General features: G+C 38.0%; 3 protein-coding genes and 3 long non-coding RNA genes across 13 annotated transcripts; 3 read left to right on the forward strand and 3 right to left on the reverse strand.

The window, feature by feature from the left end:
* The first annotated feature begins 8,930 nt into the window (after positions 1-8,930).
* On the forward strand, positions 8,931-35,413 carry LOC111337482 (uncharacterized). 2 transcript variants are annotated; one of them, XM_088757633.1, is made up of 10 exons: positions 8,931-10,370; positions 23,197-23,378; positions 23,834-24,082; positions 24,465-24,713; positions 25,518-25,737; positions 26,172-26,334; positions 26,776-26,931; positions 27,189-32,856; positions 33,133-33,735; positions 34,115-35,413. In XM_088757633.1, the coding sequence occupies exons 1-10, from the start codon at positions 10,007-10,009 to the stop codon at positions 34,496-34,498; spliced, it is 8,238 nt and encodes a 2,745-aa protein (XP_088613759.1). In that variant the 5' UTR covers positions 8,931-10,006; the 3' UTR covers positions 34,499-35,413. The 2 variants fall into 2 exon arrangements, with proteins under 2 accessions (XP_088613759.1, XP_088613758.1); XM_088757632.1 differs by lacking the exon at positions 8,931-10,370 and adding an exon at positions 20,508-21,031.
* On the reverse strand, positions 15,458-19,712 carry LOC148732182 (uncharacterized). The gene is made up of 2 exons (XR_016000232.1): positions 19,421-19,712; positions 15,458-16,362 (listed from the first exon to the last, which is right to left on the reverse strand). It is a non-coding gene; the product is annotated as an uncharacterized LOC148732182 (long non-coding RNA).
* Positions 35,414-36,630: 1,217 nt separating the features above from the next.
* On the forward strand, positions 36,631-51,567 carry LOC111346711 (uncharacterized). The gene is made up of 5 exons (XR_016000233.1): positions 36,631-36,851; positions 43,068-43,545; positions 45,226-45,308; positions 49,788-49,841; positions 50,309-51,567. It is a non-coding gene; the product is annotated as an uncharacterized LOC111346711 (long non-coding RNA).
* LOC148732183 (uncharacterized) lies at positions 45,430-47,389 on the forward strand. Its single transcript, XM_088757639.1, has 2 exons — positions 45,430-45,707; positions 46,024-47,389. Exons 1-2 carry the CDS (start codon positions 45,534-45,536, stop codon positions 47,104-47,106), a joined length of 1,257 nt encoding a protein of 418 aa, XP_088613765.1. The 5' UTR covers positions 45,430-45,533; the 3' UTR covers positions 47,107-47,389.
* Positions 47,292-49,351, reverse strand: LOC148732184 (uncharacterized). The gene is made up of 2 exons (XM_088757638.1): positions 49,182-49,351; positions 47,292-48,727 (listed from the first exon to the last, which is right to left on the reverse strand). Exons 1-2 carry the CDS (start codon positions 49,301-49,303, stop codon positions 47,470-47,472), a joined length of 1,380 nt encoding a protein of 459 aa, XP_088613764.1. The 5' UTR covers positions 49,304-49,351; the 3' UTR covers positions 47,292-47,469.
* On the reverse strand, positions 50,539-60,039 carry LOC111346710 (uncharacterized). Of its 7 annotated transcripts, none has more exons than XR_002696426.2 (4): positions 59,462-60,039; positions 53,049-53,154; positions 52,624-52,766; positions 50,539-51,286 (listed from the first exon to the last, which is right to left on the reverse strand). It is a non-coding gene; the product is annotated as an uncharacterized LOC111346710 (long non-coding RNA). The 7 variants fall into 7 exon arrangements; XR_002696424.2 differs by having other exon boundaries at positions 52,624-52,868; XR_016000237.1 differs by having other exon boundaries at positions 53,049-53,157.
* Positions 60,040-71,857: the final 11,818 nt, after the last annotated feature.

Consider the following 71,857-nt stretch of genomic DNA (forward strand, 5'->3'; position numbering starts at 1 on the left):
AAAATTCATAACAATGAATATGAATTGTAAATAAAAAGTACAGAGCAGGCAAAATCATCGGCGAATATTTTGTGTCAAATACATATTTACACTTGAAAAAAACATTCAGTTTACTTCATTTTCAATTCCGTGAATTGTAAGCCAACTAGCGACAGAAAAAAGCAATTATACTTATTCGCATTTTGTTGAAAGAAAAACCACGTTTCTTGGAGTTTGTCCTCCAAGTCCTTCATGCCACTAGCTCAAGACCTGAAACAGTTCTGTTGGTAATTTTACGCATTCTTGAGCAATTGTGAGCTTCTCCAGTCTGATAATGTTGAAATCCTTTCTCAAATAACACTCACCGACTCCTGAGGAAAAACTTTCTTTGCCTAATAACAGCCGGAATCATTATTTTCTGTTCCGATACAGTCAAAGATTTGTAAGTTTAAGGGTTTTGCGAGCCCGCGGTGCTTAAAAACAGTGTGTCGTTTGTGTTTTGAAATGGAACATGGACGAAGTGTGAATTGAAATCATGTGCAGTTATTTCTCCACTTTGCGTGAAGTTTTTGTTTTGCTTCTAGCTGCTGTTTGAAAGAGCTATTTACGTTTGACTTTCGCTTTTACGGTAAGTCAATGAATTATTTTACCCAACAGTTGTCACAGTAATCATATTCAAATGAAAAGGTGGCGCCAAATTTTAAAGAATATAAACCTGTAACTTCATTCAAATTTTGATGTTAGCGATATATGCCGCATAAATAATCAGCGATCTTCAATGGGACTAAAACTGAGATGAATGACAATTATAAAAATTATTTGAATAAATGATGGGGATGCTCACCCGTTTTGGATTCACTATTGACTTTCAATACTTCCAGTTATAACTGCATGTGCCCGAAACGAGGTAGACGCCGTAAATACTTTTGAGGAAAGATTTCTTGAAACTCCTGTAATCTTCTTAAAAAACCGTAGTCTCAAAGGTGAAGTCTTCGACTGCTAATTTAGACATTACTGGTGGCTTTCCATCAGCTTTTGATGTTGATGTTTGGACAATCGACGAATGGGCTTTATGAAAAAAATGAAGACACTAGAACGAATTATCCATGGTGTACTTTTAATACCTTCGCGATTTCGATAGAAGAACTAATAACACGGTACTCGATCGATGAAAACTACGCTCTCTAACCCAAAAATAAGAAACCTAATAATTAACCAAAACTGATATCAAACATATGTCACGCAGTAACTGTCACGAAATGCAACGAAATTCTCCGAGTCGATTGATATTACTTTTGCATACAGTTGTTTATTTAAAACATCAGTTGGGTAGTTTCTCTTTTATTTCAATTTCTATGAATTGCTGCTTTTGTTGTTGTCTTATTTTACTTCTAAACACAGATTCTGGGCATAATCATGCCGCGAAAACGATGAAAAATTACCCCAACTACAATTGTGATTCATGTATAAAGTAAATGTATACTATATGCATTCTGACAACTCATAGGAATGTTTATTTTGGGTCCAATGATTTACTCTGACTGCTTTTATTACATGAAGAGTAGCAGTTTATATCAAGAATATGCCTCTTGCATCTGCATGAATTACAACTTAAGGACAACACATCTCATGTGGCTAGTAATGTCAAGGTATTCAAGAGTAACATTCATGTTTCATACAGCTATTGAAAATGGTAAAGAATTGTTTTCTTTGTATTTTGAAAATTAATGTAAATTTTTTTTTTTTTTTTTAAAGAAGACTATCATTCTAATAAGAGGAGACATATTTCTTTGTAAGTGAATGTTTGGGAAAAGAAAAGAGTTTGATTCAGCTTCTGGATATCAGATGACCAGCAAACATTGCAATAGTTTAAAGCTCTGCCATGCATATAAATTATGTGAATATGTTCCAATTCCAATAAAAATTTCCATCATGGTACAAATGGTAAGACCCAAGAAGTCATAAGAATGACATAATTATATGTTTTATATGTTGACTAAGAGGAAAAAAATTGTGATATCCTTAAGCAACATTTTCAAGGACAAAGTCATAGACTAACCCCAGGCCATTAAAGAACCTGTTGATGTTTTTCACTCTCTTTCTCTCAAATCACATTTACATTGGTTACTTATAATTATGAAACTGATTTTGTGAGTGGCACTTGACATGCCATCACAAAACAGCTCATGATTTCCTAATCCTTTGCAAAATGTAACTCAAAAAGTGTAAAGTGTGAGATGTATTTACCATTCAATAAATAAATGCTGCTTTTTGAATAAATTTCCAAATTCTCCAGGTTAATCTGTTTTTTAATCACAGGCATAAGACTTTCACACACATTCATGGGAATCTGAGTTTTAAGTTTTGAAAATGATGGGCAAGTCATTGAGATGTCATTCAAAGTTTTTATCACTGATTTTTATTCTTTTATTAATAGTTTGTCCTAAGCCCCAGAATTCTAGACTAGCTTTGAATTCAAATTGAAATGAAGATGTTTAAATTGCAGAAAGATCAACCACAAAACATGAAAAGTGCCATTAGATGAGAATTGTGCAACTCAAATGAAAGAGAGTCTCTACTTTAGAGATCAAATTTCATCAAAAGGACTGCATTTGTTCAGTAAGGAAATGTGTGTTTGATACCGGCTAGTAACTTTACAAAACTTATCGTGGTAAACCTGATGTAAAATTCCTTTTAAAGAGTCTTACACTTTTCTCCTAAGAGTGAATAGCATCCAATTTCCAGTCATTTCTGAATCAAACATTACAGTCACAAGGATAAAGGAAATAATCATCAACTCAAAAAAGCTCATGACTGTAAAACAAATTTTCCTTATTGGTAGCTGGTCTAGAAAATAGTGTGGAAAATATGCATACTGACCTTGTGCTTGCGGTGTAAAGAGTTAACAAAGTGAGAAACATTAAGGTCACAAGCAAAAAGGAAATGATCATCAACTGAGAAACGCTATGATTGTAAAAAGAATTTTCCCGCTTATCAGTAGCTAATGTCTAGAAAATAGTATGGAAAATATGCATACTGACCTTGTGCTAGAGGTCTAAAGAGTTAACAAAGTGAGAAACATTAAGGTCACAAGCAAAATGGAAATGATCATCAACTCAGAAAAGCTCATGATTGTAAAAAAAATTTTCCTTATCAGTAGCTTAATGTCTAGAAAATAGTGTAGAAAATATGCATACTGACCTTGTGCTTGAGGTGTAAAGAGTTAACAAAGTGAGAAACATTAAGGTCACAAGCAAAATGGAAATGATCATCAACTGAGAAAAGCTCATGATTGTAAAAAAAATTTTCCTTATCAGTAGCTTAATGTCTAGAAAATAGTGTACAAAATATGCATACTGACCTTGTGCTTGAGGTGTAAAGAGTTAACAAAGTGAGAAACATTAAGGTCACAAGCAAAATGGAAATGATCATCAACTGAGAAACTCTTCTGTTTGCAAAAAGAATTTTTCAGCTTATCAGTAGCTACTGTCTAGAAAGTAGTGTGAAAAATATGCATACTGACCTTCTGCTTGAGGTGTAGAGAGTTAACAAAGTGAGAAACATTAAGGTCACAAGCAAAAAGGAAATGATCATCAACTGAGAAAGTCTCGTGATTGCAAAAAGAATTTTCCAGCTTATCAGTAGCTAATGTCTAGAAAGTAGTGTGAAAAATATGCATAGTGACCTTGTGCTTGAGGTGTAAAGATCGAGTTACCAAAGTGACAAACATTAATCTCACAAGCAAAATGGAAATGATAATCAACTGAAAAAAGCTCATGACTGTCAAACAAATTTTCCTTATCAGTAGCTGGTCTAGAAAATAGTGTGGAAAATATGCATACTGACCTTGTGCTTGCGGTGTAAAGAGTTAACAAAGTGAGAAACATTAAGGTCACAAGCAAAAAGGGAATGATCATCAACTGAGAAAAGCTATGATTGTAAAAAGAATTTTCCCGCTTATCAGTAGCTAATGTCTAGAAAGTAGTGTGAAAAATATGCAGAGTGACCTTGTGCTAGAGGTGTAAAGAGTTAACAAAGTGAGAAACATTAAGGTCACTAGCAAAAAGGAAATGATCATCAACTGAGAAAAGCTATGATTGTAAAAAGAATTTTCCCGCTTATCAATAGCTAATGTCTAGAAAGTAGTGTGAAAAATATGCATACTGACCTTGTGCTTGAGATGTAAAGAGTTAACAAAGTGAGAAACATTAAGGTCACAAGCAAAATGGAAATGATCATCAACTGAGAAAAGCTCATGATTGTAAAAAAAATTTTCCTTATCAGTAGCTTAATGTCTAGAAAATAGTGTACAAAATATGCATACTGACCTTGTGCTTGAGGTGTAAAGAGTTAAAAAGGAAATGATCATCAACTGAGAAAGTCTCGTGATTGCAAAAAGAATTTTTCAGCTTATCAGTAGCTAATGTCTAGAAAGTAGTGTGAAAAATATGCATACTGACCTTGTGCTTGAGGTGTAAACAGTTAACAAAGTGAGAAACATTAAGGTCACAAGCAAAAAGGAAATGATCATCAACTGAGAAAGTCTTGTGATTGCAAAAAGAATTTTCCAGCTTATCAGTAGCTAATGTCTAGAAAGTAGTGTGAAAAATATGCATAGTGACCTTGTACTTGAGGTGTAAAGAGTTAACAAAGTGAGAAACATTAAGGTCACAAGCAAAAAGGAAATGATCATCAACTGAGAAAGTCTCGTGATTGCAAAAAGAATTTTCCAGCTTATCAGTAGCTAATGTCTAAAAAGTAGTGTGAAAAATATGCATAGTGACCTTGTTCTTGAGGTGTAAAGAGTTAACAAAGTGAGAAACATTAAGGTCACAAGCAAAAAGGAAATGATCATCAACTGAGAAAGTCTCGTGATTGCAAAAAGAATTTTCCAGCTTATCAGTAGCTAATGTCTAGAAAGTAGTGTGAAAAATATGCATAGTGACCTTGTGCTTGAGGTGTAAAGAGTTAACAAAGTGAGAAACATTAAGATCACAAGCAAAAAGGAAATGATCATCAACTGAGAAAGTCTCGTGATTGCAAAAAGAATTTTCCAGCTTATCAGTAGCTAATATCTAGAAAGTAGTGTGAAAAATATGCATAGTGACCTTGTGCTTGAGGTGTAAAGAGTTAACAAAGTGAGAAACATTAAGGTCACAAGCAAAAAGGACATGATCATCAACTGAGAAAGTCTCGTGATTGCAAAAAGAATTTTCCAGCTTATCAGTACCTAATGTCTAGAAAGTAGTGTGAAAAATATGCATAGTGACCTTGTGCTTGAGGTGTAAAGAGTTAACAAAGTGAGAAACATTAAGGTCACAAGCAAAAAGGAAATGATCATCAACTGAGAAAGTCTCGTGATTGCAAAAAGAATTTTCCAGCTTATCAGCAGCTAATGTCTAGAAAGTAGTGTGAAAAATATGCATAGTGACCTTGTGCTTGAGGTGTAGAGAGTTAACAAAGTGAGAAACATTAAGGTCACAAGCAAAAAGGAAATGATCATCAACTGAGAAAGTCTCGTGATTGCAAAAAGAATTTTCCAGCTTATCACTAGCTAATGTCTAGAAAGTAGTGTGAAAAATATGCATAGTGACCTTGTGCTTGAGGTGTAAAGAGTTAACAACGTGAGAAACATTAAGGTCACAAGCAAAAAGGAAATGATCATCAACTGAGAAAGTCTCGTGATTGCAAAAAGAATTTTCCAGCTTATCAGTAGCTAATGTCTAGAAAGTAGTGTGAAAAATATGCATAGTGACCTTGTGCTAGAGGTGTAAAGAGTTAACAAAGTGAGAAACATTAAGGTCACAAGCAAAAAGGAAATGATCATCAACTGAGAAAGTCTCGTGATTGCAAAAAGAATTTTCCAGCTTATCAGTAGCTAATGTCTAGAAAGTAGTGTGAAAAATATGCATAGTGACCTTGTGCTTGAGGTGTAAAGAGTTAACAAAGTAAGAAACATTACGGTCACAAGCAAAAAGGAAATGATCATCAACTGAGAAAGTCTCGTGATTGCAAAAAGAATTTTCCAGCTTATCAGTAGCTAATGTCTAGAAAGTAGTGTGAAAAATATGCATAGTGACCTTGTGCTTGAGGTGTAAAGAGTTACTAAAGTGAGAAACATTAAGGTCACAAGCAAAATGGAAATGATAATCAACTGAAAAAAGCTCATGACTGTAAAACAAATTTTCCTTATCAGTAGCTGGTCTAGAAAATAGCGTGGAAAATATGCATACTGACCTTCTGCTTGCGGGCTAAAGAGTTAACAAAGTGAGAAACATTAAGGTCACAAGCAAAAAGGGAATGATCATTAACTGAGAAAAGCTATGATTGTAACAAGAATTTTCCCGCTTATCAGAAGCTAATGTCTAGAAAGTAGTGTGAAAAATATGCACAGTGACCTTGTGCTAGAGGTGTAAAGAGTTAACAAAGTGAGAAACATTAAGGTCACTAGCAAAAAGGAAATGATCATCAACTGAGAAAAGCTATGATTGTAAAAAGAATTTTCCCGCTTATCAATAGCTAATGTCTAGAAAGTAGTGTGAAAAATATGCATACTGACCTTGTGCTTGAGGTGTAAAGAGTTAACAAAGTGAGAAACATTAAGGTCACAAGCAAAATGGAAATGATCATCAACTGAGAAAAGCTCATGATTGTAAAAAGAATTTTCCTTATCAGTAGCTTACTGTCTAGAAAATAGTGTAGAAAATATACATAGTGACCTTGTGCTTGAGGTGTAAAGAGTTAACAAAGTGAGAAACATTAAGGTCACAAGCAAAAAGGAAATGATCATCAACTGAGAAAGTCTCGTGATTGCAAAAAGAATTTTACATCTTATCAGTAGCTAATGTCTAGAAAGTAGTGTGAAAAATATGCATGGTGACCTTGTGCTTGAGGTGTAAAGAGTTAACAAAGTGAGAAACATTAAGATCACAAGCAAAAAGGAAATGATCATCAACTGAGAAAGTCTCGTGATTGCAAAAATATTTTTCCAGCTTATCAGTATAGCTAATGTCTAGAAAGTAGTGTGAAAAATATGCATAGTGACCTTGTGCTTGAGGTGTAGAGAGTTAACAAAGTGAGAAACATTCAGGTTACAAGCAAAAAGGAAATGATCATCAACATAGAAAGTCTCGTGATTGCAAAAAGAATTTTCCAGCTTATCAGTAGCTAATATCTAGAAAGTAGTGTGAAAAATATGCATAGTGACCTTGTGCTTGAGGTGTAAAAAGTTAACAAAGTGAAAAACATTATGGTCACAAGAAAAAAGGAAATGATCATCAACTGAGAAAGGCTTCTGACTGTAAAAAGAATTTTCCAGCTTATTAGTAGCTAATGTCTAGAAAGTAGTGTGAAAAATATGCATAGTGACCTTGTGCTTGAGGTTTAAAGAGTTAACAAAGTGAGAAACATTAAGGTCACAAGCAAAATGGAAATGATCATCAACTGAGAAAAGCTCAAGATTGTACAAATTTTCCTTGTCAGCTGCTGGTCTAGAAAATAGTGTGAAACATATGCATACTGAGCTTGTGCTTGAGGTGTAAAGAGTTAACAAAGTGAGAAACATTAAGGTCACAAGCAAAAAGGAAATGATCATCAACTGAAAAAAGTTCATGATTGTAAAACAATTTTTCCTTTTCAGTTGCTGGTCTAGAAAATAGTGTGAAAATATGCAGACTGACCTTGTGCTTGAGGTGTAAAGAGTTAACAAAGTGAGAAGCCTTCTGGGATTGTAACACAACACAGACAAATATATTTTTTAGACCATCTTTCGTACGGTTTTTAAACCCTTAGGGGCGATTTAAAACCAAAACCCAACAAAGTAACCATAGTGGCCAAGAAATGAGAGCAAAAGGGTCCCAGAGGAATATCACCAGGAGCCATTGCTTGAAGTGCAAGAAAGTGCAAGTGAACAATTATTGTACCAGCTGGTACATGTGATTGGATGGCAAAGATTGCATATGAAAATGAGTTATTAGGTAGCCCTGCGAGAGTAGTGTTAACATGAACCATTTTCTTTTATGACGTACAGTAGAGACGTCAGTGGCAAAATAAGAGGTTGTAAGCCTAGCGTTTGCAGATTTCAAAGAGTGTGAACTATAGTTATCAAATGGTCAAATCATATAAGTAATAAACTTGTTTTAAGAAAGTAGAATATATATAATTGTTTTAGAGAACGACTTGTTTGAAAATTGGTTGCTTAGTAAATAGTTCTGCAACAAGAAAGTGATCCTGTTGAGATCACTGTGTTCCGAGAAGTCCGTTGGTTTTCTTTCTTTGCTGAGCAAGTCGGTGAAACGTTTCTTTCATGGCCCATTTTCTTTCAGTGTAACATTTGAAATGTCAGTTTCTCTCGGCTCAGTTTCCTTGTAGGTCAGTGGTGTTTGAAGCTCAAAATGTTTAAGTGGGCTACTACAGCTATTCACCTCAAAAAAGTGCCACAAATTTCTAACCTTTTTTGAAGGCTGCTACCTCTGATGATTCTTTGTTCTTTGGGAACAAAACTTCCACCACAGGACCATGTTCCTTCTGTCGGAAGTAAAACGGCTTTGATAGCTGCTCTTCAAACTCTTCGTTAACAGGGTAGTTGTTAAGAACACGCCCATAAAGCACGCGCCTCAGTCTGGGCTCCCGGATGTCCAACTTGTAAAGATGCACAGGTGATCCGGCCTCGTTTTCACGTGACACGGCCGTAATGTCGACCTGCAAGTCATTAAAGTGGTTATTCTACGGTAGACTTTGAACTAACTCATTAAGAGACTAGACTTTGTCTAAAGTCATTAAAATGTTGTTGGCCTGTGTGATTAACAATTACTGGACACTACATCATTACTCTTTTAATCATCTACACCAAGTTACAGAATTTGATCCTAGTACTCTGCTAACCTATATTAACTCGGCTGGTAGTTATGAGATCAACGCGGAATCTACGAGTCTCGGAATGAAATATAAATTAAGAAATCGCCTTTTTTCTTAGTACTCACTAAAGCGTGAACTTGCAAACCGTGACTCTCTGTGGACTTAGAACCTCGTGCAGTGTGAACTGCAAGCTCATACGAATAAGTGCATTTGGAGTGTTGGAGAAATGAGAGTCGCTTTTCGCTCGGATCTTTAGACGCTGTGCCATTTTTACGGAGAGCCACAACAGAAACTTGCAGAAACATGACAATCCAGCAGTGCCATTCCATGACGCCTGCTTTTCTTTGCCCTGTTGTTGAAGTGAACAGAACGTGTTCAAAGGAGTAAAAGATTTGATACCTAAGTAAATCCCGCACGTAATTATATCAGCATTCGAACTGAATTGACACTTGTCATCTACGGCTTATTGTGATGACTTGGGGTCATGCGGTCTTTGAACATTTATAAACTTGATTTGCACAAATTTTGGCAGATGTCGGGACAAACGTAATTGCTGTTCTATCGCTATTTGTATTACGACCATATTATGCGAAATGAAAATGAATGATTGCCCCCTTGGTCAACTTTTCCACAATTGTATCCATGTCTTACTATATTGTGGAATAGTCCCACGCCTGTTTTGAGCAGTGAAAAGGTTGGTGAAATGTATAGACAAGAAACAAAACAAACAGTCCAACTTTTTTGTTTTCGTTTTTGTCTGAGGGGAAAAATTTGCTGTCTTTAAACGCCTCTTGGAAAGAACTTTGAAATTAAAATTTGTTAGTGTAAACATTGTCGAAGGAGTGGTTACGTGCACGTGCGCAAGTGAAGTCTTCTTTTAATTGTTTTGATATTTTTCAATTTACATCCAGTAATCGCCGCTCCTTCTGCATGTAATTGTGCCTTTATGTAACGATGTAACCTTTTTAGCTTTTACAAAAAAAAATCTGCTAGCGTGCAGCGACAAAGAAATACGTGATCACGCTTGCAACAAAGTACTCGAAGGAGGTCAAGAGGTAAAAGGAGAGTCTACTCAACGAACATTGTGTCTGAAAATTTAATGTAATATACGCGGAAAAAGAAAAAACATTTGCACTGTTTAAGGCTAGGGAAGATAAATTTTGTACGTAAGATGGCAAAAATAACGACTTTTCTAGTGTGGCTTTGCATTGTTACGCTATTTACTGAAACCTGTTGTTGGAGAAGACGTCGTCGTCGTCGACGTCGCAGGCCTCCCCCACCTCCACCGTGTGTTCCCCGCGACTGCATAGTCAGCCATTGGTCAAATTATGGTAGTTGTTCCTATCCTTGTGGTACTGGTGGTGTTCAATGGAAAACGCGCTATGTTAAGAAAGCTCAGAGCTGTGGCGGACAATGTCCATATCATTTGAGAGAGTCAAAGGCGTGTAACGTAGGGCTTTGTGCAAATCATGGCCGACCCCACAGTACAGGCTGCAATTGCAGAGCGGGATATACTGGAACATGTTGCCAGTATGGTAAGTACCTTACAGTCTTAGCGCAGCATTCAGTTTTTCGAGTGTCTCTGTAAAGAAACAAACTAAAATCTGACGAATAAGAAAATTCTGAGGAGTACTTTTTTATCTCATGTTGAGTATCGATCTTTTCCTTTGGATTTAACTTGAGCTCTAATACGCAACGCAACGGCTAAGGAGTGGGATCTTGCTCTTGCTTTAATTCGTAGGGCGACGTGGAAACCGCCAAGAAACAAAAATTGTTTCAAATTTATCGAAAAAGATTGGAGAGAAAGAGTGGCTGCTAATTTGCACGCCAACGCTAACTTGAAATATTATTCTTAGTAAGTAAAGTTGCCAGCTGTTTATATCTTTAGATCTTACAGAACATGAATTTAAAACCTTAGCTCATACCAGAGCATGAATTTGAAAACCGTCACTCTCTATGGACCTGGAGCCTCGAGCAGTATGAACTGCCAGCTCGTAGGAATAGGTGCATTTAGAGTCTTGGTGAAATGCTAGTCTCTTTTCTTGAATTTCGTCTACCGTAGCAGTGTTTTCGTACAAATCTACAGCAGAAACTATTAATAACAATGACATCCTGCAGTGCCAATCCAAGACGACTGCTTTGTATTATGAACTGCTATTTAGCGGCTCATGTCATCTTTTATGTTACCAATATTAAGTAATTATCTGCTGCTACGATGTCAAATGGTTTTTTTTTTTTTTGTATGTGTTCGTTTTGTTATTTTCCGTCTGTGTCAAATTTAAACGCAAATTCTAAAGTGAACAAATTGTAGAAATAGAGCTTTCTCTTTAGTTTCAAAGCTCTTTGAATAACGGGAACTCTCCTTTTGTTTTTCTAAAAGAAGGCACTGTTATACTAGACGCCTTTTCGATAAATTTATTTGTACGCCAAACGGCGTACGGTTGTATTTCAGGTGATTATCAATGTTGATACCATGACGATATATTCTACATACCTCGTGGTAGGTGCAGTTTTAGCATCAAAACAACAAATAGAGCAGATTACTTGACGACGATCATGGCTACTGCATTGCTATTGGCCATCCGGTATTGGGCAAAATAGAACTGCTATTGCTTCTTGATTAATCAACTACAAGGTCAACTTTTCATCAGTTGTCTTCGTTTCTAACTAAAGTTTGCAATGTTCCCATGTTTTTTTTTTTTTTTTTCAAAAGTAAGAAGGTTATCGAATAATATACTAAGACGACAAAACAAACAGCCCAGCTTTTTGTTTTTGTTTTGTCTGAGGAAGAAAAAGTGTCCCTTAGGTAGACTTTCTTCAACCACCTCGAGGAAAGAACTTCGAAAAAAAAGTCGGAATCCGTTAGGTATTCAAACAGGGTAATTTGTTATCACTTAAGTTGATAACTTAAATTTGCCGCAGTATCTTTAGAAACCTTTTCCCTTTAAGTACGCAGACAGCCTGGGTAATGCCCCGCAAAGAAAACTTCTTTAAATTGTGCCATTGCACTTCGTATATCCATTGACCAAAACTTGATTTTGTCAGGTATGAGTGTTCATCCTACTTCTAGTTCCTGTCTTTCAATGTTTTTCTAATATTGGTAATGGCCTGCTTCTGAAAATGTTTTCTCTACTTTTACGGCTACCGTTTCGGCATAACTTACAGTCAGTGTATAACCACAAAATGCAGACCCGTTCAATTTCATATGGAGATTTTTTACAGCTGAACTCGATTCGTGCACATTCCACCGCTTCAATAATCACAATCTCAATCTCCACGTTTTGTGTTCTCTTTGTGCCCTAAAACTTGGAGTAGTACCTAACGGCTACGTTTCGCACCAACAGCTTGATGTCAGAGTAAATGTCAGGTAAAGAAAAAAAGGGAAAAGAAAAGGAAGAAAAGAAAGAAAACGCTTGGCACCAACTCTGAGCCTTTTTTTTTTTTTTTTTTTTTAGTAGGATTACTTGTGTGTTTGTTATTTTAAGCTAACCCTGCTTTTAATTGCTTTTTACAGTCGGCATATGAAAACGCGATTAGGTGCTATTAAACAGAATTATAAATATTTACGGAAATTTTTTTGAATGAAAAATGAAAATTAGCTCTCTGAAGGCGGTAAAGAGGTAAACTTTAAAGCTCGACATGTACGTGCGCGAATGAAGTCTTAAGCTGATATTTCATTTGTTTGTTTGTTTGTATTTTTCAATTTGCATCCCTTAATCTGCCGCTGGCACTGCATTGCTATTGGCCATCCGGTATTGGGCAAAATAGAACTGCTATTGCTTCTTGATTAATCAACTACAAGGTCAACTTTTCATCAGTTGTCTTCGTTTCTAACTAAAGTTTGCAATGTTCCCATGTTTTTTTTTTTTTTTTTCAAAAGTAAGAAGGTTATCGAATAATATACTAAGACGACAAAAGAAACAGCCCAGCTTTTTGTTTTTGTTTTGTCTGAGGAAGAAAAAGTGTCCCTTTGGTAGACTTTCTTCAACCACCTCGAGGAAAGAACTTCGAAAAAAAAGTCGGAATCCGTTAGGTATTCAAACAGGGTAATTTGTTATCACTTAAGTTGATAACTTAAATTTGCCGCAGTATCTTTAGAAACCTTCTCCCTTTAAGTACGCAGACAGCCTGGGTAATGCCCCGCAAAGAAACCTTCTTTAAATTGTGCCATTGCACTTCGTATATCCATTGACCAAAACTTGATTTTGTCAGATATGAGTGTTCATCCTACTTCTAGTTCCTGTCTTTCAATGTTTTTCTAATATTGGTAATGGCCTGCTTCTGAAAATGTTTTCTCTACTTTTACGGCTACCGTTTCGGCATAACTTACAGTCAGTGTATAACCACAAAATGCAGACCCGTTCAATTTCATATGGAGATTTTTTACAGCTGAACTCGATTCGTGCACATTCCACCGCTTCAATAATCACAATCTCAATCTCCACGTTTTGTGTTCTCTTTGTGCCCTAAAACTTGGAGTAGTACCTAACGGCTACGTTTCGCACCAACAGCTTGATGTCAGAGTAAATGTCAGGTAAAGAAAAAAAGGGAAAAGAAAAGGAAGAAAAGAAAGAAAACGCTTGGCACCAACTCTGAGCCTTTTTTTTTTTTTTTTTTTTTTTAGTAGGATTACTTGTGTGTTTGTTATTTTAAGCTAACCCTGCTTTTAATTGCTTTTTACAGTCGGCATATGAAAACGCGATTAGGTGCTATTAAACAGAATTATAAATAGTTACGGAAATTTTTTTGAATGAAAAATGAAAATTAGCTCTCTGAAGGCGGTAAAGAGGTAAACTTTAAAGCTCGACATGTACGTGCGCGAATGAAGTCTTAAGCTGATATTTCATTTGTTTGTTTGTTTGTATTTTTCAATTTGCATCCCTTAATCTGCCGCTGGCATTGCATGTTATTTTACTTTTATGTATCTATGTAATCCCTCTATCTTTGCAATGTCATGGGTCACAGTTATAACATGAAATAAGAGGCGACTTGCTGTTATGAATTGCGTTAGCGTCGTCACTCTCGTTGAACCCTAATTGTTGTGGCGAAGGCAGCACCGATGTCGCAGACCGCTTGCGCCTCCAGCATGTGTTCCCCGCAGTTGTATGGTCGTGGTTCATAAAATTATTGAGGAAATAAAGTTTTTCCTATTTTTTCATAGCGCTTTGAATGGAGGGAAATTTCTTTTTGAATTTCTGAGAAACTAGCATTTTTATCATGGGCACCGTTTTTAGAAATTTATTATTGTAGTGGGTTTTGCCTTGCGGTTATGATTCAAGCCCTTGTAAATGTTGATAGCAAATCGACATATCCTTCACTTTCTTCTTGGTAGAAACTGTTTTATGAGGGAGTAACTCAAAACAACAACTAATAGCTTCAAGATCAAATTTAACTCGGATCAACCTGTCACCCTTAAACCACACACGTCATTTTGTTGTGCAGAACGATAATTATGTCTCGCGGATTAGATTTACACGAACACTTTGTAAAACAATTAGTTTAAGAAGATTCTTGATACTTTAATACTGATAAAGCAGCAAGCTTAATCCTAAATGTGTTGCTGCGATGTCATGGGTCACTGGTAAACAGGTTTCATAATCTTTGCGCTTAATAACATGCTTTTCTAAATTTCCCTCAAGAGAAAGGCGGTCGACCTCATTTTGCTTTGTCTGTTTTCAATCAATTTGATGATTTCACTGTTGTTGCTGTCTGCATTAAAATACTCTCTGGCTTGTTGACATCATTCGTTAAGGAGATATTGATACCAGAATAATACCCCCCCCCCCCCCCCCCACTTTTCTCTCCCGGTGAACTAACTGTACAATGTAAGCTTAGCTTACCTTAGGTAGCAAATGAGCTAAGGTAATCTCTGCCTGAGATAGTCGGCCTGAAATCTTCGTTGTGGCCTTAGCTAAACCACGACGGCGGCGACGGCAGGGGAACGTGGCGAAACAAAAATAATATTGATGAGAAGAACAATAACAGCGCGTGCGGCTTAAGATTTTGCAAATTTAAGGTTATCAGGAGCGTTTTATATCAAAGTCAGCCATCGTTTCCTTTTATGAAGAGCAGGAACTCAAAAGCCTTGTTGTGCCCAAACGAATTGATTATCACTTTTAAGAGGGAAATCTTTTCTTGATATTTAGTTTAGTATTTAGTAATTACCATACCATGTACTTGAAATGCAGCCCGTAGAAAAGAAAACCGTCGCTTGTACTTGAGAAAAACATATTATTTTTTATAGAAAAGCAATAGGGCAGATTTTTGTCGCGAACCAGGAGACATTTTTTGCAAACGGAACCTATTTCCTATTGCCATTTTCGTTTGCCTTTTCGTTCAGAAGAAATTTAAAGAGCACATCTACTATTTGTCTACTTTTCTTACTGAGACCTCTCGCTGGTAATGATGGAGATCCTTGATTCGTATGAAGGCATATGTATGCAATTCTTCATGCTGGTCTGTATACAATTCCTATAGTATTGACAAGTATTGACATTTTCAACTTCAGCTTTCCGGCGAAGGGCTAACGCTCGAAACGTCAGCTTTTGTAATCATTACGGTGGCCAATTTACCATTTCAACTTTGTTGATATATCCAAATTATTTCGTTACTCCCACCGACGCAGCCCCAAACAGTTTCTTTCGGAACTATCAGCCTTTATTCATTTTTAATTTTCGACAACGCATACATGTAAAGTAACAAATGAAATCAAAAGGTGAACTTGACATCATCATGTAAATGGTCAACTTGACATGCTATCAAAATTTGTTTTTCAGCTGAAATCTTACTCAGGAATGCACTTTTATCAGTTTCTATCAATATACCTAAAAAATTCAAGCTTTTGTTTGTTTCGGTCAGCTTTTATGTGTATCAATCAGCACAACCTACTTCTTGTCAATCTGATTGGTTTCTAGAGTGATCTATTGTTGCTGAGCCTACCAGTTGGATTACATTTGTACTTGAGGAATTACTTTTGCACTAGTGATACATGGAAAAGACACCTGGCTGTTTTCAGCCAATCAAGAGTGTATTTTTTCATGTATATCAGTGTTGTAATGAATTAACCAAAACCAAACAAGTCACTGAAAAGAAGTTGTAGTCTACGAAATAAAGGCCTAATACACATGTATTGTTACCAAGTTTAATATCAATGCTCATCTGAACCATTATGAAGAGAATTTAGAAGACTGCCAAGCTTACAGGAAGTCAAGAAATGTTAAGGTCTGAATAATTCTGGACGTTACTTGGAAAACATAATGATAATCACATTTCAGTTGTAACATTAAAATACTAGGCTCTAGTCCTATAAACAATGGAATATAAGCATTGTAGAAAATCATCTGTGAAAACCAAAACATCACATCCTTCCACATTTTGTGTTATCCAAAAACCTGTCAATACTGGCTGTAGCCTACAGTTCTTGTCGATGCTACGTCAGCTAGAAAATTTTGAACTCGCGCTCGGTTGAAGAAACTCGAGGAGCCGATTGAGGTTTTGTCGTCGAGCGAGTGAGCGAGCGAGGTTCGACTAGGAAAATAAATAAAAAATAAATGGGGATTGAGAAAAAGGGCCGAGCGATGATAAACATACAAGACAGAGTTTAAAGACTTAAATATTTTCCTGACTGTGCCGATGGCGCCGAAGCTTAAGTTAAGAGTCTAAGATCGGCAACGAAAACTTCGGGCTAGAGAATGCGTTGAAAAATTTGCGCGCTAACAAGCCGTAGCGTTTAAAAGGAATGTCAGACAACTCGCCCCCCGGACAATTAGCCCCAGGCAACTCGCCCCCGATCTTCAGACAACTAGCCCCCGATCTTCAGACAACTGGCCCCCAATATGAAACACTTATGTTACGTTGGACAAATATACTTTTAATTTTTCTCGCCAAAGCTAAGTAGGCCGGGAAAACTTCTCTTCATAAAACAAAATGAGATATTCTCTCTCTCTCTCCCTCTCTAACTTCTAAATAATCAAATGTAAATGAAAAATTGCCAATCCAGGATTACTTCTTCCTTTTGAGTTCTTATTAACCTAAAGCAACTCGCCCCCCGGACAATTAGCCCCAGGCAACTCGCCCCCGATCTTCAGACAACTAGCCCCCGATCTTCAGACAACTGGCCCCCAATATGAAACACTTATGTTACGTTGGACAAATATACTTTTATGCTCATCAAGTAATAATTTCTTGAAAGAAGAGAAAATTTTGTTTGTTAAAGTACATTACGAGACCGAGACTTACATTTGTAGCGATTGATTGTAACGATCGCGTAAACAGCAACTTCAAATGTTATGGCTGGATTACAAAATGGTCACTTTCATGTGTTTATGCGATTGTTACAATCGATCGCTACAAACGTTAGTCTCAGTCTTTTAATGTACTTTAAAAAACAAACTTTCTTCTTTCAAGAAATTATTACTTTATGTGCATAAAAATATGGTTGTCCAACGCAATTTAAGTGTTTTCATATTGGGGGCCAGTTGTCTGAAGATCGGGGGCGAGTTGTCTGGGGCTAATTGTCCAGGGAGCGAGTTGTCCGGATACCTTTAAAAGACATGGGATAAGCTAACACAAAAATTCGCACGTGGAATCCTTCGCTGGCAAGTAAAATACATTTGAATAGAACACCATGAGCATTAAACTCTGACAATGATCCTTAAAACGTGGTAAGATATTCTTTGTTTCTACGAACTTGTCATAAAAGCCAATCTTTGACCGGTATTGTACAATCAAGATTCCCATACTTACTAGTATTTTTATCGTTTTGAAATATCATTGCCTCCGTGAATTCTCAACAGTGCAAGGAGAATGCAACTACAATACAACTTATTTCACTTTATGGCACTTCCAGGAGGCTTAAGACAATTTCAAACACTTTAAAACTCTTCAAGTGACTCAGTGGTGCAACCCGCACCGATAGGTCAATCCGATAGTTGTTGGCTTACGAGAGTGCAATGACTTCTTTCAGTGTAGTACAACTCGTACCGAAGATTCAAGCTGTTAAATGTTGTCTTATAAGAGCGTAAGCTCTTGCACAAGCTGCAGTTATAACACCAGCCGATCTGGGTGTTTTGGCTTGTGTGACGAGAACTAACTCGTCAAACGATCACCTGAAAAAAAAAAATTACTCGAGACCAGGCTTACAACCAAGATGGCTGACTCAGACTAATACGCCTTACGACACTATACCACATGACATGCATTTGACTTTCGTCGACAAATAATAAATAAATAAATCCGATCGTGCCATAGTGTGGCTACACACTTTGTGTAAGCCACACAAAAATAATAGCGTGCAGCGACAAAGAAGTACTTAATCACGTTTACAAGTAGGTACTTTCAGTGTGAGCCTTGCGAACGAATGTTGTGCCTGAAAATTTTATGAAATGTACGCGGAAAAGGAGGAAAACATTTGCTCTGTATAGGCTAGTGAAAATAAATTTGTGCGTAAAGCGGCAGAAATAACGTTGAAACCTGTTGCGCATTTTGGGGCAGACGATTTGGTGATGATAAAATGAACTCAATCTTTTCCTTTGAATTTAACCCGAGCTGAAATATCCAACGTAGTGGCTTAGGAGTCGGTGTTTCCCTTGCTTCAACTCTTACTTTGAAACCAAAGAACCATTTTTATTTTCAAATTTATCAAGATGTATTCAAGAAAACGAATGGATGCGGATGTGCATGCGCGCCAACTGTAACTTCAACTAAGTAATGTTTACCAGCTGTTCATGTAGTTACACGATCAAATGTCCAGGGAAACTAGCTATCCCGCACATCACGCTCGGGAAAGCCTGTAAGACTCTCGAATTGTCCTTTTCGTCTATTTGTAATTCTCGACTTACATCCAAATCTCGCTTCATTCTTGTGTACTAAACCAAACAATTGCGCGAGACTTACGAAATGAATAAAAAAGTACTTAATTCATCTTGCAGTAAATGGCTTGAACCCGGGGGTAACATGTGAAGCTGTAGTCTGATCGTCCGGGTGAGTGTAGTCCAGAGAAGGACTGTTGTGGGTCTGTCTGTTTACCGACAGATGGAAACAGACCAATTACGACCGACTTACGTCACTTGAGTCTTACAGCCAATAACATCACGGCAAAACCAACCGATCATTTTACAAGAACTGGAATAAGAACATTCTACTGACAACAATCATTCACTTGACTCTGATGATGACTTCCGCACAGGTTGTCGAAACGTTAGTCACTACCACCGACAACAGTCCTTCCCAGGACTACACTCACCCGGACGATCAGACGACACCTTCACATTCATTCATCTTGATGTTTCCGATCAAATAAATCAACCTCTGACTGCGTTAGTCAAAACAAAAACTTTCTTGTGGGTGCAAAGCAAGGTCAGCAGACGGACTAGGCACATCCTTTTGGAAGTTAGAAAAGACAGTCATAATTCGAAAACTCATCATGACAGCCTAAACCTAAATAACTTCAGAATTCGAATTCATTCAGTAACTACATTCCTATTATAAACTGGAAAGACCAAATAATACTGAGCTGACTAACTAACTGACTAACCGTGAATTATTCACTAACTAAGTACTTCATAACAGTATCCTAGGACCTTACCAGAGCATGAATTTGAAAACCGTCACTTTCTGTGGACTTGAAGCCTCGTGCAGTGTGAACTGACAACTCGTAGGAGTAGGTGCATTTGGAGTGTTGGTAAAATGACAGTCGCTTTTCTTGAATTCCGTCCAATTCTGTGGTATTTTCGGGAAAAGCAACAGTGGAAACTATCACTAACAGTAAAGTCCAGCAGTGCCAATCCATGACGACTGCTTCCTTATGAACTGTTATTAAAGATTTGGCGGCTAGATTCACCTTTTATGTTATCGATATTCTGTTATGACCAAACTTAAAGCATTCAGAATTGAATATCGACTTACTGTCTGCTGTTACGATGTCACGAGGTCAATTTTTTTTTAGGATTGTGTCGCAGTAAAGCACTTCTTCCTTAGAAACAAACATTTAATGTTATCCTTCTCAATGCTATCCTTTTCAAAGCTATCTAAGTATCATGAAAACTCTTAAATTTACATCGCCAGGTGTGGTTCCATCGATTTCATAGAAACTGGAACGTTGTTATCCAAGAAAAAAACCTTTTCGCGGTTTGGATTTAACCATGAAATAAATAATGAAACTTGCATGGTAATCGATCATAATCTGAAGGAAATGGCATCGATTTTCAAACATTTGCTGTTACGATGTCATAGGTTACGCTGTTACAAGGGTGCATCCTGTTGGAAATGACTGACAACATGCCTTTTTAATTTTTCTCGCCAAAGCTAAGTAGGCCGGGAAAACTTCTCTTCATAAAACAAAATGAGATATTCTCTCTCTCTCTCCCTCTCTAACTTCTAAATAATCAAATGTAAATGAAAAATTGCCAATCCAGGATTACTTCTTCCTTTTGAGTTCTTATTAACCTAAAGCAGCTCCCTCCTCAAAACTAATACGATCTGGAACTGAAATTTGAGGAACTTTCTGCCACCACGATGTCATTAGGTCCTATCCGTTATTTTTTTTATTATTATTATCATTTTTGGCGGCATGCCTTGTGGTTTGGCTTCATGACAGTAAAATATAGCAAGCTAAGACATAGAAACTGCTTCCTTGGGATCTGTTTTCAGCTGCTAATGCGATGTCACGGGTCACAGTTTTCGGCTCTAACATGAAATAAGCAGCGATGAATCTACAAATTGTCTCAGAATTTGCGCCGGATCAGCGCGTTCGTAAGAAAGTTCGCCTGCTCGGTCTTGCATTTATCCCTTGAAGGGAAGAAGGGTATTTTTTCGTGAAAAATGGTAAAATTAACGACATTGATTGTCTGGCTCTGTATCGCAATGCTTTTTATTGAATCTTGTCATACATGGAGAAGGCGACGTCGACGTCGACGTCGAAGGCCTCCACCACCACCACCACCACCACCATGCCACAGGCGCGATTGCAGTGTTAGCGGTTGGTCTAACTGGGGAAGTTGTTCTTATCCTTGTGGAACTGGTGGTATACAGTTAAGAACGCGCTACATAACCAGAGTTAAAAATCAATGCGGACAGTGCCCCTATCATTTTACCGAAAGAAAGAGGTGCAATATAGGGCTCTGTGCAAATTACGGCCAACCGCATAGTTCGGGCTGTTACTGCAGATCAGGATATACTGGAACGTGCTGCAGGACTGGTAAGTTCCTGCGCTCTAAGTGCTAAATTTAATTTAGTCGGCTTGTATTTTTCTTCTGTAAACTAACTGTGAAAGGTAAACTTTGCTTACCATAAGTTACAAAATGAGCTTTAAGTCTGACGGGTGACGAATCTATGTCTGAGAAAAAGTGCTTGCCTGCCTGAAATCGTTTGTTGCGACCTTGACCATACCCCGACGGCGGCAATGGGAACGAGACAAAACAAAGAAGATGGAGCGGGGAACTTATTCCGTGTCGCGCCTCAGCGAATTGACTGTCACAATTAAATGCGGAAGTGTCCCATAACTCGCCATTCTCTAGCAATTAGCTAATCTCGTCGTATAATGTTATTCCTATCGACAAAAGCAAGCAGAAGGGCAGATATTTTGGTCGCGATCTAGAAATTGAGTTTTGCTAACGGAATTTTTCTACACAATAGAAATTCAACTAGCACATCTGTATGACTTTTTTCAGCTTTTTAACTCAAAACTTCTCAAAAACAGTGACGGAGATCCTTGATAGGCTTTGAAGTAATGTGTTTGAGTTAGCCCTTTTTACACCTTAACATCAGCATTCATATTCTCCATACGGTTCTCTCTACAATTCCTACACTATTGACAAGAAAAATGGCTTTAACAAAAGATTCAAAAGCTTCTTTGTTTTGTGATGATTTCTGCATTTTTCTCGTAACCTTAATGTTTTATGTAGTGGTGAGACAGAGCTGAATAATGAAATGCTTACGACAGTGGGTATGCGGTCAACAACGCGGGCTCATGTGTTCTAAGTCTAAATTTAGCGAAATTAGCGGAAAATAGTAACGGCTGACTTTTAAAACCGAGGAACTCTGTTTTCGTAGAAGGCATTTTCCTATTCCAGAGGTTTTAAGGAGAAAATTAATTTTTAAAAATTTTTAGGGTGTGTACCAAGTTTTTGGAGGTTGTTCTGTAAAAGAAAAGAGGCAAGGAAAACGACGCCTGGAAGCAACAGAATAGGAAATCAACCATGTGAACGACTCAAAATCCGTGTTTCCGCGGCAAAACCTAGCGCATGCGTATACGTTATTCAGCTCTTTCTAGTGATGATACTGTAACGAGGCAACAGATGTCATCATTGATTCCACAGAAAAGACTAGACGCACACGGCCGCCACCTGCGCTCCAGCAATAACTTGACTCTTTTTAAATGCAGGACAAAACGATTTCAAATAAGTTTCTTTCCCGCAATGACATCAAAGCTTAATGAATTATCGCAATAGACTTATATCACCTTTGTAATAATTTGTTAATAGAATCTTGTGAGCCGGTAACCCAGTCCCCCGGCAAAATTTTTTTATTTATATAGTCTCATCTAATTTGTAAATGTTTTTTGTAATTTCTTGTAAATATGAAGTATTTCATTTTAGTGCCGAATTCATATCTAATAAACCATTACCATTACCATTACTCTGCGCGTTTAAAGGGTGGAAGGAAGACAGAAACACCGCCTTCAACTTGAGTCCTAAATAAATAAGTCTGAACGGCAACGTTCCTTTCCACGCTGGTTGAAAATTTAGGACACAAGTACTGATGAGGATTGTTCTCTAGCTTGCACTGAAAACTTGCTGTTTGATAACATAACGTTATGGTTGTTTGATTTGCCATGCACTCATACCTCTGGATCGCAGTAAAATTCTGCTTCTTTTAGTTTTGACGGTGTCATTTTTTAAGCGACATCACCTTTGAATGATTTCACATCTACTTCGTATTTTTTCAGAAAATTTATTCGGTTTCTTGTCACGATGACGAAATCTCTACATGTTGTACCTAAAAAACCAACAACTGCATCATTAGGTATTGATTGACGGATTGATTTCTTACAGCCATCTTTGTGAAGCTTGAGGAAGACCGAGAATTAGATCTGCTTTTATGTCTCTAACCTTGTACTTACTGAGCAGTCCCTAATTCCAGACGATTTTGAGTTAGTTGTTATCACTGACGCTCTTACTAATAGTTTCTTCGGGACAAACGAAGAGGCCATGAGTAGAATCGAAAAAGAATCCATTCACTTTATCAACACCGATTTTACAAATTAAATTCTTCAGCACGTTTCTTTTTTTTTTTTTTATTCTTAAATGAGTGACTCATCTGAAACAACAAAGAAATTAATGTTAAATTTTTTTCTCACTTCAGATGTTAACGAGTGTAACTCAAATCCATGTCAACATATTTGCCGTAACACTTATGGCAGCTTTACTTGCCACTGTCATCCATGCTATACCAAACTTGGCCGCCGATGTGATCTGAGGCAGTGTCAAATAAATGGTCATCAGTGCTATTCATACGGTACTATTAATCCGTCCAATTCTTGTCAGGTAATATTCTCTCAAAGCTCATCGGCAATAACATATCAAGGTATATGTAAATTACGTATAGATAGGATACCTACTCTGTCATGCTTTAAGGCAAATTTTCTTACTTGGGCCAGATTGCCAAATTTTGATTTGTTCAGTACCAGAGAGCGAGAGGATCTCAAACACAGGTCTTACCTCTTATCGTGCGTAGAGTACCAACGGGCTGCAAGTTAGAAACTCGTCATAATTCGGAATTCAAATACACCTTTCAGTAACGGACTACAGAGCATCTTGTCAACTCAGTGAGCTGTAGCCAAGGCCAAAGGCATTCACACTGAGTACAAAACTGCTGAATTTAAAGCTATAAAAACCACGCCTATTGTATACCAGGGGAACTCATGGAAATTGCTGGCTTTACGAAAAAGTTGATTTGTTTGAATTTGACAATGACCTTCGCATTCTCTTTGTCGATTCAGAAATGCCATATTTCCAGGAAAAAATCATGGACCAATGATGATTCTTTGCCATGCAATGATGGTGTTCCCTGTACTAGAAACGACCACTGCTCTAATGGAAGATGCATTGGTACTCCATTCTCATGCTTGTCATGTGAAGAGTGTTACAACGATGCATGCCGTATTAAGCCTGGACATTGTATTATCATCGTGGCAGGAGTACGCACCTGTTTTGCTCATGGCGAACGGAGGCCAGGATATCCATGCCAGGTAATTGTAATATCAACCACGCATAACGTATATGAATGAAGCCCAAACAGCTATCATAGCAGACACTGGTTTTGAATCAAACTTATGTGGAGTACAATCATTTTCCTTTTTAGCAGGTATGAGAAATCACCTCATCTCACATAAGCATGGTTTGATAGCCAGATCAATGTCATAAGTGTGCGCAAGATACAACATTTTGCGATTTCTTTTTTGTTTGTTGGACAGAAAAGGTTTTGATTTGAAAAATAGTGGATTCACGTGTATGTTTTCCTAGATGCGTTGAGTTCAAATTTTTTTTGTGAAAAAGACTATTAAACATAGCACTTAGGATTAAATTATGTTTATAAAAATAACTAAACGTTTTTGTTTTGTTTTTTTTCAGCAATGCGACAGCAATAACATAAATAAATGGACTATCAACAACAACCTGCAATGTAGTGACGGCAACATGAGGACCAAGGACGACCACTGTGTGACTGGAATATGTGTGGGTACATTCTACAATTGTCCCTCATGTGAAGCACACGATGGCAGCGGCTGTCCCATTAAACCTGGTTATTGTGTCATACAGCACCGTGGCCAAAAGACTTGCTTTGCTCGCAATCAGTATAAACCTGGAAATCCATGTCAGGTATGAAGTGATGCTAAACAGTATCCTCCATTTGGGGCGAAACATTTTAGGAAATTTGTCCCTGGACTAGTAATCTACTCCGCGAGGCAAAAATTTTTCCAACAGCGAAAAAACCCGGTTTACTTATAAGCTGTCTGGAATTTTCAATTTTCAGCGTTCTGTCGTTCGAATATTTAAAAAACGAAGAAATTTGTTCTTTTCCCGTAAAAACAACAACGTGCACTGCTATCATGTTTTTAACTTTAATTCAGTTAAAACTTGAAGAGCGCTGCATTCCTAAGACAGGCGGTAAGCTTCTTGTTGTCAACCAGAAAATCGCTGATCTTCCTTGAATGAGGTTAGCAACTATGGAGAAATTGATTGCAAACCCTTTAGTAATTTTTCAATTGATGTTCTGTTGCGGAACTAAAATTGAACGTAGAAAGTAATCCATAATTTTATTGGTTTTGCTTTGCTGGGTGTTTGGTCTTTAGAAACTGATCTCACCCTCCTAAATACAACACCTTGAAATTGCTCACAACGCATTTCCGAGGATGATTTACCACCATTAATTCCTTATGGAATTTACCATCTTTCTGATAGCCATGTTATCAGATTTGTCATTGTTTGAGACAGTAATTCAAAAATTGTTCAAGAAGAGAAAATTTTCCAGCCTTCAAGGTAAGTGCAAAACCAACGATACCACAAGGTAATTGTGTATTACCCAAAGATGAAATAACTATCTATTTCAATTCTACAGTAGCTGACCATATTATTTTATTAAGTGATGTTATACGATTTTCACAATTTTTCCTTTCACTCTAGTGGTGTAATCCAGGAGGCACCAACAGCGCATGGTCCAATCGAGATGGTATGGCATGTGATGATGGGAATAAGTGCACCCGTGCAGATAAATGCATCAGCGGCCAGTGCAGTGGCATTTCCTTCACTTGCAACTCCCTTTGTCAATTCTGTAATGGAACTAGCTGCAGCCTGAAAACTGGATTTGGATTTGTGAACAAAACATGCATGTGTAAGGTGGCAGGTAACTAATGTCGACAATGTTAAACTCTTAGATACTCACCTCGGTAACAGGTTCCTTTAAGCTCTTGTGCTGGTTTGCTGGTTATGTTGACTGAATGAACTGCATTATGTATGTTACAAATAATAACTTTTCTACGGTGTGGAACTTTGAGGTGGCTCCCACCCAAAGAAGCTTCTTGTCTTGATTTTTTTAAACTTCATTCGTAGCCCTGAATTCAAGTGAAATAATAAAACTAGTAAGAAAATCTTTTTCTTAAAAATAGGATGTCAGTGTCTTTAAGCCAACAAGCAAATGTAGTTCAGTAGAATGGAAGTTACACTTTAGTTTTGAACTTCTTCTTCCCCTCTAGAGATTTCAGAATCAATATCGCCTTTTTTATTGACATTATTTCAATCTTAAACGACAATGCTCTATCAATATTTTACTTCCCTTAGGCCAAGACTATAGTCACCACGCACTAAATCCGTCAAATCAATGTCAGTGGTGTGACTTGTACGATACAGCAGCTCGTGCCAACAGTGCTTGGAGTAATCGTCCAGCTGTGCCTTGTGACGACGGAAACAAATGCACAAAACAAGACACGTGTAACGCTGGCAGGTGCAGTATTTCACTTCTCTTGTTAGTCAAAGTGCTTGTTTAACGAATTCGTAATAATATCCTCTTGTCTTTCATTGGACCAACTTTAGCGCACGCACTTCATAATTATCACTTGTAAAGGGATTTTATTTTGCCACTGCTAACCCTTTTTAAAATGGGAGATTCCCCTTCCTAGCGTGAAATCATGTCTTTTAGAAGAGGGTGTCGCAAATTCAAGCCTAATTTTAAGTCTGATATATCACTCTCAATTTTTTAATGTTTTTTCCGTTGAGCCTTTTCTCTGTCGATGGGCATATTTCAGTGCCACTCTTATTCAGCGTACGGATCTTCGTACTCTTGTCAAAAATGAGCTTTAAATTAAAAGATTCACCGCAAAGGTGTTGTATCGACTGTAAAAAAAAAAAAAAAAACAGTTCAGCAACTCATTTGTTGTCCTTTCAGGTGTTCAGGGCTGGGATACTCATGTCAATCGTCTCACCTGGCACCAAGTTGTATCAAGGCCTCTGTATGTGTTGGGGATGGTACTTGCAGGCCTTCACTTAAATCAAATAGAACCATCTGTCGACCTGCTCTTGACGCTTGTGATCAGCCGGAGAGGTATGATCAAAACATGTAAATGTACCTTATCTGTCATGCTTACGAGATTGTTTGCACTATGGTGGCTAGCACAAAGAGGAAATTCATTCAAACGTGATCATTTCCACAGGAGGTGCTCAAACATGTAAAGTAACTTTCTTCTTTACTCAAGAAGCATCAGGATAATAGATCAGAGAAATCACTAGCGCCACTACGAGTTCTTTATAGTTAGTAGCTGTAGAGATTTTAGACGTTTTATCATGTTTAACGTTTATTAGGTGTGATGGTATTCTTGGAGGCTGCCCTGGAATGGTGACAGATGACATTTTTATTAACATTGGCGATGTGCAGATTGTTGATTCAAAGCAGCAATCGCCAATTCAGTACCAATATATCACAGACAGACTGTTTCTGAAGATTTCCGGCTTTTCGTCGACCTGTGGTAGCATCTCTCTTAGATGGTCCCTGCTTTTGGGCTCCACACCTTGTTCGTTTAATGCAAATATCAGCGGAACTTTAGAGGGTAACAATGATTATCATACTGTTAGAGGACTAAGCCTTCAAGATATGGCATCTTATAAAATATCTGTGAGGGCATCCGACTTGAGAGGGAAAACTTACCTACCAGTCTGCAGTAAGGCCGTAGTTATAGATACCTCTAAGCCACACGGTGGATGGATCCACGATGGACCTAGAGCCGACCTAAGTTATCAAGCCTCTACATTACTTCAAGTAAACTGGGGAGGAGTACAGGCAAGACACGGTGTCAGCTTGTATAAATGGAAAGTAATTCTTAATTCGTTTGTCTCAAACAAAACAGTCGAACTTATGCCATTTAATGCAGTAAACCTCAACACCAACGTACAAAGGAGCTTTGACAACATTGAAGATGGTTCTAAAGTAAGATTTATTGTCCGAGTCTACACCAAAGCTGGCCTATTTTCCGACCTTACAAGCGATGGAGTTATAATCGACACATCAGCACCTCTTGTTGGGAAGGTAAACGATGGTAACCAAATTGGCAGGGATTTAAAGTGCGCCAACTGGACGAGCACATTCACCGCAAACTGGGAACAGTTCACTGATCCACATTCTCCCATAGCACGCTACACTTTTGCAGTTCAGCGAGAGGGTACTGGTCTCATAACCTCATTCCAGACCACATCTCAAGGCTTCTCGTCCACAATAGCTAACGTGAATCTTATCTCCAAGCAGAGCTACTGCGCAGTCGTCAGAGGCTACAACAAAGCTGGTCTGTACAGCACAGTAAATTCTGACTGTTTACTAATAGACCATGATGCCCCACAAGCTGGCATTGTCAACGATGGCCACTTCAGCGACATTGACTATCAATCAGACAATACCATGATTGCAGTAAACTGGCATGGCTTCACAGATGGGTACAAAGGAAGCGGCATCTCGGAGTACAAGTATAAAGTTCAGGATAGTAGCGGAAGCACCATCATTTCCTGGACATCAGCAGGAAATTCAACGAACATCACACATAATGGGCTCACTTTGAGTAATAATATAAAGTACTTCGTTACTGTGAGGGCCATTGATGCAGTTGGTCTGAGCACTGACGTGACTTCGGATGGCTTTAACGTGGATACAACACGTCCAGTTTTCACAGGAAAGATTATAGTAACTGGTAAGGATGACTTCGTTAATGGCACCTCCTGTGTCTACATACCTAGTACATCATCGGTGAGAGTGACGTGGTTGGGTTTCTCCGATGCTCATAGTGGGCTCAAGAGTTACCTGTGGGCCATTATTCCCTCGGATAGCACACCAACAGACTCTGCCTTCAAAGTTGTGCATGGAGGTAATTTGCCTACATCTGCAAGCTTTAGTGGTTTGGCGTTGACCCAAGGGAAAAGTTACGTTTTCATTATAAGGGCTTATAATGGAGCAAATAGATACAAAGATGCCCACTCGGTACTCATCATACCTGATTCCACCTCACCCTCCCCTGGATGTCTATTCGATGGACCTAATCCCCAGACAGATGTCGACTATCAGGCTGATTTGAGACATGTTTATGCTTCCTGGACAAAGTTCTTAGAGCCGCACACTGAAGTCAAACAGTACTATCTTGCTGTAGGAAGCTGTATGATGGGGAACTATCACGTTACTGGTAACAGATTTATCAAAGTTACCCCTCCAACAACAACTTCCTTCGTGTTAGCTAATATCTCGCTGACAAATGGCCAGAAGTACTGTGTAAAAATCAAGGCTGAGAACAAAGCAGGATTGGTGAGCTTGGAAGTATCTTCAGATGGTTTCATCGTTGATGCAACGCTTCCAAGCGTACGTAAGGCTCAAGTTCGTGATGGAAGCACAGGTTCAGACCTTGATTTTCAGGAGAGTAACACAACTTTATCAGCTCAGTGGGACGGGTTTTCAGATCCAGAGTCTGGTATTGAACATTACGAGTATGGAGTGAGCAGAAATCGTGCAGGTTTACCCAATATTGTCCCATTTCAAAACGTTGGAATGAATACTTCGGCTGCTTTGACTGGCCTCACCCTGACAGATGGTGTCTTCTATGTTATTGTCTGTGCCTTAAACAAAGCCGGACTTCGTAACTGCATTAGTTCTGACGGAGTCCTACTTGACCTTTCCCTTCCAAGCCATGGTGTGGTGCATGATGGGATCATGGTACCTGATAAGAATTATCAGTCCACTCTGACAAATATTGCTGCAAACTGGGAAGGAATCTGGGATTTAGACAGCGGAATTGAGAAATTTGAATGGAGTATTGGCACTAGCAAGCATAACAAAACCAGTGTTCTAAACTACACGGATGTTGGTCTCTCAACACACGTTAGAAGTCACGGAAATCTAAACTTGACCAGTGGTAAAAAGTATTATGTGCACTTGAGGGTCACAAATCAGGCGGGAGGTGTTAGGGAACTTTCTTCAGATGGTGTTGTTGCGGATGGGACTCCACCGATACCCAGCACTATCTATCCAGGATCAGGGTCTCAGAGTAAGTGGAAATACAACGCCCAAGAGCAAGTCTTCTTTTCTGACGATACGTCTGCGTTGCATGTTTACTGGGACAGATTTTCTGAGCCTGAAAGTGAAATATGGTACTACAAATGGGCTATAGGAACAAGCAAGTGTGGAACTCAAGTCCAACCACTTATAAACATCGGGCAGTCAAACTACGTCAACACTACAAACACAGACTTGGTTTTTAGGTCTGGCGTGAAATATTTTGTTACTGTGATGGCCAGGAACCGAGCTGGTCTTGTCTCTCAATCGTGCTCTGATGCATTCATCTTTGACAGAACACCACCTCTAGCAGGAAAAGTAAACATCGAAGAAGCGTCGAGCAAAACTGCTAATAAAATTTTCCTCAGTAACAGTAATGTTTCCATATCGTGGGAAAGATTTACAGACGAGGAGAGTGGTATAAGCGCGTGCAAAGTTTCAGTACTTGACGCTGCTGGAAAAGCATTATTCACAGCATCGTTCAATGCCTCCTTAAGTAATCTTACGATACCCAGTAATGTTACGCTTCACCCTGGTGAATACACTGCCAATGTAAAGTGCATCAACAATGCGGGTCTTTTTTCTTTGTCATCTGCCTTATTTCTCATAGACAATACTCCACCCTTTCCAAAAGGTCCTATTGTAGCAGGTGTATCACGTGATGGGTTTTTCCAGTTTCAATCTGACAATGACTCCATCACAGCATCATGGCCTCCGTTTACAGACGACGAAAGTGATGTAAAGAGCTACTATTGTGCAATTGGCAGCGAACCATACAAGGACAATATAATTCCTTTCGAAAATGTTGGGTTAGCCACTGAGTTAACGAGGACGAACCTCAGATTATCCCATGGAGAAACATATTTCATCACAGTAATATCACAAAACCAGGCCGGACTAAGTTCTAATATTACATCGCTTGGTCTCAAGATAGATACATCACAACCACTTGCCGAGAGCAAAGATGTACAAGATGGTAAATATGACGAAGATATCGATTTCTTCTCCTCTGGTATGGAATTGTCAGGTCAGTGGAAAAATATTACAGATCCCGAAAGTGGCATTTCAGAGAGTGAGTATTGTGTAGGGACTACCCCTCATGGCTGCCAAATTAAAGCAATGACATCCACCGGCAAGAGCAAGTCGTTTGTTTGCCCAGAATGTGTCGCAAATGAGGGAGAGAGGGTTTTTGTGACAGTCTACGTGACGAATGGTGCCGGTCTATCGAAAACAGTTTCTTCTGATGGGATGCTGTTGGATGGCACTCCTCCCTCAATTGGAAGTGTTATTGACGGAAGCCAAGCAACAGGAGTGGACTCCTTTGCTGTGCTTGAGAACTGGAACGTTTCTGTGACTTGCTTTGGCGTAGAAGACCCTGAAAGTGGCGTGCAGTCATGTACTTGGACCATTGAAGATATGAACGCCGTTATTTGGTTCGAGAAGAATATTACGAACCACTCCATTTCAGAAGAAAAAAGTGTTTTCATAGAAAGTAAGACCTACAAAGATCTTGGCTTTGACAAGAGCATTACATACTTTAATGTGCTGACTTGCTGGAATAAAGCGATGATGCAAGCCACTGTACGGTCTGATGGCTTCCGTGTAGAATCCGTTTGGCCCGTTCCTGGTCGTGTTCGAGACGGTCTGGTAATCGGGACGGACCTCGATTTTCTCAACAACACAAAGGTAATAAGTGCCAACTGGGACCCATTTGTTTCTGACACTAAAGATCCTGTTATTACTTACGAGATAGCCATCGGGATAAGTCCGGGCAAAGAAGATATTCTCTCTTATCTAAACATTGGCCTAAAGAGGAACATAGAAAAAGACTTAGCACCAGGTATTCGTGACATAGATGTCTTAAAGAGTGGTGCAACGTATTATGTAACCATACGAGCCACGACTTTGAGTGGTCTAAGCTCAGTGGAACAGTCCGATGGATTCATTGCAGATCCCAGCCCACCACTGAAGGCAGAAGTGTCAGTCTCACACACAGTTGTCGATCAAGAGACGCAAACTATTGAAATCAGCGTTTCGTGGAGTGGTGTTAAAGATCTCGAAAGTGGAATACATAGCAGTGCATATTGTCTGCAAACGAATCCTCGAACTTGTGGAAGTGGTCCGGTATCAGCAGGCGCATCTTTGCAAGGTGCTATTGGACCTTTCAGACCTTATTCCTGGGGAGAATATTACATAACGGTTGTCGTTGAAAATGGGGCTGGACTGCGTACGGTGATGTCATCGAAAAAGCTCACGTTCGACACTACACCTCCATCAAAAGGAACTGTTTTTGATGGCATAGGCAAGGATATCGATTTCGTTAATTCTATGAATGCCTTGTCGGTTACGTGGGGAGGCATTGACGATGTAGAGTCTGGTGTGGCTAGCTGCTCCTGGACAATTGTCGAGCAGACACCCTCAGATGACAGGTCTTTATTTGGAAATGAAACTGTGGTGTTCACGAGAGCAGTAGAAAGCAACGGGAACCTTACACAAACAAATCTTAACCTTGTTCCAGGGGCTCGCTACGTCAGTGAGATTACGTGCACAAACGGTGATGGTTTTAGCAGCATTTCCTCGTCTGATGGTGTTATCGTAGATTTTACCCCACCCAAGGCTGGAGTTGTCCACGATGGGTCATCTCTTCTTGCTGACGTAGGCTATCAATCATCAACGAGTTCGGTGGAAGCAGTATGGACTCCCTTCGAGGATCAAGAGAGTGGAATCGTCGAATACCGCTGGGCGATAGGAACTGTCCCTGAGGCTGCAGACGCCATGAATTTTACAACTGTTGGAAGAATGCTATCTGCAAAAACAGGGAATTTGTCTTTGTCTCATGCTGTACGGTATTACGTCACAGTGGAAGCTAAAAATGGAGCTGGAATGACGTCACGTATTTCATCTAATGGCTTCGAAGTAGACGCCACTCCTCCTGAATTAACAAAGGTAAAATTATCAGACAAAATTGCCGTTTTTTTTTCTTAGTTTAAATCAGGTTAAGGCCCCTCACTTTTGATGGACTGAGCGACTGTCGTAGTCTTTTTCAGTTGCGGGTTCATTCAAAGCACGTCACTATTTTGGAAGAAATGCAAAATGCTTTGAAGTGTGATCCATTCTACTGAACAGACTGTTACATACATGTATTCGCAACTCGCAGACAATAAGCACATAGGTTGTTTCCCAGTACACTTACTTATTTGTGCAAAATAACTTTCCGCCAAGGTCATAGCGGGCTCATACCCTTGGATTGGTCTGACAGAGAGTCTGCACGCATCATGGAAATCACAAGACCAAGAGAGCGAAATAAGCAGAACTGAATACTGCGTTGGAACACTGCCAGTGGGATGTCAAGTAAAATCCATGACAGAAATTGCTGCAAATTCAACGCAAGTGTCGTGCACTGACTGCCATGTGACTAATAATGGAACTTACTATATTAGCATAAGAGTAACAAACGGTGCTGGCCTTTTCGCTGTGGTAACAACAACTGGAGTGACAGTTGATTTGACAGCCCCTTACCTAGGCGAGATAACACCTCAGTTTTATGTCACATCTTGCACCTTGAACTGTACTTTAATGTCAAACATCACCAAAGTCGAAGATGACGAAAGCGGTGTCAAGCTATGTAGCTTTGCAATTAGAAACAGCACTGACGTTTTCACAGATTTTGTTGACAATGGCTTGAGTATGATAGTAGAGGCAACTGGTCTTCTGTTAGTCCCAGGCCAAAGTTATTTCACACTGGTACGATGTGAAAACAACGTTGGACTTATTGCAGAGAGCATATCGTCTGCAGTGATTGTTGATGACACTCCGCCGTCAAAGGTATGAATTTATTATCTGGAAGGGTATCGGGGGAAGTTTTTTGTAAAAGCGCACATATCTCCAAAATGGCAATCTTCTCTGAGTTCGTGATACCGTTGAAAAAGAAACACATTTGACAAACGAAAGTGTAGTTTTAGTCACCCCGGTCTATTTATAAAAAGGAAAAAGGAATACAAGAACTAATGTGCCTAAGCTCAGGGAGTAATGGCTACAACAACAGGTGAATCATTGTCAATGGTTACAGTGTCCATAGTACCTTTATTTATACAAGCTCTACCTGCATCAATCATTCAATTGACCAACAAATAAGTCCTCTTTTGTAAGTCAAATGAAGTCCTAGTGGATGCAACTGAAAAACATTTTTCCCCTTATTTCACAGGGCTCGGTAATTGTGAGCGACGATCGAACTCATGACGTTTTTGGACTACACTCCAGTTGTCATCTGTTCAACAAAACAATGCGGGTTCACTGGTTCGGTTTTAACGACGAAGAATCGGATGTCAGTGGATTTCGGGTAGCCGTTGGTAAACATCCAAATGCCACGGACGTCCTACAATTCCAAGATGTTGGCTTGGTGACAAACGTTACACTTCCTTTGTCAAACATTAGTATGTTGTTTGATGGTGACATTGTTTACGTGACAGTCGAGTCACGCAATGCTGCTGGCTTGAGTACTCAAAGTTCATCCCCACCGACAAGACTAGTTGCTGTTGATAATGAACAGTACCTAGAACAAGGAGACTTCTACTGTCTAGATTTTTGAACGTTTGATCAGCCTTAATGACGTACAATCAATAGCTTTTCAGCAGTTATCTGTATTTAATATCAAACGAATACATGATGTAGTAGCAGAGTTTTTGGTTTTTCGCGGAACCTTGAACAAAATTAAAAAGTTTAATGGTTCTCTCGAAAGCCTTGGATTTGTGATTAGAGAGATAAAGCACCGCGTTTGCATGAAACGGCAAACGTTAGCTTTCCCTTTCACGTTTCACGTAAAATAGCGTGAATCTTGCTGCTTTAGCTTCACTTGAGTTCACGTCATGGTGGATTTGAACACGCCCATGTATGACTTACAAGGAATAGTTTTGATGCCCTTTTTTCCGAAAATGAACTTCTACTCTGTGAGAGAAAACGTGAAGGAAATCTTAAGTACACGGCAAACACGAAACAGGTTTCGGCAAAGTGCAACCGGCAAACGTGAAAAATTGGTGGGAAAAACAAGGTCACGTGGTCACTCTTGCAGTTTGCGTTTCACGTAAACGCGATGCTAAATCTCTCTAACATCTGTCTTTTTCTTTAAAACACAACGCCAGTTCTGCTACGTATTTTAACATTGGAAAGATCCACATTTCGCCATGCCGTATGCAAAGGTGAATTACTGATTATGCACCAAATTTCTCATACCATTAAAATTTAGCTAAGCGTAGCGCCATTAGAGTAGCTTCAAGTTGTAGTCACTTTATTTTTCAACAAGCTCTGCTGCATATTTGAACATCGGAAACATCAACATGCTGTAAGCAACTTGTGTATCTTTGATTTCGCACTAAGTTACTCGTACCATTGCTACTAAGCTATGTGCACTCACGCTATCATTGTACATGAAATAAACATTAGAGTGTCCAGAAGACATGGCGATTCAATAAAATGGTGTCTTTTCAGTGACACCTGTTAAATGTAAGTCACTGAGCTTATAATTTAATCAGTGTAGACCCATGCAATACCTTATTCGTTTGTCGGATTTGTTCCATGCAATTCAAGATCAGGAGAACATTTTATGTCCCAATTATATTCTCTTGGAGAGAAAAATCATTTTGTCCACATTTATCTACTGACGAAGATATTCAAGAATTTTAAAGTAATAACTCTCTAGAGTGTTCTGGGTCCAAATCGTTCAAGAGAGAGTGGACATTACGACATTCAAGGAAAGGGCAGTTGCAATAGTAACACGAACCTCAATTGTGAAGGATTTTTGAGCGTGCTACGTAAACAAGAAGTTTTGTTGAAATCATTTGAAAGAGAAAAAGCCGAGTTAACAGAGGGGTTCGAACAAGGCAAAATGACTGCTTGGAAACTGACCGAAGAGGAATGTATATCCTTCGGCCCTGAAAACCTATTGAAAATCCACAAGATAACTTTTGAGAACTTAAACTCAATTCGGAGATTGACTTGGAATGGTTAGCAATCAGTCACGTGTGGCTTGAATTGACAGTAAAATGGTGTAACATGCGTTTGCACAAATAGAACAAACAGGTACATTTTGTTACTTTTTTAAATCGTCGGCGGGAACTTCCCCGTTCTAAAGAGGAAATTATTGTGTACCAATCTCGAAAAACCGCTTGCATTTTTATTGCCGAAGATCGAAAAACAAATGCTAAAAAAGGGAAAATCCGCAAACTGCAACAAAACCAAAACTGAAAAACCGAGCTAATCCTAAAGCTTTCCCTCTCCCAAGCTCGCTCGCTCGCGAATATAGTAATATCAAAATCTCGTGTCCATGAATCAAAAGTATATCCTGCCATCAACATTCGATAAACCATATTTATGTATATAAGAACGATCCTTCGCAGTAAAGCACTATTTGAGCAATAGTGGAAATCAGACCTGAAAAAAATTTCAGGCCTGTACGGGATTCGAACCACTGACCTCTGCGATACTAGTGCAGCGCTGAAATTTTTTTCAGGTCTGATTTCCACTATTGCTCAAATAGTGCTTTACTGCGAAGGATCGTTCTTATATACGTCTCATAACCGCAGTTCACTCATATGTTTCATATGTTTGTTGTTGTTAAACCATATTTATCTTATTCCTCTAGCCGTGAGCCGTTAAATGAAGAAATCCCATGTTACACTATGAAGACTCGCAATTTCGCGCGTAGCGTGACGCGTTTGCCGAGAAAAACTGGGCATAAGGGTAGTAAAGCCAACATGGCGACGTGGCCAGAGATAATGAGGCAGTGATGGTCAATTCTAATTATTTTTAATACAAAACCAGAGGAAAGGTGGCCATTCGAGTATCAGCTGCCTCTCAGAACATATTTTTTCTCGTGCTGTGGTTTTTGGATGGAACAATGGCAACACTGGTTGCAGAACATCAAATGGAGATCAAGTGTGTTGTTGGTAAGTAAGCTCGTTCTCAATTCGACTTTAACTCGAAAACTACATGGAAATTCGTTTTTCCATCCAATTTATTTCTATGACAAGTTGTATTCTGTGCTTCTGAGTAAGCTTGTAGCCTTGTTGAAATATTATGATGTTATCTGAGTGTTTTGCGGGAAATTCAAATAATATTTTAGTACCTTGATCACGTGCGCGCTCTGTTTTGCGATTTTAGCCCTTTACATGCTAATCTGTATACATCTGTATGCAAAATTATTATCCATACATTTTCTATGGTACTGTTAACAATAATATGTTGAACAATCAAGACCTTAAGTGATCATTTTCTTTATTCTTCTAACCTCTGTGTGATTCAGGGGTGTTTTGTAAGGAGAAATTGGAAGCGAAGTCCCCCTTAGTGGGTTATAAGCAAGGGTTGAAAACACGAGAGGCGCTGGGTTTGTAGCGGGCAGACATAAAACAGTGAAGGAACACAAACTTTCCTTGAGCAAGAGAGAATGATATTGATGGTTCCTGAGGGTCAGTTCATTCTAATGTAGTTTTTTTTTAAACACTTTTAAATTTGTGTTTCCTGTTGTTGATGCAATCAGTCAAGTTTTCACCTTTTGAAAATTTCTTTGAAGAAAAAACAAAACGGAACTGTTCATTTTATCAGAAAAATGTTTTGGTGAGCAGAGTTCATGCTATTGTTTGGTCAAATAAAATTAATAGTCAATTGTTTTTATCCACATACCCAGCCAAAACTGCTCAAGAGGGAAGGGGGAACCACTTGAAAAACATAAGACAGTGGCTTTCCCATGCAAACATTTTCTTGGAAAAACTAAGGCCTAGTTTATACGTCACACTACAGTCAAATTTAATTCAGACGAATTTAATTCAAGGTCCCACAAGGTCTTCAGTTTTAACGTCGCACTAGCGTCACGTCAAATGAAATGGATACATTTTCTCAATGTATTTCAAACACGCCATGTTTGTTTCCAAATGACACCTCTGACCAGAGGCACTGCATTTGGGAAGAGAAATAAATTAGATCGTATTGATTTCGACACATAAAACCATGCCATGATTTATGTCGACAGAACGACGAATTTAATGGAATTAGATTCGTCTGAATTAAATTCGACTGTAGCACGACGTATAAACTAGGCCTAACTCCTTTGGTTTTATGCTTTTATCTACAATGTCTGTAAGCGCTTCACTTAAAAAACACAATCCATATCACACATTCTGAAATTAATTACTTCAATGAAAGTCCATTCTTACCAAATCAAATTTTGCTGGTTAGACTTAATTTTTCAATTGCAAGATTTGGTGTTGAAATGGTTAAATTTCTACCATACTGTGGCTCCAAAAGTACCTTTCTTAACATAACCTGTTGCGAATATGTCAACTATTAATTAAATTATAAATTTTTTCAAGCATGTTTTCACAGGTTATTGATTTAATCACTGATGTTTACATGAGGTTTTCATTTATTTTCAAACTATCAGATAGAATCACATAATGAATAAAATCTTGCATTCTGATTGATTAAGGTAGCCTGATATTTAGCCTAGAGTTGCAAGTTGAAAAACAAAGCTAAGTGATATTGTTTCTGATCTCTTGTTTTGCACTCAGGATAAGAACAAACAATATGTGACCAGGCACAGGATTTCGTACACTAACGGTTTACCGTTTAACGAATCAATCCGTTTACTATCCATTTACCATCCATTTAAAACGGATCATTAAAGCGTTTAAACGCTTTCTTCATCCGTTTAAACACTTTGCTCATCCGTTTAACGTTTTCGACAAAACGTTTAAATGGTTAACCTATCCGTTTAAAATAAAATACATCCGTTTAACGGTTACTTGCATTTGTTTAACGAGGAGAGCGAGATTTGTTTTCATGATTATGCAAATTTATTTCGATTGACGTGTACGGCAAAATTTACAAAATCCGTGACTATCGAGTTTCTCATCTTTTATTTCCATCGATTGAAAGGAAACAGAAGTTGCTTTATAAAAGCTGTAATTACACATTACCTTACAAAATCGAATGCTAGATGAAACACGAGCGAAAGAATGTTGAGTTTTGTTACATGCGTTTGCAAAATTGTTTCGATTAACCGACTGTGAAATCTACAAAATCAGTGGCATTTCTTAACGTTTTTCACTTGATAGTGCGTTTTCATTTCAGTCAATTTGTAGAAGAAACAATGTAGGAACATGAAAAAAAAAAACGACTTTGCTTCTCAATTCTATTTTCTTTCTGTCGAGAATGTTCAGTCCACATGGTATGATTGACAGATTGCTTCCTCTGCTTATACAAATTTTCAAATGCATTGTGAGCTCTCCAGGGTGAGACTCGCTCTCAGCTCGCTTCACTCGCCAGTGGATAGCTTAATTGCGGGCTAGTAATTTAATTTTACTTATTTTCTATTGTTGTCAGTTGAATATTATTAGCAGGAAACGTCAGTGTTCCACATGAACAATTCGTATAATTGTTCGCAACAGTTTCTGATCGATATGTGCATGGCTTCCCACTGTTCTTTAGCCCTCCTCATCCGTTCAAGGTTTTTGTCCATCCGTTTAACGTTTTGAGCTATCCATTAAATAATTATAGATGCTGTTCAACCGTTTAACGTTTTAAGCCATCCGTTTATTTTTTTCTTGGCCGTTTAACGGTTTACGGAATCCGTTTTTGGACTTTGCTCTACCGTTTAACGCTTTGGACTATTCGTTTAAACGGACATGCAAACCGTTTAAACGCTCTTACTACCCGTTTACTATCCGTTTACAAACCATTTATTTTTACCCGTTTAACGCAAAAGCGTTAGTGTACGAAATCCTGCACCCGGTCACATATTGTTGCTGTTTTTTTTATTTTTTATTCAATCGTGCAATTCAAGGAAAATCCATTACCTAATTTATGAATCTGTGGTTAAATCGCACTCAAAAAGCGATATCACACTTATTCTTTTGCGATTCTATTCATGCAATATTGGTTTTTGTGTGCAGTTTCACCCAGAATTCCCTTCTCAGGTGATGAATTTTCCCATGATATTTCTCAGTTGGTTCCTGTGATTTTGAAGCATGGAACCGAAAAAAAAAAAAAAAAAAATGGGATCATAAATCCAGGAACTTGTGCATTATAATGTAGAGCTACATGTACACTGAAGGAATATTTGGCTGATGTACATAGCACAATGATGACTTGCTGCAGTGCATAGACCACTTTCATGAATGGCTGCCGGATTAGTATTCTTTTGTCTAAATTTAAATTAGCCCTTCTGGCCTCATTCTCTAGTACAAACACGTGCTGGATTGCCACGCCTACTTCAGTTCTTGCTATCCACCCGATTTCACAATCTTGAATAGAGCAGAAACAAAGGAGTTCTTCAAAGATGAATGGCAATAAGGAAAGCTCTTCAAGTGTTGAAAAGATGAAAAAGTGGAGAGAAAAAAAAGACAGAGAAAAAGAAAGAAGCTGACAGAAAGTATTACGAATGAAATCGTGACGAAAAAAAAAGTGCATTTGTTCTTGCTGGAACTGTGAGACGTGTGTGGAGAACTAAAGAGAAAAAGAAATAACATTTACAAAGTTATCTAGCAAACAATAATATTTTTGGCACACTTGCCGCATTTTCATAAAAATGCCTTATGTTACACAAATGGGCACCATGATTGTGCTACCAGTCTCAAGCGAGGCCAGAAGGGCTATTTAAATTTAAACAAAAGAATATTAATCCGGCAGCCATTAATGAAAGTGGTCTATAATGATAGATCATGAATATATTGTACTAAAAAGAGAAACCCACTACAGTTGAACTTGTAGTAAGTGGCACAATGTTAAGCAATCACCCTGCATTAAGTGGTCAGTTGTCAAAGGGCAGAATTTGTTACCCACAAATTACAGTAATTTTCACCTCCATTTAGCAGCTGTGCTCACCTTTCAGTGAGTCCCAATGGCTTGTTTGTATCATCTTCCACTTACAAGTACTGAATGGTCACTTAAAGCAGAACCACTTAAATAAAACTAAAAATAATATTTCAAGTAAAATTTAATCCATGTGTCTCTCCCAAAATCAATGGTAGTATTATTTTCAACCAAGTTTTTGTACATTAAGAGGTCAATTATGGCACAAAATGGCACTTTTTTAAATCACTAATTTTTTTCTCTATTACCTTATTCTATGGAACATGTATTTAGCACTCAAACTTTTGCAAGGGGTCAACCTGCTATTCCCCATAGGTGACTACTTAATACAGCTTTCAATTCATTATTTCCAATTTTCAAAACAAACTTTATTTCCAAAGCAAACAACAGTGTCATCAGCATGTTCTCTACTCTCATAAAGGTCACAATAAGCCAATCAGAATCCTTTTTAGAATGGGTCAAGTAATATGATTGGTTGAACAAGACCAAAGCTGTCGAAAATGTCTAACAATCAAAGTTCACAAAATAATTTTCAAAGTTCACAATCTGCAATAGTTCACAAACTGAAATAGTTTGGCAGGTCGAATTAATCACTTTTGCCTGAAGTGTTTTAGTCTTAATACAGAATCTGAAAGTGAAATGTTCAGAGGAATCCAGCTGAATTGCAGCTCTTGAAAATATGCAAGTTTTTTTTTCATGTGACAATTAGAAAAAAACTGCTCAAGGCTTGTGTTTTATGAGTGAATGATAGGGGAATTTACAGGAACAAGAAGATTTCTTGGGATGACAGTGCTGCAAAACTCAGTTGCTGCGACTGATGTGGCCTTCCACTCAATGCATCAGAAAGGATATTAGAGCAAGCTCTTAGTTCAATTCAATCAAAGGGCGGCCAATGCAAATTTCTGAGGCTTAATTTGCTTCACTGCTGTTTTCTTTATTGTTTTAGAACACAAAACTATACATACTATTTTAAAAGGTGATTTTTATACCATAGATAAATTTACAATCTAACTGAGCATGAAAATCTTCAAACCTCAGACTGTCCATTTTGTTTTCTTTGTGAGGATTTTTGTCTCTGGACACATCATCAAAACTGAAAATTATGGTGCTCAGCGTGTTCTCAAACCTTTCTTTCATTCTTCTGTTGCTACTTGCTGGCTTGCTTATTCCGAAATTTCACTTTCAATCAGGAAAAAAAGCTGGACAGTACAAATTGGCAGATGGCATGACAGCTTTAGCTCAGCTCCCAGCACTGTACTCTTGTAGAGCATGCCCTTTCAACCAATTATTATAAGAAGAGTTTGGGACTTAAAAATGTCATGTCAACCATGTCATGGCTTGTGCATGGGCCTTAGTTATTAAAATATAGGATCAACTTTATTACCCAAAGGGATAATGAAAATAAAACTACTGGCTCAAAATTTCTGTCGCTTTTTTGTTGTAAGCCCATCCTACAGTTAAATTTGAGCTGATACTTTGTCATTATTAATTTTTTTTCATGTCTTCATTTGCAATCCTGACAATTTTTTTTGATTAGGAGTGAGTGAAAATATCCACAACCCCACTTTGGCTTCAAAGAAAAATCTAACCAATGCAACCTTTGGCAGACCATATTTTCCCATACAGCAACTGAAAAAAAATCTTTAGTTGCCACGGGGTACACGTTTGGAAAACATTTATTTTGATTCCAAGACAAACGTTTTTGAATAGATGATGTTTTAGGGAGGGGTTTTGGCATATTGTTTTTGCAATGATTAGACCAGAAAAAGGACACTGTTTCAAAATTTCTGCCCTTTTTTATACAATTTTTCATGTCTCTCGTGACCAAATCTTAGGGGTGATTGTTTTTTTCCTATTAAGTTGTCTGTTATTTAAAAGTTTATCATTACGATGGAATTTACGTCGGTTACAATTAAGAGGGTTGCAAGCAGATAACTCTGTTTCAGATCTCACTATTCTACAATATCATCATGATGTTGATTAATTGATTTCCTTTATTTTTCATTTCCCCCACCCCTTTAAAATCAGAAGCCCATCTGTATTGAGGAACTGTCAACTTAAAATTAATAATGCATTTTAAATAGTTATTTACAGGGCTAAACACTAGCTTTTCAACTTACCAGCCAAGTGGCTGGTGACATCTCAGGTGTTATGACAATTTCAGTCTCTTCACTAGCCAAACTGGCTCGTGGAAATAAAAAACCACAAGCCAAAACTGAATTTCTACCAGTCTGTGGCTTGTGGGCTACCGTTAGTGTTGAGCCCTGATTAACTATTTCTCATTGTTTTCTACTTAGGGGACATGGATGTTTGTCTTTTGGCTGGTTATTTGAACTTGTAGCTGCAACTTGAAATAATGTAAGAAAAGACAGAAAGCTTTTTACAAAACTGAACTGTTTTGGATCTTCAACTGTGTACAAGAGATGGTGACTAATAGCTGACCTGCAATGGGGTCAACTCCACCCACAAAGTCTCTTCCTTGATCTTGATCTGGGATGCGAAGACCTGGTCCACCAAAAAACAAAAGAGAAGTGTGTGAAAGCTGTTGTGGCAACTGGACTGTCTTGCTGTGCTGAACGGATCTCGAATTGTGCACAAGAGATACCGGTAGTTTTCTCATGGCAAGCTAATCACGTCCTGTTCGATTGAAGAAATTGATCCCCTTGGAAATACTCTCGCCAAAACATTTCGGATAGCTCCATCTCATCGTGAAGCTAGAAGCAGTTGGATCCAAAGGGTTGGCATACTGTCTAGAGGAAAGACATTTGGATGAAGGTAACAGTTCGCTTTTTATGTCTTCATGTTTCCCTAATTAATTTTTTTATTATACCAATAGAACACCAGCTAATTAACCCTATTGGGGCGGTGGATGGTGGAGCAACAAACTAGCCACGCCGAACAATCCAAAGTTTTTAAGCAGCGAAATAATTATTAATTAAGTACATCAAACTCTTTGTCGGTCATAAAGAAAACTCTCCTAGTTTCCTTTGTTTTGGTCTTTTGCGCACGCCCTATGCGATCAACACAATGCTCAGATGAGGCCGTAAGATGTATTTCGGAAACTATACTAACGCTAGTAACTGCAGAAGTAACAAATCTCTTAATAAATCCCTTTTACAGTTTTTCAAAACATAACACATGGGGACATTTTGCTTATTATTCGTATTTTTCCCCATAGCGCCAAGGGGGCCCAGTAAAAAAAACTTCGCAACCTGCAAAATTTCCGCGGTTATTATTTGTAAAACTATCCAATTAGGTGTATCCATTGCGCAGTGCATTCGGCCTTTCAGACTCTTTCACTCAAATGATCCAGAGATATTCAGCCAACTAAAATAGCTAGACTTTAATCACCCAGTACTATGACTGGACCCTCTTCTGGTCTATGGACTGGACTCTGGACTGGACTCTGGACTGGACTCTGGACTGGACTTTGGACTGAACTCAGACTAGACTTTAAGTTGGAATACAGGATTAGATTGAATTTTGATAATTGATAATTGTGAATAATTTTTAAAAGAATTGAGAGTTGAAATAATATCTGCAGTTTTATGTTTCGTGAAAAGTGTTCTGATAAATCGATTCTTCAATGACTCTTCGATGAGAGGACTTGAATTTTTTCCATGACATTGTCAAAATCTTTTGCATGTTTGAAAGACCACTTTGTTTTGATTTGTTATTCTTCTACTGGCGCAAGGCTTGAGATTGCGTATAATGATATTGCCCAGTCTTGCCATGATATTCTTAGAGAACACTCCAGTTTCGATTCTCAAAAACTCAGATATTCGCAAAACTCGGACACTGAACCACTGCTCCATATCGAAAAGATCCGAATATAACAACGTAAGGTTGTGGGGTACTTTCAAAAGTCGCCTCAATGCCTTTGACTTATAGGACATAGAACTAGTTGATGTAAATTTAGAATTTCGATGTTGTCAAGACAGTGTTGAACAGACCTGTGAACTCAAGAAAGGTATTGTTACTAGTTTTTAACGCAACACGTTTAATTTGTTTTAACGTACACCTATGAAAAAATTACCTTTTTTTTTTCAAGGGTGCTGCATCTCTTTTGTATAGGTCTCGCCAATTTTACCTTTTTTGTCGGAAATAACTTACGTCAAGGCATAAAGAACAATTGTTGCAAATCGTTCTTCTTTGACCCAATAAAAGTTTATCCTTTCCAATATGATAAATTTCGTGCTCAGTTTGATTTTTTTCCACGAAAAAATTGGTTTAAGAAAATTTCTCAGGTTCCATTTGAACTTTTGATATGAAACCTGGATTTCGTACCTAGTCCTAAACCATTGCGCCAAATGATCAAACACTGCGAAGGCGGTGAAAAGTTATCATGAAAACCATGTGTTGCCTTTTAGCAATTGGCCAACCCACTTGTTATTCTTGAAGGAATCCAAACTTCCATTTCGTCTTTCATTTTTTGGCATACCCCTTTTCTTCAAGGTAAAGACGAAGTCGAGAGGTGAGATGGCTTTGGTGATAGTTTGCTTGCAAGTTCTCAAATGGATATCGGGAGCAAACTTGGAGTAAGTTCTTACCCTTGTTTTGTGGTTTCTGTTCATCCCTAAAATTTTCGAGAAGCTGTCTGCTTCATTATGCCATGGACAAGACTCAAAAATTCTAATGAAACGTTATTGGATTATTTCTGAGCAGTGCAGTAATAGAGTTCTAAAGCCGTGACGTCACGTTACCATGGTGCTAAAAAACTCAGTTCCAAACAAAGGCCCAAAACGTGACCGACGCCATGCAAAATGTCGGCCCTCTCTATCTCGTCGCTCATTTCTTTCTTCGGAGAAGAGCAGAAGTCAATTACGAAGGGTGAAAACCACTACAAATCAGGCCATGTGGAGTCATTTAATTATAGTCAGGGTATTTTACGAGGAGAAGTGCACGCAAGCATGCGAAACAAAGTCTACAAAGTCACGGTGAGTGGAAATGGTTCCAGAATACTCACTGCAGATGCGGCTTGTCATTTAAGCTTATTTGTTGCTTTGAAATGCTTCTCAGTGAGATTTTTAAGTTAATAGCAGTTCTTTTCCATGATAATTTAATCGTGGAATAACTAGACGCGCAAACTTTAGCGTTGATCCACTTTGTTGTTAAGGTCGTTCGATGTATATCGATGTGTTAGTTCAATCGAGGCATGGAACTGTTCGTTCGTTTGGAGTCTTCATGTATTTAGAAGTCTTTGACAGTTGCTTTTCATGTCCTCACGCGTCTTTTTTTTTTCCGATTTGCTAGGTTTACTTAGATAGCGAGAATGCTATAAGATCAAGTGAGTGCGAGTGTCCAAGGGGGAAGTTTAAGTGCAGCCACGCGGCTACACTTTTCATTCACGGCATCTACAACGTCAGCCGGACAGATGTTGAATGCAATTGGAAGAAACGCAAAGCAAATACACCGCTCTCTTGGCAATCCGTCGAAGAAATGTTTCCTCCCACAAAACAGTATTGCTGCTTATCAAGAAACCCTACTCAATCTGATCGGTCTTCCCTTTACAGAGACCTACAGGAGTATGGAAGATTTACTGGCCTTTGTTGGCTTATGAGCCCTGAACCAGCTACTGTTAGTAACCTTCCCATACCGACAATAGAGGATATCATTTACTCGGAAGAATTTCTTAAATTACAAGGATCACAGCAACAAATTGATTGCCTAGTAAGACAGGCAAAGATTCCTGATGAGTACATCTTAAAAATAAGTGACATTACCATTGGACAGAGAAACAACCCAACTTGGCATTTAGCTAGAAGGGGCAGATTAACAGCAAGTAACTTTGGTTGCGTTTTGAAGGCCAAACGGGTGACCCAGTCTCTCTTGAAGGGCCTTCTTGGAGAATACGATTTGTCTGGAGTTAAGGCTGTACAATGGGGTGTGAACAATGAACAGGAAGCACTCAAAGCATTCACTATGTTGACAGGGAAAACCGTCCAGGAAACTGGTATTTGGTTGGATGCTTCTGGAATCCTTGGGGCCTCTCCGGATGGAATTGTAGATGATGAAACCGTCCTAGAAGCTAAGTGTCCTTACACTGAAAGGAACCTAACAATTGAAGAAGCCATTGCTACTTCACCAACATTTTGCTTAAAAAAAGCACAGGATGGAAATGGATATGTGTTAAAGAAGGACCATGTCTATTGGGACCAGGTACAGGGTGAAATCTTTTTTACACAGCGAAAGTTTTGCTACTTTGTTGTTTGGACTTCTAAGGACGTGGCTGTTGTCAAAATAGAGCAAGATGAAACCTGGGATGCAAATATTCCAGTCTTGAAAGAATTCTATTTTAAACACATTTTTCCCAAGATAGTGGAAGGTGCATTGTAATTTTATTTCCTTAAACAGACATGCGTGCAAGGCTTTTCACCTGAGAGTATTGGTTGTACTGTCTCTGGCTGTAACTTTTCTCGAGCAATGTCAGTGTCACCAGCAAAGATTTGGTAAATGTATTGGACTATTGGGCCAAATTTTAAAGAGATAAACATAAGATTGTAAATTTGAGTAACAAAGAGTGCAGGTTGTGTTGATCTTTATTATTTCTACTAAATGTCTTACAAAATATAATGGCATTCTGACTTTGTTTATATATTAACATAATTGAAAAAAGTTATTCGATTGACTCAGTTCTATCATATGATGACCATTATATTTGTTTACTGATAACAGCCAAACATCCTTTTTGTACTCAGATCACTCAAACTCTGCCCCCTCACACCCCTCTTTGATAAGTGGAAATTGTAAATTTACCAGTGCAGCACATAACTGAAAAATAACATCAGCATAACATCTTAAATAATATGGGATGAAAGTTAAAATTTTGAAATCCTTTAACCTTGCATTTGCCCTCTCTACATGGATCCTTGCTCTGGCAATGGATTTTGTTTTCCTTGCTTCGCTTTCAGTGAAAACACCATTATTCAAAAAAGGTGGAATGTTAAGAGAAACATTATTGGGCAAGATGTCTTGGATAAGAAAGGCTTTGTCGGCCAAAACCATATCCCCTGGAACAAGATGGTTCAACAGACCTGACTGTTGTACTATGGCTTTATCAGAAATGGACCCAGGGTACAATTTGCTAACAAAAGTTATTACTGCATTTGGTGCAACCCCAACAATTACTTTAAATGAGTTCATACCCCTGTAGCTTGAATAAGTGGCATTTTGCAAACTCATTAACCCCGGGGCTGCGATCTCCACATCGGTACAATCAATGACAATTCTACAAGAAGTAAACTCTGAAAAAGAAGATGGTGCACATAACACATTTTTTTGCCTGGACGGAATGGTTGTCATGATGTCATGAAATAATATGGAATGCAAAACATGGACAAAAGTGGTGACAATATTAGCTATTGTTGCAACACTGCAACTGAAAAGCTGGGAAAGGTGCAAGTTGGTATAATTTTGTCTTAGTTTCATTAAAGTAATGAAAATCTGGTCCTCAAAATTAATGGACTCTACTTTCCAACCAGAATAATAAACAATAAAATCTTTGAATCTCAAGGCATGAAGTACTACAATGTTAAAAACTTCTTTTGTTGGAAGCCCTGTTTCCATTCTAAGAACCTCTACACTCAATCCAGAAGCTGAGTAGTGTTTTTGTGTGTAGCTTTCTTTTTCTTGCAGGTCCTGAAGTTCCTCCCTGGCTTGATTTAATTCTGCCTCCAGTATTATCTCATTTGTTGTCTTGTTGCAACTTTCTTGTTTGGTATCATCAGTGTCATTATTAGTGGACTGCTGCTCAGATGTTGTGATTGCCTCAGCCACCATTTCCTGCACCGTCTTCTGTTTAGCTGTTACTTTTCTCTTTTTCTTTGGTGGTCCTCCTTCACCAGGAAATATCTTATCTCGATTTCTTTCGTAAATTGTGGGCCCATTTAATTTATCTCCATCCACAAAATGACAACTGCACACTCTAGAATGCTTGCTTGGTTCTCTGTCTTTCCTCCTATTTCAAAGAAACAGATAACAGAACTTAATCCTAAACACTTGTAAAGATTTAAATTGCTCAAAATTCGTTTCAAACTTTCAGCTAACTCCTGAAGTCCAGAAGCTCTTAAAAATATATTAAATAAATCAGTAAGCCATATGCATTTCATAGCACAAACAACATTGAAATATATGACTCAGTATGGGCACCGAGAAATTTTAAGTTTTGAAAGTAAGCACATGTTAGCACAGTGGCGTTCAGACAAACACATATTCTTTCAGCACAGTTGTATTCGAGGTTTTTCAAAATTTAAAATGTAATGAAAAGCAAATACACAAAAACCTACTCAGTACCCACAAACTTGACACTACATGCGCTTGTTCATCGGTGGAAATCGCACACTCGCAAAAAAATGGCAAATGTTAAGATGTTCTTTTGAGCAAAGCGCTAATTACAAGTGCCGTTTACAAACCTTATCAGACGGATCCATTGCTTGTATTCGTCTTTTTCCTTTTTATCGCTTGGAAATGCAAAGAACTTGCAAGTGTGGCTTTCTGATGAATGACTGCATGTCGGAGCAAAGCAGTACACCATTGTGCTGTTGTGTTCGTTCCGATAAATTTCTTCCGACAAAAAGCGATAATTTTCAAATAGTATTTGAAATTTTGACCCTGTGTTCTTCTTCTTGACCTCTTTTGTAATATAACACAAGGTTAATAAACGTTTTAATTATAAGACAAAGCAGAGACAAGCACTACGTGACCCACGCGCAAGAGATTGTCCGAGTTGTTTAGAACTGACTTTTTCAGCGCCATGGCAACGTGACGTCACACTTTAGAACTCTATGGTCTGCACATTTACATTCAACTTTGATGAGGAATGTTATTCAAAGTAGAACCAGGTTATTTTGAAATTTTTTTTTACCTTTCACCTAGTTTTTGTTAAAGTTGAAGAGAAATTTTTTCTTATTTGTTGTTTTATGTACAATGCCATTGAAAAGTAAATTATTTTTTAAGTCGTCCAGTGGAGTAGGAATTCTTTAACATCTTGCATTTTTTTTAAATTTTTGTCAATAAAGCAAAGACTACAAGTTGAAAAATAATGTCAAGGAGACCAGAATACTAATAACTTGGTGAGTATAGTTGAATGGAGATTTGTAACTTCTATATGTAGCCATCTAAAATGACATTAAAGAAATTAAGAATTTCGTTCATTTCTCTTCACCTCTTTCTACCCCCTTCACGAAAGATGCCGAAGAAAGATTTCAGCTGTGAAAACAAGTGCTACATCAACATGGAAACTACCGTCAACTTTGTCCTTGTCAAGTACGGTTGGGTGGGTATCCATGTAGTAATTTTTAATTCTTCTGGCGGGAAATGTTTGTATGGCCTCTTTGAAGCTCTCTTTATCATAGCTTTTAGACGTCACGAGAAATGGCCATCTCAAGTAAGGGAGTGAGGAATAACAACTAAACGAAAAATCGGGGGTGGAAATTTGTTTCCGTTTGTTTTCCAAAAGTCTGATAAAGTATGAAGGCGGGTAACGTTTTTTAAAATGGCTCAAATTCTTGGTCTTAATTTTTATATCCTTGTTTCACAGGTTTCTTCGACCACCCAAAACTGGATACCAAGCCAGGAACCCGATCAGCATGAGACCAGACACAAATATCAATCTTCAAAAGAAGCTAAACAGGATTGACCCCCAATGGAGAGAATAAAATGAAAAATTGGGGGTTGATCCGTCCCCGCCTCCTTCCCACCCTGTTAATTTTAGTCAGTAGGCTGTGGTAGACATCTTTTAAAACAGTCTACTGATATTACAGTACAGTATTAAGATACAATATTTTAATATACATGTCCCTAACAATAGTATCATTACAATCTTATAATAATTATAGTAATATTACAATCTTCCACTTACAATCTTATAATACAGTAATATTACAATAATTTAGACAACTATATTATTATTATTTAAGACAGTTATAATATTACCATATTATAACTGTTTTATTATTACTTTAGTTATAATTATATTACAATAATTTTTAGACAGTTACAACAATTATTACAATAATTTTAGACAGTTATATTATTATTATTTAAGACAGTTATTATAATACAATAATTTTTAGACAGTTATATTTTCACCTAACCAACCTCCCCCACATCGCCCACCCTTCAGATAGATTTGTTAAGTATTTCAATAAGTAATGTCTACTTTGTGGTAGACATTTTTCAAAAAATAATGCATGCGTTTTCTGTAAGTAAATGTCTTTCTTAATACACATGCGTATTACATGAAACATTCAGCGTTGTTATCTGCATATAGTAGTCCATTCCTAACAGCTGACGGTCAAACCATTATTAAGACCCTCTTATTAGGCTGAGGAATCTTCTTAAAAGGCATCCTGTTGCTTTTCCAAATATGCAAGGATGATGGTCATAAGATGTTAAAGAAGGAGTTCATGTCAAACTGAAGCCTGAATGTCTCGCCTCTCAAGGCTAAATATTTCTCAAACTATTTTTTCTTGGACCTTCCATTTTCTTCTGTCTTCCTCTTACAATCTGAAGGAAACTGAACAACACAAGTAACAAATAATATTTTCCCGTAAATGGCAATAAATCATTAAAACATCTGTACTGCCTAACTTGTCCAAGTGTACTGTTTAAGATTAATTAACAACAATAAATATTTCAAAAGTTGAGTATTGTACTTCAGAAAGAGGGCACAAATTTCTCAAGGAGGTAAACGTGAGCGAGAACAATTGAGAATTTCATATTTATGATAACAATACTGTAATGCAGAGCAAATATCAACTTATATGAACTACACCAAAATAAATGCCTTAAAAAATGTCACTGGTTCTGTTTTGATTCAAATGAAGAGAAAACGAATGGATAGGATACAGTCTAATTTCATGACATCTCTTTTTACCAGCCTACAGCTTCATGTATGGTTGTTTGGAAAGGTTCACTATCAAATTTTATCACAAGAATCAAGGTAGTTTTCTGCAAGTTAGTCATGCAAAGAGTCCCATGAGAGAGGGGGGGGGGGGGGGGAAAGGAAGGTTAAAAAAATTCATGCAGTGCTTTCAATAAGACCTGGCACCCGCCGGAGCTCTGGCGGCTATTCTGTTGCGAGTCGCCGGGTATATTTCACCGCGCTCAAGTCGCAGTCGCCACGCTAAGTCGCAATCAAGTCGCTCTCTGGCGGGTGTTATGCCGAGGTAGCCACCTATTTCAAATCTTATTGAAAGCACTGTTCATGTTTCAAATTTTGTATCCTCCCCCCATTTCCTTTTTTCTGCAGTCTGGTACATGCAATTTCATAATCAAGTACTCCTGCATCAATCTAAATCTATATTTTCAGTCATTTTGTTTCACTAAATTTAGTTTCAAAAATTAAATTTTATGGCCCTAGTGCCAGAGCTGCTCTGAGGTCCAGTTTAGGCTGTTTGAAGAGTCATGGATTTAAAATAATCAGCAACCTGGATGTTTTTTCCCTCCCCCAAAAATATAGTGCACCTTTGCAAGGAAAACGTATACATCTGAAACTCCATGGTAAGGTAGCTGTGTATATGTACATTTTGACAGATTTCAATGTATTTGCTTCGCTGATCTTAACATTCAGTACCAGAGAGTATTTCAAGCTTTTTCCCTCTTTTAGATGAGTCTAAAAGATGGAAACTGGATTTTTTTTCCCTTCCCAAAAAATATAGTGCACCTTTGCAAGGAAAACCTACATCTGAATTTGTGCGAAAAGGTACTTTTGTGTATGTAGGTTGAGACAGATTTCAATGTACTTGCCTCACTGATCTAAACATCCTGTACCAGACAGTATCTCTGAATCTTTTCCTTTTTTGTAAAATTATATTGCACTTTTGAGACTAGTTTATTAGTGTACACACTGACCTGTCAGGTTTTTATCCTCTGTCTCATCTTAAATGTCTTGTCAATCCCATGGTCTTGATGCTGTGCCAAAACCACACTCCTCCAATCTAACTGACATCCTTACAGTTACCCAGGCACCCTCATCCAGGTTTGGCCATGGTAAGCTGTGTGAATTTTAAGAAAGAAAGCCAACGTCAGCCAGTAATGAATCTGTCTGCAGAGCACTAAGCCAATCAGACATTGAAGCTAACACTCAGTGGGTCAATCTGTCAAACAGCAAGAACATCAACTAATCAGAACACTATACATCATCATTAAGTCCTTCAGTAAACCAATAAGTAAATCAGCCATCAATTAGACACTCAATCACTCAGCAAGCCAGTCACCTGTGTGTTAGGCAGTCAGTCAGTCAGAGAATAACCTCCTTAGAGTAAAATTAACAGTACCTTTTCTTATTGTGAAACAGCATGAACATTCCTCTTTTTCACAACTCTCTGGCCAGAAAACACTTCTATTCTTGGTCTTGTCTCTACTTCCTCAGAGTAAAAGAATCTTCTGAAAACAAATGACAAGAAAACCATCAAACTTTGAATGACTTGTCAAACCTTTCAAAATAGTTAAGTAATACACAAGAAAAATACAACTATCAGTTGGTTTTTTTGCTTAAAAGTATCATTCTACGATGTGCAAATTGTCTCTCTTAGCCATTTGTTCACGAAGACAGACCCTTTACTTTTAAACTCCTCCATTAAAACATGTGTATGATGCTGGAAAGACTTGACACTTCTGGTTCAAATGCTCCACCTCACCCAGGAAAGGTTCAAATTTCCTATCTCCTAGGCACATAGACCATCAAAATTAATGCCAATGGAATGCATGGGGAGGGGATGTTCAAGCTTTCAATTGATAGACACCTAACTTACAACTGATTTTCTAAATTGATAAAGGTCTGCTTCAGTCAGTCTGCTGTGCAGATCTTCCCATGCATTTTGGGTATCAATGGAAGTTATACCAAGTGTTAAAAGAGGGTGAAATTTTTCTAATCAAAAAAATCTATTTCTTGATTAGAAAAATTTCACCCTCTTTTAACACTTGGTATAATTTTCATGTTTTCATGCTTCTGTTCAGTACCAGATGACAGATGACATCACAATGTGGTAAGAACAAAAAAGTGGCACACATTGTGTACTACAGTACAGACCCACAGGATTATGGATTCTAATTGTTTCATACAATAAAAAAACAAAATGTTGTTATTTTAATTAATAGAGATTTCATCTGGGCATCTGTACCCCAACAGATCATACATAAGAGCTAAATGAATCGGTGTGCGCATAAGTAAGGTTATCATATAAGACTTTTTTATAACATAGTTGGGTTCATGTTAACTAATTCTTCAACACAAGAAACCATCATACAGTGTATACCGTTACCCATGGTGCACATTAATGACATAAAATTATTGTGAAGACATTGAATCATATCAGATGGAATAGCTCTCTTAATAAAATACATGAAAAAATTACGCAGTTATGATTAAGATAAATGCAGTTTTCAGGTAATTTAGTGCAGAAGAGGGTTAATTCAGTGCAAAGAAGGTAACAAACAAGACATTCTGATTGGTCAGAATGATTGGTCAATGTCAAGGTCAATGTCAAGGTCAATGTCAAGGTCAAGGTCAATGTCACTAGCAGGATTTGAATAAGTTATTTTTGCATGTGATACACGTGCTTTTCTTCTGCATAATTATGATAAGCTACCTTTTATTTTTTTATCTATATTATTAATACATAAACACATGATTTTTCTCGTGCAATTTGGAATAAATAAGCACTTGTAAATTTTTTCAAAGACCACAAATTGCACTCACCCTACAGGCCTGCTCATGCAATTTTGTAAGTTTGAAAAAATTTACCTGTGCTTATTTATTCCAAATTGCACTCGAAATCATGTGATTACCTATTATAATACTAATAAAATATTTAAACTAAGCTGTTGAAACACAATTTGTTCATGCATCAGTCAAAAGTCTCTAGATAACGTAACTATACAAAGTAAGCATCATCTATTCTAATGAAAAAACCTCTTCCTACAGACACTTTTTTCAACTACCTGTTTTGCCTCCCACTCAACACATCCCCATGAGCAAACACTCTCTTGTAAACGAAAGCAAACAGTTTTTAAAAGTGAAAAATTAGATTTTTCTTTTGTTTACTCTCTTGTAAGTAGCCACCCCATACATAATAATTAACTCTTGGCAATAATGTGGATCAATTTTATCAAATTTCCATCTGTTCTTGTAGACAAAAGCTATATTAATAGACACTTTTTCCAATTCTAAAGGGTATCTTTCAGCTTGTGATAGGGTTGCCTGTACTGCTTAAAGAGAAGGATTTGCAGTTATGGGTGAGTGATGATGCAGTTTCATCATTTATTAGCCAATCAGATAATTAAGGTAATGACAGACCAGCAGGGACTCCCCATGTAGCTTTTGTGGTCACATTCTATTATCACCTTGCTTACGCTTTACAAAGCTTACATTTTACTGCATTTTAATTATTGTTCCTCAGTTTGGCACTTTTGCAGGGTGCGGAATATGGATAAACTAGAGGCACTGAATATGAGAATACTTAGATTTATACTTAGGGATTACTTGTCGCCATATGATAGCCTTCTGACTAAGGTCAACACTAGTTCCTTATGTAATGGGCGTATCCAGAATTTCCTTATTTTATTGTACAAGAGCCTGTTTTTCACTCATTTTCCAGCTTATATGAGAGGTATGTTTTCACTTCGGTCCTCTTCTTATAATCTTTGCGGTAATTACATACTGTCACTTAGAAAACCTAGAACAACTAGTTATGGGCTTAATTCATTTTCATACTTCTCAGCTAAGCTATGGAATACACTGCCTGACTATATCCGCATGAGTGCATTTAAAGACTTTAGAAAGATAATCCAAGGCCGCATCTTTGTATAGTCGCTCCCGCGTATCTTCACTTTTCTGTTAATTTCTACTGATATTTTACTTAATTATATTTCTAAATACTGTGTATTTTAGTATATTTTAGTATTTTAGATCTTGTACAGATAATTTTAGATCTTGTAATAGATAATCTCCATTTTATGTTTTCTCGAAGATATTATTAGCTCCAACAAGCTACTCTAAAATTCAAGATGAAATAAAGTTTATGATGATGATTATGATGATGATCACCTTCCAATTGTATTTTGCTCTCAAAAGCATGTCATAAGGGATTTTCCCTTTTTGTATGCAACAATCACATGTTATGTAAAAATTGTTTTTAGCAAAGGTTGATTGTGTATCTAGGTGGATTGGGAGATTGTGAAAGCCATTTCTTAGTCATGTCATCAATATATATATTGGTCAGTGATCTCATTAACCCTTTCTTGCGTGTTTTTTACTATTGATGCTTTGAAAAGTTTGTAGTGAACTCTGTTGTTGAGTTTGCACTTTGGCCTCATCTTTTTTTCTGTCTTATTCATGATGACTGTTGGCATGTTGCTTTTTAGAGGGTTTAAAGCAGATTTTTTTTTTTTTCAACTCTTTCAAAGCCATGACCTCATTGCATAACAAACTTTTTAATGGCTTGGATACAGTAATCTCTACAAATTGTGTTATGACATTTTCCAAGTAACTCTCAAGGGTAATAGAAAGCTGAACCAGGGGCATTGAATTCGATGTGAAACAGATGTGGTTCTTTGTTTTGTTCGTGAAACAAACAGATCTTGCAAGAGTTGGCCTGATTTTACATTCATTTGTCAAGGGTGTTGGGATGAATTTTGAGACCCTTTGATAGCACACTGTCAGAAATTTGATGTTGAGATGCAACCACAAAAGCCAAATAGGAAGTCCATACTGATCAGTCTTCACCTTTATTCTCAAAATTTTTTGCAAAATCATGGAGATTAGTGCTTAAAAATGCACTAAAAATATAGTTTGGTGATCCAACAACTCAACAAGCATGGTCAGATCAAAGGATGTCCAAATCAGGACATCAGGTTGATTGCTCAAACGATATCCCCATTAATTTAATGTTGACCTGACGAATTTAATCCAAAGGCTGTCATGCCGAGCATGTGCTTTACCGTGATTTTATGCCTTTAACTTTCCACATACTTTATACATTGTGTCTTGAAGTCCACGAACTGATGCTCGAAACAGTTAATAATTAATCCAGCCATCATTTAAAGTGCAACTAAACCCAAAAAAATTTTTTTTCGCTTAACGAAATAAGCTTACTTTTTGGAGTATTTCTGTGCAAAAATTTTTTTATTTGCTCAAATCTTCAATTTTCTGTGCCCAGTCAAAATATGGAAAATCCGCCGCCATCTTGCCTCACGACTGAGTTTAAAGAGGAATGGCTCTAGCGGGTAATGTGATGTCAAATCGAGAACACGAAAGTCTGCATTTCACACATTTTCACTTGTTTGGGAAGGTTGTAGTCGATATTGTCCGAAAATATGCCGACTAAGTATGTTGTAGAAGGATGTAGCAACATGCGAAATTTGCAAGAGGGTATCGCACCTAGTTGACATATTTCGGACAATATCGACGACAACCTTCCCAAACAAGTGAAAATGTGTGAAATGCAGACTTTTGTGTTCTCGATTTGACGTCACATTACCCGCTAGAGCCATTCCTCTTTAAACTTGGTCGTGGGGCATGATGGCGGCTGATTTTCCGTCTTTTGACTGGGCACAGAAAATTGAAGATTTGAGAAAATACAAAAATGTTTGCAAAGAAATACTCCAAAAAATAAGCTTATTTTGTTGAGCGAAAAAAAATTTTTGGGTTTAGGTGCACTTTAATTTTACACTGTTAAACAAAAATATAAACTTGCGAGGATACATATCTATACCATGGTGCTACGAAGAAAAAGGCTATTGTTTTTTTAAACACACACACCCAGGTGCCTATGGTTCTCCTAATTATAAGTTACTATGACATTTACTGCAAAGCAGCTTATTATTGATGGAATCGAATGGGCATAAACATTAATTAGTTTGGTTAATCAGCTCAAACATTAACTTGGCTTACTAGCATTAGAACTTGCAAACCAGCAAAGTCTGAAAAATAGTATATCAGGCCACAGGCAGCCCAAGCTCACTACGAGAAAAGCGGACGTGACTCTTACCGTGTTGCGTAACGTTTTATATTTATAAAGGTTTGTATGGGATGTTATCGGTTTGCCTTAAAAGAGAGAAAAAAATGTCTTGTTTTGAAATATAATGGGCTCACTTTATTGCCTTGTTGTTTTCTTTGTTGATTCCGAACGTCTCAGGCCATTTTGAAGCGTTTTCGGCGAGTTAGCGCTATGTTGGTGTTCAACTGCTAAAAGAAAGACAAGGCCGGAAACCTATTTTAGAAGCGTCCGTCGCCCGAAGCGAATAATTCCGCCAAAAAATTTCCACCAGTCTCGATTCCTCCAGAAAATCAAAGCAGAGATGTTGCAGTTCCATTTTCCATTCACTCGATTCACAATTCCTCCCCCAGATCTTTCACTAGCGATACTTTTATCTCCAGATCGATAGGCTTTCCCATTTCGAATTTGGCTGCTTGAAACGATCACTGTCCCTTCGCCGATCGCACAGTATGTTGGGTAACAAAAATAAGCCCGGCGAGGGTAGCCAGCGGCCTGCAGTCCAAAGACAAACCCGTTAGCTCCCCTGGTCCCCTCGAGAGGTTTTGTCAAGACCGCATTGTTTTGATCGACCAATCAACATCGATACCGACATTCCTTCCACGAGCATTTAAGGTTTTTATTATCTGCTTAACAACTTCTGATTTCCCCACTCCCGCTTGTCCTGTAATCAACAGATTGTGGCCTTCAGCAGCAAAATCAACAATTCTTTGTTGATCTTCATTTAGTTGAACCCTGAAAACCGCCGAGAAATCATTACAGTAAACCAGCAAAATAGCGTGAAATATCATTAACGAATGTCTGAACACAACTGTCCATTCGTGAAACTTCTGTGTACAGAGTGCCTCATAAAACAAATGACAAGATAACATACTTACATTGTTAAGCAAGGGGAATTTCGCCGCAGGTTTCGTTCATAGCTTGACACTCAGAACGTGCACATGGCGATCGATCTCGGGTTTCCACTGAGATATTTAAATTAGTAAACACATTTCCATTCGATGTTGATTGGTCGATCAAAACAATGCGGTCTTGACAAAACCTCTCGAGGGGACCAGGGGAGCTAACGGGTTTGTTTTTGGACTGCAGGCCGCTGGCTACCCTCGCCGGGCTTATTTTTGTTACCCAACATACTGTGCGATCGGCGAAGGGACAGTGATCGTTTCAAGCAGCCAAATTCGAAATGGGAAAGCCTATCGATCTGGAGATAAAAGTATCGCTAGTGAAAGATCTGGGGGAGGAATTGTGAATCGAGTGAATGGAAAATGGAACTGCAACATCTCTGCTTTGATTTTCTGGAGGAATCGAGACTGGTGGAAATTTTTTGGCGGAATTATTCGCTTCGGGCGACGGACGCTTCTAAAATAGGTTTCCGGCCTTGTCTTTCTTTTAGCAGTTGAACACCAACATAGCGCTAACTCGCCGAAAACGCTTCAAAATGGCCTGAGACGTTCGGAATCAACAAAGAAAACAACAAGGCAATAAAGTGAGCCCATTATATTTCAAAACAAGACATTTTTTTCTCTCTTTTAAGGCAAACCGATAACATCCCATACAAACCTTTATAAATATAAAACGTTACGCAACACGGTAAGAGTCACGTCCGCTTTTCTCGTAGTGAGCTTGGGCTGCCTGTGATCAGGCCAAAGAAACACAATAAAATAACCCGCTTTTAACAGGATTTCTCCACGTACCTCTTTTTGGCATGAATGTTTAGAATAGCCCTTTTTACAGTTACCGGCGCCATATTGGATGTGTAACCGCGCAAACATGATAGCGAGGTTAGTGTTGAGTCGCGTTGCGAGTTCTAGTGAGGGTTTAGTGAAATGTGGTGGTGCTCTGTCCTTTTCATCGAGATATTTCGACAGTGAACGATGCTTTCCCTACGCAGGATATTCCTCCTTCTTCTTCGAAAAGAAGAGGAAGACACTGTGCCGCTTTTTGGTTGTGCTAATAGCTATTATGACACAACAGGCAATCCAACAGGTCTGCATTTCTTCTCGTTTCCGAATGACTTCCAGCAGCGAATCAGATGGTGCAATCTCCAGAATCGCCAGCATGCAAAGGACGGATTCTTCATCACAAAATCAACTTCTTTGTGCTCAGAACATTTCAAAACAGAAGACATGCGAAAAAACGTGGGCAGGTCGCTGGAAATTGGTGAAAGGTTTATAATGTTTGTACGGTTGTTTTGTTGCTTGGATACCAAAAGAAAATGGAGCTTTGATTTTCGGTATTGTAGTGTTTATGCTGGGATTTTTTTCTCCTTATTAAAAAGGTGACATTTATATTTCTTTGTGCACTGTGGTCTTGTACGATATCTGTGAACTGAATGTAAAATTATAAAATTATAATGTAAAATTGAAATGTAAAATTAAAAATTTAATAAAATCATGAGTTTATTATTATATATATGGGCAGAACTATCTCGATTAAACTAGTCAGGACCGAAAAAAACACGGAAAATGCCTGCTTAAAGGGTCCCAGTAGCAACTGTGACAACTCAAGAAGAGTCATTTGAAGTTGAACAGGAATTATTTCACCAAGAAGTTGAAGCAGCTGTGTCAACTGTCAATGCTGCTTCATCTTCACCAGCCCTGCAACAATCAGATGTTCTTAAGCTGCAACAGGAAATAGAGCTACTGCAAGTACAATTAGCTGACTTGAAAGAAAAACTAAGTGAAGTTGAAAATGAGGGGGATATTTATTGGCGTGCCAATTTTCAATTGACAAAATTAAAGATGATGAGTCTGCGGTTCTATTTTATACTGGATTCCCAAACTATGGAGCACTCATAAGCTTCTATAATTTTACTGACCCAGTGCTGGCAAAGATGCAGTACTGGAAAGGAGAGAAATTGTCGAAAGAGAGTCAGCCATACCAAACAGATGATAACAGAAGTAAGCCGGGGCCTTCAAGAAACTGTCATTCTTGGATGAATTTTTGCTCATACTTATGAGACTAAAGGCTGGGTTATTTGTACAAGATCTTGCTGATAGATTTGGGGTCAGTAAGAGCCTGGTGTCCAGAATCTGCATTACATGGATTGATCTTAACTATGTGGAACTGAAAGAACCTTTCCCATTTCCAGCACAAGAACTTGTTCACAAAAATATGCTGCAAGAGTTTGCTCAATATGCAACAACTAGGATTATTTTAGACTGTACAGAACTGTTTATTTTTTCTCCTGTGAATTATTGTCAATAGGCTCTTCGAAATGTTATGTTTGAAGAATAGAATTTTGAAGCTCCTTCCCATAACGACATAGTTTAACTCGCGTTTTATTGTCATGCCAATCACTTCCCTTATTTACACAATGTACAATGGTACCTTATCTTGATTTTACAAGCCCAAAATCATCTTTTTTTCCCTGAGTACTAACAACATTAATATTAATATTTCTTAATGTAAGGAAAGATTACACCTAAATCAATTTGAGCATTAAATTTGAGCTGGTGAAGATGAAGCAGCATTGACAGTTGACACAGGTGCTTTAACTTCTTGGTGAAATAGTTCCTGTTCAACTTCAAATGACTCTCCTTCAGTTGTCACAGTTGCTACCGGGACCCTTTTAGCAGGCATTTTCCATAGTTTTTTCGGTACTGACCAGTTAAATCGAGATGGTTCTGCCCATATATAAAATAATTAAACTCATCATTTTATAAATTTATAATTTTACATTTTAGTTGTACATTACAATTTTATAATTTTACATTCAGTTTACAGATATCGTATAAGACCACAGTACACAAAGAAATATAAATATCACCTTTTTAATAAGGAGAAAAAATCCCCCCCCCCCCCCCCCAAAACAAAAATCCCAACATAAACACTTCAATACCGAAAATCAAAGCAGGCATTTTCTTTCGGTGTCCAAGCAACAAAACAACCGTACAAACATTATAAACCTTTCACCAATTTCCAGCGACCTGCCCACGTTTTTTCGCATGTCTTCTGTTTTGAAATGTTCTGAGCACAAAAAAATTGATTTTGTGATGAAGAATCCGTCCTTTCCATGCTGGCGATTCACCATCTGATTCACTGCTGGAAGTCATTCGGAAACTAGAAGAAATGCAGACCTGTTGGATTGCCTGCTGTGTCATAATAGCTATTAGCACAACCAAAAAGCGGCACAGTGTCTTCCTCTTCCTTTCGAGGAAGAAGGAGGAATATCCTGCGTAGGGAAAGTATCGTTCATTGTCGAAATATCTCGATGAAAAGGACAGAGCACCACCACATTTCACTAAACTCTCACTAGAACTCCCTGGAAAATTTATCTAAAATAAAATGAATGTCAAGTTGACTTCCTGCTCGTGGTTTTATGACAAAGCTAGCTGTGATTTTGCATCACACCTAACAGCTTCCGCCGCCATGTTGAATTCGACCACTTTTGTTCTCTGCTTGTTACCAGTTCTCCTCCGCTAACGAGGAAGACTTCGCATATTACGAACTCTCTTGGGTCACTGAGAAGCGCTACAATATAGCCCATATGCTACTGATTTGGTCGTTTCACGTCCATTCCTTTTTCCTTGTTGTAAAGGTTTTATCGAAAGCCTTTAATTTGTGATTATCGTTTTTCTATAAACACAAAGCCAGCTCTGCTACCTATTTGAACTTCGGAAAGATCAACATTTCGCCATGCCGTATGCTAATGTATAACTTTGATATCATCCTAAATTTCTCATACCATTAAGATTTAGCTCATCGTGGCGCCATCCAAATAGTTTCAAGTCTTAGTCACTTTATTTTTCAACAAGCTCTACTGCGTAAATATCAACATTTCGCCAAGCCGAAATTTGTAACTTTGATTTCGTACCAAATTACCTGTACCAACACTGCAAACTTAGATGCTACCATGCATGCCCAATCGAGCACGAGTCGTCGTCCCCATCTCGTTCAGAACGCCATTTGCCGCCATTCGCCGTCTTGACGAGAACGTGAGTATGTTTTATTTGTTTTCTAATTTCTACTTACCTATCTAAGGGATTTCTTCAATCTAAAGGGTCGGTTAGGGAATAAAAACAGTGCCGAAAGTAATTTGATCGAACCGTGATCGAAAAAAACTCTATTTCTTTCGAGTTGAAGATTGAGCTTTACAGTTTACAGCAGAGAAAGCAATGGCGGATGATGATAAAAGTGCTGCAGGGTATGTACGTAGCCTTATAAATGCTTTTCTAAATATAAATCGCGGATATTTCGTTATCGTTTTGTAATTAATTTTATACCAGCTGGCATTTTCAAGAAGATTTCTGGGCTTTGAAAAATATCCGAACCGCTCGGATCACGGATCGACTGTGTATGTAAACATAGCTTAGCTCTGAATCACTTGACGTTGAACAACACTGAAAAAAAGTTAAATTGTTTTAGTAGATAATTTTTGCAATTTCAAATTAGCAGTAAAGGACTCGTCCACGTAACCGATGTGCTAAAGTATTTATGTTTCCCGCCGTGGACGACGGTCCCGTCCCAGGCCTAAATCGGTCATATACGTCATCGTCCACGTTCTCTTCGTCAGTGCTAAAGGTCCCTATTATTTAGCACGTGAACGGCAACAGTGATCACGTGACCTTGTTTTCCCGCCATTTTTCACGTTTGCCGGTTGCGCATTGCCGTGTCTACGTGAACGTGAACTGTTTCGCGTTTGCCGTGTACGTAAGATTTTCTTAACTTTTTCTCTCATGGAGTAGAGGTTAATTGCCGGAAAAAGTGCACCAAAACAATTCCTTGTAAGTCACACGAGGGCGCCCTTAAATCCACCATGACTTGGGCTCACGCGAAGCTAAAGCAGCGAGATTCACGCTGTTTTACGTGAAACGTCTAAGGGCAAGCTAACGTTTACCGTTTCACGTAAACGCGGTGCTAAATGTCTCTATTACTGTACATAATTTAAACATTAGAGTGTCCAGAAGAAACTCAATGTTTAATGAAATGCGGTTTTGAAACTGAGTGCGGCGCGGGAAGTGACACGGTTAGATACGGGTAGCGTAAATAGAGTTGCCTCAAGGTGTAGTCATTTCATCGAGGGCACAGAGTTAAAAGAAATTGGATGAAGAACCAGGAGAAGTACATGCTTATCTAGTCATCAAATTTTATCAGGTTACGATTATAAAAACGATTACGAAATCATACTGTTATCTTGCATAACGCGACAAGCTTGTTGATTAAAAGGCGCTACTCGGGACTTGACCGAGAAAAACTAAATGCTTAATTAAGTTTTCCTTTAAAAATGCTTCAGCGGAGATCATTAACAAACCATGACATTTCAATTACTGTATATCGTTAGTATTTTTAATGCCACTCAGACATGAAATTACTATCAAAGAGTTCGTTAAAGTACGCTAAGAGAAATCTTCCCCTTATATGTGAATGTAATGTACATAAGAAAGGGACACATTACAATCGTTGAAATGCTGTTGTTTCCTTCCCTTGTTAAAAGTGAATGGAAGTATAAAATTTTTCCAATGTCGATATTTCGGTCCATTTTAAGGTCAGCAATTAAATACTTCCCTACTTCGAATGCAGTAGGGTTGTAATGAAAAGAAACCAGACAAGACTTTGTGTCGGGATAAATTTTGGCCACCCAAGATGAAGACAAATAGGACGAACACGCGAAAAATGCCACGCGTTTTACTGTTCGCTGGTGACTTATGTACTCTTTTGCAAAGTACATTCAATTTTCATGAAAGTCACCAGATAGTCTTGTGATTATTACTCAATCGATTTCAGATGCTACATGTATGAGCCTGTCCCCCTTTAGTTTGACCCTCCAGTACTCCCTGTCTCTCCATATTGACTTAGTGTCCTAGTTTCAACGATCCCTTGAGGTAGGAGACATATTAAATATTTTTTTTAAGCGTAAATAAATCACTGTTTTTCTTACTATTTATTTGCTGAGTGTGATCTAGTACCGTTTCTTTAAATGTAATTTTCTTTGTCCACAATCCTCTTCGATATAGTTTGCCTTTTATTCGTTTTCAATCTAAATAAATAGTAAAAAAAAAACAGTGATTTATTTACGCTTAAAAAAATTAGATTAACTTCAACTGAATACTAAAATTATAAAGACCGCGTCCACCCTATCGACGCAAATCAAACATTCTGTTTTGAAGTGACGTATCAAGGCACATTTTCCGACTCGGTACGGAAAGCGAAACAAGTTAATTGAATGCTTTTGTTGAACAGATAACACATATCTTTCCCGCGCAAAGTCCAGATCGTGTGTTAAAGCGACTTTTAAGTCACTTATTTTAAGTGCTAATGACTTGAAAACTGTTAACTATTGGCGATTCGGAAAAATCAAACGATAGAGTTTGTGTTTACGGGCTTGACTTAATTGACTTTTAAAATTGCTAAACTTTATGCTAATATGTCAAGAAAAAATAAAACAATGGAGTAAATGTTCGCGGACTTGACTAAATTAACTTAATTGCTTAACTTTAAGCCAGTGAGTCGGAAAAAATAAAACAATAGAGTTTATGTTCGCAGGCCTAAACTAATTGACTTATTTGCTTAACTTTAAGCTAATGAGTCTAAAAAATGAACAACAGAGTTTATGATTGCAGGCTTAACTTAATTGACTTAATTGCTTGACTTTAAGCTAATGAGTCAAAAAATGAACAGTAGAGTTTATGATCTTAGGGGCCGACCATTTAACTTTTGAGGGGGGGTGGGTGATTTCTGGTCATCAAGAAATTTTTTTTCTAGCATTCTGTTGTGCAGGATATTTTTTTCAGATTTTTTGGTATATTTTTTCTGTTACATTTGGGCTGCATGTAATTTTTTTCTCCCAACAAGCGCTTGCAGGAAATTTTTTTTCAAAATCACCCACCCCCCCCCCCCCCGTCAAAAGGTAAATGGTCGGCCCCTTATAATTCGTTGTGAAAGTTTCGAACTTTAATCTCGCACGGAATGACTTGCAAAATTACTGCTTCGCTGATTGCAGGCCAATTCGAGTTTCTTCCGAGATTCAAGTTATTTAACGGGTGGCGCAAGAAATGCAACAAGGAACCGCGGTGCGTGACATTCTGAGAGGAAGAAAGTAGCGTGACTGCGGTGACACAATTGAACATCTTGGCCCGGTTTTTCGAAGGACAGATAACTCTATCCAGTGGATGAATAGCTATATATCTTGTGGATAAGTGTTAACAAAATTTACTGCACTATCCAACGGATGGAGATTTATCTAGTGGTAGCGTCATTCACCCTTCGATCGTGCGTTGCTGACTGGTCCATTTGCGTGATATGGTGTAAAATAAGACTAAGTCTAAATGATTGGTTAGGAACCAAAGTGACCCCCTAAACTACTATGGTGAAATATGTGGAGAGAGCCGTTTCAGCTTTCGTAAAGGAGAATCTGACATTTTTTTGGCATTTATCATATGAAGGGAAAAACAGACAAACAAACAAAAACCAACCTATAAAATTTCTTTGTTTAAGAGTGACACTTTAATATTTGCGGAAATATTCTGATTTCTATAAAGCCACTAAGCTGCTTCTACAGAGACGTTAAAGTAGTTTGATTTCATCTTAACTTTTATCTTCTATTTAAGCTGAGAGTAACATTAAGGCCAGCATAGGCCAACAGTTGGTCGATAAAAGAGGACACTCAATTTTAATGTTCCCAACATGATGAAGAAGGGCAGTAGGAAACCGGCAACCTTCGTTGGGTTATTTCTCATGCTACCTTCCTCTGCAAACGAAGGTGTAAATGCATATTTGTGTGATCCTTTTGCTATGCCAACCTATCACTGGACAAGTTGGGGATACCGGAGCAGTTGTTCCGGTGGAACAAAAACCCGATCTCGAGGTCGGCAAGCGGTTATTAAAGATTGCGATTACGGTGTAGCAAATGAGACCGAAACAAAATCGCGTGTACCAGGTGAGTCCTTGTTAGCTTTGCCAGGCTGACCACGATGCAACTCATACGAGATTCATCGGTATCAATATTTTCATACACTTAAACGAGCGAGAGACGGTAGTGTTATGGCGCCTAGTTACAGGAGACACGATCTACTGGGCTGCAATTTGGCATTAGAAGGTGTACTGCAATGCTGATAACACACGATTTTTTTGTGAAGCAATCGCCAAACGGGCTCCAAAATTAACTAAATTTTCAGAGCCTATTTTCTGCCATGACTTTTAAGATTTAAAAGCAACGCTTCGTCGAAAAATCGCACGACTCCTGTTCACCGCGGGAAGTGAAACTATTACGCTGCCACAAGCGAATATATCTGTCATCTTATCCTTGGTTACCAATTGCAACACTTACTGTAACCATGCCTAATCACAGGGTAATTACGGCTTTTACCTTGGTAAAATTTCTTGTCTTTTGCGGTATTTACCAAGGTATCAGTTGGCATTTACCCGGAAAAATGTTTACCTAGGTAAGAGAATTCTAATACCTCGGTAAAACGTTCAAGTCTAAACGCAGCGTAAGTTGATTGAATTAGTTAACAGAAGAAGAAGGCACCAAATGATCGCCGAAGGACGCTGAAACAATAGAGAAGAACAGTCAAATGTGCACAATCAGTACTTCAAACTGTACGTAATCAATGATTGCCCTTGTTTTTCTTTTCGTACCAGCCTTTTGATATAGTCAACTGAGTCCAACATGAACCTTGATATGTGACTTCAAAAAGAAATCTTTGATTAGGGTCGATAGAAAACTGATAGAGATGGTATGGTCTTTATTGCTTTATTACCCAGTTGTAGTAAATCTAATTATTGTAGAGTTTACAGGGAAAATATCAAGAGGTATAAGATTGTAAACGAACAAAGTACAAATGATATTTAAGTCTCCTGCCTTTTGGTATAGTGTTAATTTGTAACTAGGATAGTAAGTCAATGTCAAGAGACAGGGAGTATTGAAGGATCAAACTCAAGGTGGACAGGCTCCGAAATTGATTAAGTAATAATCACAAGACTATATGGTGACTTTCATAATAATAGAATGTTCTTTGTACAAGAGTCACAAGTTTTGATTGAAAGTCGATTCAGTCTCCAGCGATCATTATGACGACAAAAACTTTTGTCTGTTTTCAATTCATTATAATCCTTTTGCGAACAAAGCTCAGCTGTTGACTCAGCAATCGACCAAAATATAATTTCAAATTTTTATACATTTCCAACTAGAAATGAGACATTAATCTTTGTTAAAGTGCACTGCGTACTTTGATAGTAATATCATGTCTGGCATCCAAAATACTAAAGCTGCGTTGAGTAAAATTTTTCAGCAACCATCCCATATTTAGTCAAGAGTGCCGTTTTTCAATTACGGTAAAAAGTTAGAGGAGAATGCAACACTAATCTACCAATTTGTCGTGATAAAGTGCATGCCAATATTGGTACCATTTAAGCTCGTATGAATTGCACCGTGTTCAGCTTCGCAAAGCTAACAAGGACTCACCTAGAACGCACGATTTTGTTTCAATCTGAGGCGGTACTCCGCAACTACAATTGCTACCTATCGGTTCCTGACTTCGAAATCGGATTTTTGTTCCACTGACACAACTGATCCAAGATCCCGAACTTTCCCAGTGACAGGTGTCACATCAGAAATTTCACACAAATGTGGGTCTGCACCAGCTTTAGCAGAGGAAAGTAGCCCGAGAAATATCCAGATTAAGGCTGCTGGTTTCCTAGTGTCCTTCGTTATCACGCTAGAAACATTGAAAATTTCGAGTCCTCTTTTATCGACCAATTGCGGGTTAATATTGACCTTAGTGTTGCTCTTGGCCCAAGTAGAAAATCAAAGTTGAGATGAAACCAAACCTGTTTTTAACTACTCTTCAAAAGAAGCTTGTTGACTTTATAGAAACCTAAATATTTCCGCAAATACGGGAGTTTCACTCTTAATCTAAGAAATGTTATTAGCTGCTTTTGTTTGGGTCTGTTTGTTTGTCTGTTTGTTTGTTTGTTTGTTTTTCTTTTTATATAATAATTGCCAAAAAGTGTCTAATTCTGCTTAAAGGAAGCTGAAACAACCCTCTTTACATATTTGACCATATATAGAAGTTTAGGGAGTCACTGGCTCCTAACCAATCCTATCTTGTTATTCTGTACTACGTTACGCAAATGGACCAATCAAAGTTGAGTGTTGGCGACACACCTCCAAACTTAAATATAACATAAAATCTGCAGACCCCGGTTGTTCGATGGGTGGATAACGCTATCCGTTGGATAACGCATAGCGTGTTTTCTTAATACTTAACAGCTGGATAGTTTTTTATCCATTGGATAGAGTTATCCACCCTTCATAAACCTGACGCCGGAGTATACATGTGTCACAAAGTTACGCATAAGACTAAGAAAATGACTCACACTACTTTCTTTCCCTCAGGATGTCATACGTAGTGGTTCCTTCTTGTATTTCTTCCGCCTCCATTAGATAATAAAATTATTTCTCGGAAAAAACTCGAATTGGGCTGCACTTGGCCATGTAGTAATTATGCAAGTTATTTCGTACGCATACGTACGTTAACCGCATCTTCGTAATGTGCCATAAGGCCACCGAGTTCAAACCTCTCTATTTCGTTCAGTTTTCTCGATTTTACGGTCTTGATGTTGCGTTAAGAATTGTTAAGTTTAGGGTTAGTTTTCTCGAAGCCTTCGTGAAGGTATTTTGATTAAAAGGTTTGATTTTACATGGTTTGTCACAGTTCGCAACAACAAAAACAAAAACATGGGTAATCATTGATTACGCGACTCGATACATGCCCAAAAAACTAAAAGCTTAATTAAGTTTGCATTTAAAGAATTGCTCCGAAGCAGTAGAAATTATTGACAAACCGTGAAATTTTATTTACTGCATGTCCATCGTTAGTATTTTGAATGCCAGACATAACATTACTATCAAAGCGTTTGTCAAGTACGCTAAAAGAAATCTTTCCCTTATATATGAACGTAATATAGATAAGAAATGGACACATTGCAATCTAAAAAATATTTGTTTCCTTCCCTTATTAAAAATGAGTACAAGTATAAAACTACACCAATGTCGATATTTTGATCCAATTCTGGGCCAACAGTTGAGATTTGTTTGCAAGAGGGCTGTAATGAATAGAAACCATACACGAGTTTGTGCCAGGATAAATCTTTGCCACGCAAGATGGAGACTGATCGCTAAAGACATTAATTTCTAATCAAAACTTGTGACTCTTCTGCAAAAAACACTCAATTTTTATGAAAGTCACGAGATAGTCTTGTGATTATTACTCAATCGATTTCGGATGCTACATGTAAAAGCCTATCCCCTTTTAGTTTGACCCTTCAGTGCTCCTTGCCTTTTCAGTACATTGACTTAGTATCCTAGTTTTCACATTATACCAAAAGTAGGAGACATAAACTTATTTTATCTAGGCGCAAATAAATCAATTATTAGGAAAAATCAAACAAGAGAGTTTAACGGTTTGCGGGCTTAACTTAATTGACTTAATTTCTTAACCTTAAGTTAGGGATTCTGAAAAAATATGGCAATAGAATTTATCATAAAGTCAGACGTGTAAATCAAGTGAGGCCAGCTAGGTATGCTACGATTGTTTAGTTTTCCGAGCTTTCGCCCATTTACGGCATCATCAAAATTACTGCGGTTAAGAATAAACGTCTTCAAAGATGAGAGGTCGTTGTCGGCGAAAAAGGAAATTGTTTTTTACTGGAGGGAATAAGCGATGCGAAACACGAGATCAGTAGGTCGAGTTCCAGTTTGTTTCAGAAAAACTCAAAGGTTTTTGAGCTGCCACTCCTCGCTATTCCCAAATACAAACACGGTCACAGTTTTTTCAACAGTAAAATTTTCTACAGTGATGTCTTCGGCTGGTCTAACCGACTAGTCATGATATTTTTCTGTAACTGCGCATCCCACGGAATCGCCTTCAGGCGTCTGCTACGTATTTGAACATCAGTAAGATCAAAATTTTTCCATGACGTATGCAAATTTGAATTCGGACCAAATTTCCCATACCTTTAAAACTTAGTTTACGTTATGGGAAAGTCTAGTGTTTTTAGTTTAGTTTGCTAGTTTCCCCCATTATTGTTGTTCTTTCCGCGAGAGTTCAGTTTGTGCGCGAAAACTTATCGTCACGCTTAGCTCAGCGCCATTCCGGTAGCTTCAAGTTTTAGTCACTTTTTTTTATTAACTAGCTCTGCTGCATATTTGAACATCGGAAACATCGACATTTCGCCATGCCGTGAGCAAATGTGTAACTTTCAGTTGATTTCGCACCAAATTACTCAGAGCATTACTACTTAGCTAAAGCGCAGTCTGGCTATTATTTTACCGTGATAAGATAAACATTAGGGTCCGGAAGACATGGCGATTCAATAATAAGGTGTTTTAAAACTGAGCACAACGCATAGAAAGAGCGGGAAGTTTTAGGACAGTTACATTTTACACGTTTACTGTGTGCAAAGTTAATAGAGTTGCCTCAAGATGTAGTCATTTCATCGACGGCACAGAGTTAAAAGAAATGTGAATAAGAACCGGGAGAAATACATGCTTATTTGGTCATCAAATTTCATCAGGTATTTGATTACAGAAAAGAATACAAAACCATACTATTTTCTTGCATGACACGACAAGCTTGTTGATTTTATGGCACGACTCAGGAAATGACCAAAACTACTAAAAGCTTAATTAAGTTTTCATTTTAAAAAATACCTCAGTGGAGATCATTGACAAAACATGACATTTTAATTAGTGCTTCTTAGGTTCACTTTTCTTTTTCTTTTGCATAGTTCCCTCGTTCCGAATTAATCGTACAAATTTCTAACTTTGATTTCGCACGGAATAAATAAGGGCAGCCTTGTTCGAATTTCTTCGAGATTTAAGTCGATCATTTAATGGGCGGCGGAAGAAGTCTAATAAGGAACCGCGGTGTGTGGCATCCTATGAAAAATAAAGGTGTACGTCATTTTTTTAGTCTAATGAGTGACGGTATGACACTTGAAAAATGGATAAATGGATAAATGAATATTCCAGAGAAAAATAGCTATACTACGGATAAATGATAAAAAAATTTACTTCATTATCCAACGAATGGGAATTTATCCAGTGGATAGTGTTATTCACCCTTCGAACAACCGAGGCCTGTAGC

The sequence above is a fragment of the Stylophora pistillata genome, chromosome 4, assembly GCF_964205215.1.
Source record: "Stylophora pistillata chromosome 4, jaStyPist1.2, whole genome shotgun sequence".
Classification (NCBI taxonomy): domain Eukaryota; kingdom Metazoa; phylum Cnidaria; class Anthozoa; order Scleractinia; family Pocilloporidae; genus Stylophora; species Stylophora pistillata.

What these genes read in the sequence shown, in the direction of transcription:
- LOC111337482 (XM_088757632.1), top strand. Translation starts at nt 20,656, where the DNA reads ATGGTAAAATTAACGACATTGATTGTCTGGCTCTGTATCGCAATGCTT. An exon ending in ATCCGTCCAATTCTTGTCAG is followed by an intron (nt 23,379 to 23,833) that starts GTAATATTCTCT and finishes TTGTCGATTCAG; the next exon opens with AAATGCCATATTTCCAGGAA. An exon ending in GACACGTGTAACGCTGGCAG is followed by an intron (nt 26,335 to 26,775) that starts GTGCAGTATTTC and finishes TTGTCCTTTCAG; the next exon opens with GTGTTCAGGGCTGGGATACT.
- LOC148732183 (XM_088757639.1), top strand. Translation starts at nt 45,534, where the DNA reads ATGTCGGCCCTCTCTATCTCGTCGCTCATTTCTTTCTTCGGAGAAGAG. An exon ending in ACAAAGTCTACAAAGTCACG is followed by an intron (nt 45,708 to 46,023) that starts GTGAGTGGAAAT and finishes CCGATTTGCTAG; the next exon opens with GTTTACTTAGATAGCGAGAA.
- LOC148732184 (XM_088757638.1), bottom strand. Translation starts at nt 49,303, where the DNA reads ATGGTGTACTGCTTTGCTCCGACATGCAGTCATTCATCAGAAAGCCAC. An exon ending in CAATGGATCCGTCTGATAAG is followed by an intron (nt 48,728 to 49,181) that starts GTTTGTAAACGG and finishes TCTTTGAAATAG; the next exon opens with GAGGAAAGACAGAGAACCAA.